This window comes from Delphinus delphis, chromosome 15 (assembly GCF_949987515.2).
Source record: "Delphinus delphis chromosome 15, mDelDel1.2, whole genome shotgun sequence".
In the NCBI taxonomy this organism is placed as follows: Eukaryota; Metazoa; Chordata; class Mammalia; order Artiodactyla; family Delphinidae; genus Delphinus; species Delphinus delphis.
The window spans coordinates 84,090,259-84,160,549 of record NC_082697.1 but is presented as its reverse complement, the minus strand read 5'-3'; the positions used below and the strand labels follow the sequence as shown (position 1 = coordinate 84,160,549).

At 56.8% G+C, this 70,291-nt stretch overlaps 1 protein-coding gene across 2 annotated transcripts; it reads right to left on the bottom strand.

The window, feature by feature from the left end:
* Positions 1 to 27,813: 27,813 nt before the first annotated feature.
* FBXL18 (F-box and leucine rich repeat protein 18) lies at positions 27,814 to 65,747 on the bottom strand. Of its 2 annotated transcripts, XM_060032502.1 has the most exons (5): positions 65,617 to 65,747; positions 59,535 to 59,750; positions 54,417 to 55,960; positions 45,632 to 45,850; positions 27,814 to 30,443 (listed from the first exon to the last, which is right to left on the bottom strand). In XM_060032502.1, the coding sequence occupies exons 1-5, from the start codon at positions 65,632 to 65,634 to the stop codon at positions 30,287 to 30,289; spliced, it is 2,154 nt and encodes a 717-aa protein (XP_059888485.1). In that variant the 5' UTR covers positions 65,635 to 65,747; the 3' UTR covers positions 27,814 to 30,286. The 2 variants fall into 2 exon arrangements, with proteins under 2 accessions (XP_059888485.1, XP_059888486.1); XM_060032503.1 differs by lacking the exons at positions 59,535 to 59,750; positions 65,617 to 65,747 and adding an exon at positions 56,153 to 56,778.
* Positions 65,748 to 70,291: the final 4,544 nt, after the last annotated feature.

The following is a 70,291-nucleotide window of genomic DNA, read 5'->3' as shown; positions in this document are numbered from 1 at the left end:
CCACTCACTGCCCAGGAAGTGAGCAGGCCCAACCTGGTGAGAGGGAGGGGCCGGGCGAGGCCCTGAGACGTAGAGTGTCCAGACCAACCGACCTTTCCCCGAATGGGGCCCGTGCACGCGAGGCCCCCCAGCGGGCGTGCAGCCCTGGTCCCTGACCTGTGTACACTCAGGTGCCCTCGGCTCACCGGCCAGTCCCCGGACAGAGGGCGAAGACAAGCCATGGCAAGGCTGCAGGCAAAAGCCTGCCTTGTCTGTGCCCCGAGGGAGGGCCGCCCCCTGCCCCAGCCCAGCCAGCCACTGGCTCAGGCTGCCCGGGAGGTGGGGGTCCTTTTCAGGGCCCCAGCTCTGCCCCTGGTCAAAGCAGCTGCAGTAATCCACCGGCAGGCCTTCGAGAAAAACGCACGTGTCATAGGGATCTCAGGTTAAACGCAGAGACGGGAAGCAGGATGGAGGTCACCTGGGGCTTCGGGGAGAGGACGGGGAGTCATGGTTTAATGGGGACAGAGTTCAGTTTGGGAAGATGAAGGTTCTGGAGGTGATGGTGGTGACGGCTGCACCACGGTGGGGATGTGCTTCCTGCCCCTGAACTGGACACTTTATGAGAGTTAAAACGGTAAGTTTTATGTTACATAGACTTTATCACTTTTATTTATTTTTTGGCCGCACCACGCGGCTTGTGGAACTTCCCTTACCAGGGATCAAACCAGGGCCCCCTGCAGTGGAAGCGCAGGGTCTTAACCACTGGACCAGCAGCAAAGTCCCACAATTTTTAAAAATGTAAAAAAAGGTGGGGAGAGGGACTTCCCTGGTGGCGCAGTGGTTAAGAACCCGCCTGCCAATACAGGGGACACGGGCTCAAGCCCTGGTCGGGGAAGATCCCACATGCTGTGGAGCAACTAAGCCTGTGCACCACAGCTACTGAGGCTGCTCTCTAGAGCCCGTGAACCACAACTACTGAGCCCACGTGCCACAACTACTGAAGCCTGAGCGCCTAGAGCCCGTGCTCCGCAACAAGAGAAGCCACCGCAATGAGAAGCCCACGCACCTCAACGGAGACCCAACACAGCCAATAATTAATTAATTAATTAATTTTGAAAAGGCTGGGAGAGTCTGGGTGGGCACTGACAACGTCCACGACGGGCACTTTGCCTGATGGCCTCGGTGATGCTGCCTCCCCACACCCCACCAGCATCCCATAATACCTACCCCATGCAAAGTCACCAGGACCCACGGCCAGCGGCCCGAACACACTCGACCCCATCGATGTCTGCACTGTGGCAGCCTCCAGGGGCTGGAGATAAAGCCGGCTGTGCTCCCCCAACCCTGTCTCTGTCCCCAGCAGCCCCCGGAGCACAGACTGACCCTCTCCCCTGGTCTGGCCTCACAGGGCTAAGATGTAGGGGCAGGTTTAGCTCCTGCGGGAAGCCGGCTGCCTGGCAAGGGCAGCATGGGGAGTATGACTTGGTTCTTTTCCCCCTGGAACCAGGTTGTCCCTGGAGACCTAATCTCTTCTGGGGCTTTAAAAACATCCAAGTTGCCAAGGAAGAGGCCAGCTCCTGGCCCGAGGCGATGCCAGCTTCCCACTTTAATTGGGACCATTTTAAGCCCCAAGGGGGAGGCTCCCAAGCGTCCCGGTATCTCCCGCGGTGCCCACAGGAACAACAGACTGTGCCTGCCCTGTGCCTGGGGCTCCCGTCCCCCATCTTTGATCCCCAACGTCCCCACTGGCTGCCTGTTCTACAGGCAGGGCGTGGGGTGCCCTGGACCCCAGCAGGTGAGCACCCACCATGCGTCCCTCCTGGAGGGGCTGCTGGGCACACGGGGGCCCCTCCTCCCACCCAGAGCCCAGCCTGAAGCATCGGCCACCACTGATTATATCAAATCCAAAACCCAGCCGCCACTCAAGGCCAGTGGGATCTACCTGTCCAGTCTGCCGAGACCACCCCACTTTTATCTCTGAATATCTTGCATCCAGGCAACCTCTCATCCTGGGCCACTCGGTCACCCTGCCGCCCACAGCCAAGCAGTAGAGCAGGTTGAGCGGTGTCCCCCCAGAAGAGATGCCCACCTGGAGCCTCAGAATGTGACCTTATTTGGAAAGAGGGTCTTTGCAGATGTAATTAAGATGAGGATACCAAGATGAGATTGTCCTGCTTAGGGCTGGCTTTAAATTCTATGATAATACAGCAGAAACTAACACAACATTGTAAATCAACTACACTCCAATAAAAATTAATTTACAATAATAATTTTAGGGCTTCCCTGGTGGCGCAGTGGTTGAGAGTCCGCCTGCCGATGCAGGGGACACGGGTTCATGCCCCAGTCCGGGAAGATCCCACGTGCCGCGGAGCGGCTGGGCCCGTGACACATGGCCGCTGAGCCTGCGCGTCCGGAGCCTGTGCTCCGCAATGGGAGAGGCCACAACAGTGAGAGGCCCGCGTACCGCAAAAAGAAAAAAAAAAGAAATACAGGGCTTCCCTGGTGGCGCAGTGGTTGAGAGTCCGCCTGCCAATGCAGGGGACACGGGTTCGTGCCCCGGTCCGGGAAGATCCCACATGCCGCGGAGCGGCTGGGCCCGTGAGCCATGGCTGCTGAGCCTGCGCGTCCGGAGCCTGTGCTCTGCAACGGGAGAGGCCACAGCAGTGAGAGGCCCGTGTACCGCAACAAAAAAAAAAAACAAAAACAAAATAATAATTTTAAATAATAAATTCAACGACAAGTGTCTTTACAAAAGACAGAAAAGACACACATACACACACACACACACACACACACACACACACACGGGGTGTGTAAAGACAGAGGCAGAGACTGGACTGATACATCCACAGGCCAAGGAACGCCAAGGGCTGCCGGCCACCACCAAGGCTGGGAAGAGGCCTGGACCAGATTCTCCCTCGAGCCTCTAGAAGGAACAGACCCTGCCGACACCTGGATCTTGGACTCTGGGCCTCCACGGTGCAAGAGAACACATTTTTGTGGTTTTAAGCCACCCGCTTTGTGGTCCCGTGTTACAACAGCTCCAGGAAACTCCAGGGGCCCCGTGCGCCCCGCCTGCCCAGGATGACCCCACAGGGAGTCGGGGGCAGAGGTCTCAATGCCACCTCCCACCCCAGCCCGAGGTTTCCTGGGGACTGAGGTCCCACTGCTCAGCCAGCTCTGGGCACAGGATCTGTTTCCCATAAACAGTTTTTTGAACTCAATTTCATTTTTCTCACCCAAGGAAGGAGCCGGGAAGAGAATGCCCAGACAGACGCTCAGGCTGCAGCGTGTCAGGGGAGGAGGAAAGCTTTGTGGTCTGTTGAAGGTTTTTCCCCTTTCTCTGGCATTATCTGTCCTTTCTGATGTTCCTCTAATAAATATGCGGGTGATGGCCTCTGAAAGTGGGTTCCTGCCCCCCAGGGGGCTCTGAGATGGGGGGATCAGGGAGCACAGAAGGAAGGCGGCAGGTTCCCCGGGGCCTGGCTGGGCGGGGGCATGCAGGGCTGCCCTAGGCACCCCTCACCCCCCCCAGAAGGTGCTCTGGGTCACAGGAGCCCCATTTCCCTGGCAGTTTCCAAAAACAAAACACCTTTCAAGAGAACCAGCCCTGCACTGCCTGCCCAGCAAGGAGCCCTGACTTTCCTGAGAAGTTACACAGCCCTGCTCAGCCCCCGGCCCGAGCTGAGGCAGCCTGTAGTCAGTGTTGTGGGATTACTTGTGTCTCCCCACAAAAAAAAGATATGTTGAACCAGCCCCAGGACCTGCGAATGTGACCTTATTTGGAACTAGGGGGTCTTTGCAGAACATTAAGGTGAGGTCTTGGGGGTGGCCTAAGGCAGTATGACTGGTGGTGACGGAGACAGAAGCCGGGGTGATGCGTCCACAAGCCAAGTAATGCTGAGGATGGCCGGCCACCCCCCGAAGCTGGCAGAGGCAGGAGCGATTCTCCCCTACAGTTACAAAGGGAGCGCGGGCTGCCAACACCTTGATTTCAGACTTGTAGCCCCAGAACTGCGAGACCAGTTTCTGTTGTTTTAAGTCACCCGGCTTGCGGTCCCTTGTTACGGCAGCCCCAGGAAACTCCTACAGCCAATGATGGACTCATATGTGGTTTCAAACGGCTGACTTCCAGCCTCAAGGTGGTGCCAACTCTGAGCATGAGGCCGTTCAAGGTCCATAGTTCCCCGGCAAAGATGGACATTCTTGCTGGGCATCTCCCCCTGCCCTTTCCTGTCTCCCGCACTGCCCTCAAGGCTTTCCCTGAGAGCCCTCCCTCGCTGGAGCCCTTGCACAAAATTCCTTATCTTGGGCTCTGATCTAAAACGGTAGAAGTCAGCCTTGGATAGGCGAATGGCGGGAAGGAAAGAGGGAAGGAAGGAAGGAAGGGAGGGAGGGAAGGAGGAAGATGAATGGTGAATGGGTGGATGGGTGGGTGGATGGGTAGAGGGTGGGTGAGCGGATGGGGGATGGGGAGAGAGGTGGGTGGAGCCGTAGGGCCCTAAGAAACGCACCTCAGGGCCCCCTCGCTGGCCGGAGATGGCTGAGAGCCCCCCTGAGTCTTCTGTCTCCCTTGCAGCCTGTCTGGGACGCGTCTGCCATGATCTGGAGTTTTACAGGGAGGCCTCCCTCCAAACGCCGTGTGTTTCAATCTGCTGAGGGTAGGGGGAAGGGAAACCTCCTCCCGGCTGCTTCCAACGTGCTCTGCAGGGGCCTCAGGCAGCTGAAGGAGTTGGGAAAGCGGGGAGCAGACCCCACCAGAAGCCTCTGGCTGCCCTGCCCCCCTCACCAGGTTTCACAGCGCAAGCTGGGGCAGGGGTGGACCCAGCCTTGTCCACTTTCCTATTTACACGTTTCTGTGTTTTCCAACATTTCTATAGTGAAAGCAGTCGCTGTTATAATCAGAAAAATATAGTCTTGGAGACAAGGTCAGCGCCCTGGAGAGGCCCACAGCCGAGCGACAGGCTCACAGCTCTTCGGGTGTTATGTCTGGGCCCAGAGCAGTATAGGGCTTGGCCCCGGCCGGGAGGCCTTGGGAAGAAAGCAGGGCCTGGAGGGGCACGGGCAGGGCGGGTGGGTAGGGGACGGTGCTCCAGGCAGGTGACAGTGGGAGGCCTGGGACCCCCAGGAGGTCAGCCCCCCCTCCGTGGCCGGGGAGGGGAAGACATGGTCCTCTGTCCTCCGGGACTCTGGCTGGGGATCTAGAGGTTGGTCCACACGGCCGAGAGCCGGGCCTCCCACCTGAGCCGGGTCCCAGATGGGCCCCAGGGAACACAGAGGCCCGCAGGCCAGAAGCACCCCCGCCCCCAAGAGGCAGAGTCTGGGGGAAGCAGCCCTCACCCACCCGACTCCCTCCACAGCCTCTTTAACTCGCTTCTGCATAAAGTAAGCGAATGGAGGCAGGCAGCTGAGACTTTGTCTAGGAAAGAGCCGGCCTCAGCCCTGCCGCGTTGGCAGCGTTCCTGGGAGGGCTGGGGGAGGGGAGAGAGAAGAGCGGCAGTGAGCTGACCCCGCGGGTCCGTCCAGTTACAGCGGGAAGCGTGCAATGGCTGCTCTGGCCTCCACTCGCCAGAGGCCCGGCCTCAGTTTCCCCATCAAGCCGTCACATGGCCTTGGTCCTGTGGCGCGGCTGGGGGAAGGAGCGAAGGGGTTTCTGGGGGGCCTCCCACAGAGCCCTGGGGCCAGAGACCCATCCGTGGCTCAGAGAGGGGCGCAGCAGGGGGAAGCAAAGCCAGGCCGCCGCCGCCCCCGGCCTCCCCGGCCCCCCTCAGTGACGCTGCTGCACAACAGGGAACCTTGAAAGTGAACTGCAGACCATGCCCACGTGGCCGTCCACACGTGTGTGCACAGGGCGTGTGCCCTGTGTGCGCACCACGGGCACCTCGCTTCCTGGGGCAAAGCGGCTTCTGACCCAGACGCGCCTCCACGCCCCGAGGGGTAGCGAGGGCGGCCCCTCTTACTGGGCACTCGACCCAGGCAAACCCTCGACCGCCCTCCTCGGCGCAGTTTTACAGATGGGGAAACCGGAGCGCGATGCCCGCCCAGGATCCCACGGTGACGGAGCCTCGGTGTCACCAGCCTGTGGAGGGGAGAACTTTCTCCCAGGGCCCCCTCAGCGCCCCACCCCAGCTTCCTGCTGTCCCCAGCTATGCACCCCCATGGTGGTGGCAGGACGGCTCTCCCAAGCTCATGCAGAGGCGGCTCTGAGGGCCCCTCTGGGACTGGCAGGGCTGGAGGGGTCCCTCATGGCAGTCAGGGAGAGGCCATGGGTGCCCCCCACACACACCTGCTTCTCCTGATTCTACAGGCTGTGCTGACACCTGCTGGCCACTTATCCCGTCACCATAGCAACCCCAGCTGTGTTTCCCAGCCCTCCAGCAAGGGGCGGATGGGTGGCGGCTGCCCAGCGGCATGGTGGGGGCTGTGGAGGCCCGAGCGGCCCCCCAGCAGCGGGCTTCCTCTCCCAGGGACAGCTTCCATTCCTCGCACTAAACGCTGTGCCCCCTGCCCCCCCCACTCCTACCTCTCTCACCTGATGCTCCCCAGAGCTCAAGGTGTCTGCACCCAGGCCCCAACTGGGACCCCCAACTGAATCATCATCTCCCCCCAGGCGTCTGGGTTTCCTCTCAGGCACAGTGGCCCCTCCCACCCCACTTGGACCCCCAGAAGCCGGGGGGTGGCTCTCCCCCAGCTCCTCTGGGTCTCCCCTCCTCGGTAGCTCTGGTCTTTGCCCACCTCACTCCATAGCCTCTTCTACGTCCTCACCCTGTCACCCCTGTCACCTTCTCCTGAGCAGCTGTCACCCCTCACCCGGGCCCCAACACCCTCACCTGGGCCCCAGCACCCCTCACCTGGGCAGCTGTCACCCCTCACCCGGGCCCCATCACCCCTCACCCGGGCCCCGTCACCCCTCACCCGGGCCGCTGTCGCAGCCCAGCCCTGGACCCCATCACCCCTCACCTGGGCCCCAGCACCCCTCACCTGGGCAGCTGTCACCCCTCACCTGGACGCCAGCACCCCTCACCTGGGCAGCTGTCACCCCTCACCTGGACCCCAGCACCCCTCACCTGGGCAGCTGTCACCCCTCACCTGGACCCCAGCACCCCTTACCTAGGCAGCTGTCACCCCTCACCTGGGCCCCATCACCCCTCACCCGGGCCTCTGTCGCAGCCCAGCCCTGGACCCCAGCTCTTCCGCGGCCCTGCAGCCACACGTGTCCTGTCATGGCCCAGACTCTCCCTCAGGCTGGGCCACACAGACCTGCTGGTCCCACCTGGGGCTCTGAGCCCCCTCTCCAGAACGCTTTCCCAGCTTCCTCTGTCCCATCAGCCAAGCCTTCCAGAACATTCCACCAGCTGTGACCTCCCTGGGCCCTGCATCACCTAAAGGACTGTCCTGCCCCCTGCCAGGTGCCCCCTGGCACTGCCATGGCCCGAAAAAATATTAGGGTGAGGGTTAGGGGTCCCCGCCATGTCTGAGCTGAACCCAGGCCGGCACTGGGAGGTGCATGCTGACCTGGTGTCCTTTCAGCCCTTCCCTCATGAGGCTGCCTCCCCCAGGCCCACTTTCACCTTCGCTGGCCCCCTCCCCCCGCTCCGGGGGTCTCCCTGGGCCTGCTGCCCCGCCCTGTGGGATGACAGGGAGACCCAGGCCAATCCTGGCATAAGCCTGACCCCACACGCCATGCGCAATACTGACCACGGTCCACTGTCCCCAGGGCCTTGCATTGGACCTCAATACACAGAAAGGAGGAGACTAAGGGGCGGTCTGGAGACCCCTGAGGTGGTCCCTCAGAGTGGCAGGGTCTGGTTACAGACGTTGGGCCACCTTCTCCCTCGGGATGGGGCCGTGGGCCAGAGGGGCTGAAAGGAAGGGGCAGCACTCAGGAGCTGGTGCCCTGGTCCTGCCCCAAGGTTCCCGAGGGTCTTGGGCTGGTCCCCCATCTGCACTTGTCAGGTCGGGCCCATCTGAATGACAACTTGGTGATGCCACACCCTGGTGGCAGAGGGAGCACCAGCCCTTCCTCTGACACCCACCGAGCCCTGGGTACCACTCAGTGCCGGGGAAGCCCAGCTGCCCTGGGGGTCTGGTCCAACGCCTGCCCCCAGCAGCCTGGCGGTGGTCCCTGCACTGGTGCCCAGAAAGTCCCTGAGACTTCAGTGGGCCCCAAAAGGAGGCTGGTCCCACAGTGGTGGGGGAGGAGGGGCTGGAACCAACCCTCTTCTCTCGTCCCCCCGCACAGCACAGACCCACCCCAATCATCACTCAAATGGCGGCCCTGAGCATCTCCAGGCCCTCCCCACCCTCTCCGCTCAGAGAGGCAGCCGAATGTCAGGGGAACTTGGCCACGTCTAGCCACAGCCACAGCCATATAAACAGTGGCCACACATCAGGCTCGGAGATGCTCCACGGACTGGTCAGAAGCCCAACCTGGGCTCCCAGGCTCCACTTCTCACCTTCTGTTTCGCTATTGGCCTCTTTCCTCCTCTCTCCACCTCTGTTAACCTGTTAATCTGACTTATCTCTGCCTCCTTGTCTCTCTCTGTTTCCCTCCCTCTCTGTGTGTCTCTGACACTCCAGGCAGAGGGAGAAGTCTGTGCAAAGGCCCTGTGGTGGGTCAAGTATTGGAAGATCTGAAAGGAAACAGCCATGGCAGAGGAGAGCATTCGGGCGGCGGGGGGTGGGTTGCAGGGGTGGATGCCTGAGATGGGGAAGGTGGCACCGGGTGCTGAGGTTCAGAGCAGGGTTGTCCCTTCTGAGAACACACAGACTTGTAGGTTGACAGTCAGAGAACAGCTCAGATCAGCTCCATTCCAGTCAGATCCACTACTGAGTCATTACACTTGTGTATCAGAAAAGGATTTAGGGAACTCTGTGTGCTCCTCAAATGCAATCTGTCCTACCCCCATTCTGTAGTAGCCCCGTGGTTCGGGTGGGCCCTGACTGGTCTAAGCAAACCAGGGTGTTCTCATCCCCCTGGTCATAGCGACTGGTGCAGGAGGAGGAATAGATAGGGAATCCCACGGCCCAGTTGGCCAGTAGCTATCCCAAACTGAGTCCTTAAGCTGTTAACTGAGTCCTTATCTGAGCTGCTGGATCAATCCTGACCTGAAGTCTACATACCATTTCTTTATTACAATAAATTCCCTTTATTGTTAAGCTGTTTTGAGCTTGGTTTTCTATTATTTGCTCCCACACACATCCTGATGCAGGGAGTGGGAATGAGTTCCCCCAGAGACTCAACATAGCGATGAGAACACCTCAGAAGCCAGACAGCAGAACAGTTTCCAGATGGCAATAAAGCAAAAAATGACTTTCCAGTGTCAGGGGGGATCAAGCTATATTCTAAAAAGCAACAGAAGGTCTAGGAAAAGTAGCCCTCGGAGAGCAAAGGCCTGCGATGCCCCACAAATGCCCCACGTGGCTGGGAGCAGGGGGCGGTGGGGCGGGGGGCTGGCCTGGGGATGGGGGCTGGCCCCTCCCTCACCAGATCTCCAGGCCACGGCCCAGTGGAATACCACCCCGGCCGCTGCGCCTGGCTGGCCCGCGCCCACGGCCCGCCGTCCAATTCTCTCAGCGAGCGCGCCGCCAACTTCCGCACCACCCGAGCCGCACTGGAAAACTGCCCACAAGTTAAAAGAGATTTCTTTCCAGCAGACATCGCTCTGGCGGATCCGAGCCTTATCTTCCCCTTCCAGAATGAGTGTTGTTCATTTCACTTCCTAAAATAAAAATAAAAAACCTAAACCACAAACTGAAAAACAGGTGGGGCCGTTTCGGGATTTGGCTGGAGCGCGTCTGGGAGCTGATAAGGGGCAGCCAGTTGCCGGGCGACACAGCAGCCGACGGTGAGCCAACGGGGAGAAGCGCCCAGTGTTTCCAGGGCGCCCCCACTGCCCCCCCAGAACACAGCTGGGCACACGCAGGCCCAGGGCTCCCCAAGGCCATTCTCATTCCAGAGAGCTTGCACCCCTAAGTATCTGGGGGTCAAGAGGGGCGGGGAGCAGAAGAGAGGAACCCACCTGTGCAGAAATAATGAACTGTCTTAACAGAGCAGAAATGCCGACGCTGACTGTCCCCGGGGATGGGGGAGGGCGCTCTGAAAGCATTCACAAGCAAATGCACGTCTGATTTGGAGACTCAGGCTGGGGCTAGGATTTTACTAGGGGCTGCTTCTGGAGACAGGTCTGCAGAGATGGGCCACAGGGCTCTACCTTGGCCCAGCTCCGGTCCACTAAATAATTGGCACCAGGGCACAGAAGTTGCCGGATCAAATGTACAGCTGATCCAAAGAGCCGAAAGACAAAAAACAAAAGCAAAACCTTCAGGGCACTCAGTGTCCCAGGGGGGCCTATGTTACTGTGAGAGCTGGTGGTCAGCTGGTTAAAAATGGGGGAGATGACGGCATCCACTTCACAGGCTGTGAGAGTTAAATGAGTTAATAGCGAGAGGAGGTTTAAAAGGACACCTGATCCGTAGTGAGTAGCCCATACATATAAGCCACTATTATTATACTTGTAAGCTATTTAAATGTAATATGATCATAAGAACACTCCTAAAACGAAAAGGCCAATAGCTGAAGACACATGGGGTGATACCTGTCACTTGCCTCCTGCCCACTTCTCTCTCCTTTCATCCTCAACCCTCCTCCTTCTTGAGCACCCTGACAATCATAGCTTTTTTTTTTTTTTTTTGTCTGCGTTGGGTCTTCGTTGCTGTGTGCTGGCTTTTTTCTCTAGTTGCGGCCAGCGGGGACTCCTCTTCGCTGCTGTGTGCAGACTTCTCATTGCGGTGGCTTTTGTTGTGGTTGTGGAGCACAGGCTCTAGGCACACGGGCTTCCGTAGTTGTGGCACACGGGCTCAGCAGTTGTGGCGCACGATCTTAGTTGCTCCGCGGCATGTGGGATCTTCCCAGACTAGGGCTCGAATCTGTGTCCCCTACGCTGGCAGTCGGATTCCTAACCATTGCACCACCAGGGAAGTCCTGAATTCACAGCTTCCAAGCTGTAGCAGTAGTCATTTTCACCTCTTCCATGAAGCCTGTCCTGATTCCTATATGTGGAAAACACCTCTCCCACCACTCAAATCCTATAAGGGTTTATTTGTCCCTCTCAGGTGACACCTTTATCACCCCCTACCTTGGAATAGTGTTTTTCTTTTTTTTTTTGGCCGCACCGTGCAGCCTGTGGGATCTTAGTTTGCTGGGGCCCCGGTAGTGAAAGCGCAGAGTCCTAACCACTGGACCACCAGTGAATTCCCTGGAATAGTTATTTATATAGACATCTGCCGGCGTTATTTGCTGCTGGACAATAAATGACCCCAAAACATAGCAGCTTAAAACAATAAGCGTTTATCACCTCACACAGTTTCCGTGCGGAAGACCTCCAGGAGCATTTAGCTGGGTGCCTTGGCCCAGGCTCTCTCTCGAGGCTGCAGTCAAGCTGTCGGCTGGGACTTCAGTCATCAAAAGGCTTGACTGGGCTGGAGACTCCACGTCCAAGATGGGTCACCCTCATGGCTGCTGGCTGGAGATCTCAGTTCTTCACCATGTGGACCTCTCTACACGGCTTCTTGAGCACCCTGACAACATGGCAGCTGGCTTCCCCCAGGGCAAGTGACCCAAGGGAGGGAGGCTGAGCTGTAATGTCTTTTTTGTTTGTTTGTTTTTGGCCCCACAGCGTGGCTTGCGGGATCCTAGCTCCCCGACCAGGGATTGAACCCGGGCCCTTGGCAGTGAAAGCCCTGAGCCTCCACCACTGGACCACCAGGGAAGTCCCCCGGAATGCCTTTGTTGACTTAGCCTCCATCGTTTCTGCAATATCCTGGAACTCAGGTCAGGCCTACTCAGCACAGGAGGGGACCCCACGGGAGTGAACATTGGACGCCATTTTGGAAGCCGGCCAGCACAGCATCTTCTTGCTCCTTCTGGAAGATAGGCCTTAGTCCACAACTGAATATCCGAGCTCAACGTCTCACACCTAGCTGACATTAAATAAACGTGTTAGATGAAAAAACACGAAGGTGGAGATTCCCACTCACTGGCTGATTGTGTTTTGTTCAGCTAAACCCCATCTGGCCTCCAGTGCATGAAGTGAAGTTCCCCAGGCCTGCGTGGACCAGGGAAAGAGGAGGAGGTGACTCCTGCGTGTGAACAAGGTGGCAGGAATAGAGGTCTGCGGAGCCAGCAACCTCGGAAGGAAGGAGGGAGGGAAGCCCAGCGGTGAGGTGACGATTTTCGGGGGGTGGACTGCCGAGGGTGGTCAAGCATAGGATTAGGAAGAGATTGTCAACTCAACAACAACAAAAACATTCAAAAATGGGCAAAGGAAAAAAAATAAAAACTAAAAAAAATTGTTAAACGGGCAAGGATTTGGATAGACATTTTCCCAAAGAAGACAGAAAAATGGCCAATAAGGAAATGAAAAGATGCTCGACATCACTAAACATCACAGAAACACAAATCAAGACCACAAAGAGATACCGCTTCACACCCACTAGGATGGCGACTAGCAAAAACAAGAACAAAAACAGAAAATAACAAGTGTTGGCAAGGATGTGAAGAAATTGGAACCCTTGTGCGCTGTTGGTGGGAATGTAGAACGGTGTGGCCACTGTGGAAAACAATGGAGTTTCCTCAAAAATTAAATACAGAGCTATCACGTGATCCAGCAATTCTACTTCTGGGTATACACTTAAAAGAACTGAAAGCTGGGACTTGAAGAGATAGTTGTTCACAGCAGCACTATTCACAGTAGCCAAAAGGTAGAAGCAATGGATTAACGGATAAACAAAACGTGGTCCATTCATACAACAGAATGTTTTTTTCAGCCTTAAAAAAGGAAGGACCTTCTGACACATGCTACAACATGGATGAACCTTGAGGACATTATGCTGAGTGAACTAGGCCAGTCACAAAAGGATAAATATGGTGTGATTCCACTTATGTCAGGTCCCCAGAGTATCACATTCATAGAGACAGAAAGTAGAACAGTGGTTGCCAGGAGCTGGGGGAGGGGGAGGGGGAGTTATTAATGGGGACAGAGTTTCAGTTTGGGAAGATGAGAAAGTTCTGGAGATGAGGGTGGTGATCGCTGCACAGCAATGTGAATGTACTTAATAAAAAGACTGGATCATAGGACTACATGGAAGCACTGAAACCACACAACTTCTTCAGAAAGCATAAGAGAAAAATCTTTGTGGCCTCAGGTTTGGCAAAGATTTCTGAAAAACAACAACACAAAAAGCCAAGTTATAAAAGAAAAAAAAATCAGTAAATTGGACCTCAATTTAAAAGAAATTTTTAAAGTTTGCTCTTAAAACGACATTATGTTAAAAAGCCAAAATGGCAAGTCACTGCGCAGGAGAAAAGTAATATGTGACAAATGATTTGTTCAGCTATTAAAAAACAAAAAAACTTTACAATTCAATAGCAAGGCAAATGACCCAATTGTAAAAAATGGGCAGAAGATTTGAACAGACACTTCACCAGAGAAGATACACTGACGGCAAATAAGCACATGAAAAGATGCTCCGCATCCTTAGTCACTAGGGAAATGCAAACGAAAACCACAAGCAGAGGGGGGAGAGAGAAACTGGGAGACTGGGATTGACATGTACATGCTACTCTATATAAAACAGGTAACTAATAAGGACCTACTGCACAGGGAACTCTATTCGATACTCTGTAATGACCTATACGGGAAAAGAACCTAAAAGAGAGTAGATATATGTGTATGTATAACTGAACCACTCTTCTCTACACCTGAAACTAACACAACATTTGTCTTTTTTTATTATTTATTTATCGTCGGGTCTTAGTTGCGGCTCACAGGATCTTCACTGGGGCTCGTGGGCTTCTCTCTCATTGCGGCGCGGGCTTAGTTGCTCTGCGGCATGTGGGATCTCGGTTCCCCGGCCAGGGATGGAACCTGCGTCCCCTTGCACTGGAAGGCGGATCCTTAACCACTGAACCACCAGGGAAGTCCCTAACACAACATTTTAAATCAACTACACTCCAGTAAAAATTAAAAAACCAAAACCCACAAGGGGATACGCACACCCACCAGAATGGCTAAAATGAAAGAGTCACTACACCAAGTTTTGTGGAGGATGTGGAACAGTGGGAACGCTCACACTCAGCTGGGCGGCGCGTAAATGCTGCAGTCACTTTGGAAAACAGTTCAGCGGTTTCTTACAAAGTTAGACAGGCACCTACCATGATATGGTCATTCTCCTCCAGGGTTATTTATTTACCCAAGAGAAATGAAAGCAAACGTCCACACAGAATCTGGCACGTGAACGCTCCGAGTGGTTTTATTTGTAACAGCCAAGTCCTGGAAACAAGCAGGTGAACAGAGAAACAAGTGTGCGTGGGTGACGGGGCGTGTGGCCCAGGGGCGCACGGGAGGGCACAGGGGCCACGGCCAGCGAGGCCCCAGGCCTGTCCAAGTGCCTGGGGCAGGCAAGCCCCTTGCGCAGCGAGCAGGCAGGGACGCACGGTGACCGCCTGTGGGCTCCGAGAGGTCAGGAGAGACGCACGCTGCACACCACGCGCCCGGCAGGCACAGGGCCTGGAGCAGGCAAGAGTCCTGCCCACACCCCCGCCCCCAAGCTCGCGTTCAGGGGGAAGAAGCGGCAGCTGCTCCTCAAGGATGGTGCCCTCGCCCCTCCCCCCTTGAGTGGAGCCAGGAAGGGGCTGTGGCACTGCTGGGATCCGCTACCACGGCGCCCCCAAGCCCAGGCAGAGGGTGGAGGCCAGAGGGTCCCCCGCCTCAAGGCCCCCTCACACCCCTCCCTATCACGTCTCAAGTATCTCAAACATACGCAAAGCCTCTGACGGGCAGCCCTGGGGTTGGGGAGAGCCCCCCCCACGCAGGCGGGGGACCCGGCTGCGATCCATCAGGGAGGGCCTCTAGGGTGTACAGCCCCTTTCAAGCAGAGCATCGCCGGGCCCCCAGCCCCCCTACAGCGGGGGCAGTAGTGACTGTGCTCTCCCCCTGCCTGGGCCCAACGCAAAGAGGGGACAGATGCCAGAAGAAAGGTGGGCGGGAGGACAGCAGCGGAGGAGGGCGATTTACAGCATAAACATAGCACTTGTGTGTGGAAGAAAAATATTTTCTTTGAACAAACAAGACTCTCAGCCTTGTTTCCCAGAAGCACTATTATCTCCAAAGAGCACTGCTTCCAAAAAGAAAGAAAAAAATAACGGGCAAGGGGTAGAGGGAGAAGAAAAACAGCTTTGCAGCCGCAGAACAAATGCTCCAGGGCCATGGGGGCCTTTGCAGGGGGCGGCGGGCCGGGGGGCTCCGGCTGCCCTCCCCTCACCCCACGCCCCGGGGCCTGGTCTGGGCCCAGTTCCCTCACCTCCAGCGGGGCTGGCAGCTCGCGTCTCAGCGTATTCTGGGGGCCCGCAGCCAGGCCCCCAAACCCCACACAATTACTCGGGACCTACTGTGCGCTGGGCCTGGGGAGATGCAGAACACAAGGGGCTCAGACTGCAAGCGGTATAGAGCGGCCCTGCGCCAGCCTTGCCCTTGCTAGGTAGGGGTGGGGGGAGAACGGGACGGCAGCAGTGTTGGGGCTGGACCACTTCTTTTCTCTTGCACCCCATGGTGTGTGTCACTGACCCTCGGGAGCGGCCTCTCGGTCCTTGTACAACCCACACCCACGCAAAGACAGGCTGATGTACGTGAGGATGACGGCATTGCTGCATCCAGGGTTTGCTGTGGTTGCTTGTTGGTTTGTTTTAACATTTAGAACTTTAAACACATTTTAGGAACAAAAATCCCTAGCGTCAGATTTTGTTTTTACAGACACGAGGGTTCCCAAAGCCTGACTTGCGACAAACAGTCCCACCCCGTGCCCAGCCTGGGCGCTCAGACAGGGAGGACTAAGCAGCATCTTCCCATTGGGTGGAGGGGGGGGTCTTACCATTCCCGGAGGAACAGAGAAGCCAAGGGGGCCACGAGATACGAAGCCATACTACCGGGGAGATGGTGTCTGTTTTTTCTGGGGGTGAACAAAAGCAGTGTGTACTGACATCTCAAATTCTAAACATATTTAGACCCTGACATTTTATTTCTAAAATTGCTTTCTGTCCTGAAGAAAAAATTATGCACAAATATTAAGTTTATAAGAACGCTCACTGCAGCACTGTTTACAAAAGCAAAAAGCTAGAAACAATCTAGATGTCCAAACATTGGGGATCAGTTAATAACTCGAGTAAATAATTAAAGTTGTCACAAATCACGGCACAGAAGATTATGTGAGGCAGAAACATGTGCACCACGTAAACAAACAATCAAAAAGAACATTGGGGACTTCCCTCGTGACGCAGTGGCTAAGAATCCACCTTCCAAAGCAGGGGACACGGGTTCGATCCCTGGTTCAGGAAAATCCCACATGCCATGGAGCAACTAAGCCCGTGCGCCACAACTACTGAGCCTGCGCTCTGGAGCCCGCGAGTCACAACTACTGAAGCCCACGCGCCTAGAGCCCGTGCTCCGCAACAAGAGAAGCCACTGCAATGAGAAGCCCGCGCACCGCAACGAAGAGTCGCCCCCGCTCGCTTCCACTAGACAAAGCCCACACACAGCAACGAAGACCCAACGCAGCCACAAAAAAAAAAGAACATTGGGCAAAGTTGTTTGTAGGGTATAATCCCATTTTAATTTTTTCAATATATACATACACTATTACTCCAAAGAGAAAGGCTAGAAAGTTGTACTCCAAACTATTAATATTGGGACTTGAATTATTTTTCCTTTTGTTTACCCACACTAGATTTTCCAAATGAACATTATTTATTTATTTATTTATTTTATTTTATTTTTTTTGGCCACGCCGCACAGCTTGCAGGATCTCAGTTCCCCGACCAGGAACTGAACTCAGGCAACAGCAGCGAAAGTGCCGCGTTCTAACCACTGGACTTCCAGGGAAGTCCTAAATGAACATTATTTTATTAGAAAAAAAAAAAAGACATTTAAAAACCAAATTCAAAAAAAACAAACAAACCGGGCTTCCCTGGTGGCGCAGTGGTTGAGAGCCCGCCTGCCGATGCAGGGGACGCGGGTTCGTGCCCCGGTCCGGGAAGATCCCACATTCCGCGGAGCGGCTGGGCCCATGAGCCACGGCCGCTAAGCCTGCGCGTCTGGAGCCTGTGCTCCGCAACGGGAGAGGCCACAGCAGTGAGAGGCCCACATACCGCAAAAACAAACAAACAAACAAACAAAAAACGAATTCAGTAGGATGATGGCAATTAACAGGGAAAGTCTGAACAGGTACAGAAGTAGTGTAGGAAAAGAAGTGGTTCATTCTGTTTGGCAGGGCCAGGACCAGGGAGAAACCCTCCTAGACCAATGTCAAAGCCCCCTGGATTTTGAGGGACATGTCAATGTTCGCTAAAGTCAAACCCCAGCAGAGGAAAAAGTGCAACCGACAGGAGACAACTGGTACCCATGTGTGTCGCTGGGCCTGGCTCTTCAGACAGCCAAGTCCCCAAGGAAGACGCAGGTTCCCGGCCTTGCCCCTAGAGGGCAGAAGCAGCCAGTGTGGGAGCTTAAAGCATCTGGGTTGAACTGTCTCTGGGTCTGCTGAGAGCAAGACGTGCGAGCAGTAAAAAGTGTTGGGAAGCACACGTTTATTTATATAAAAATAAAGGTACTCGGGAATTCCCTGGCGGTCCAGTGGTTAGGATTCAGTGCTTTCCCTGCCGTGGCCCGGGTTCAATCCCTGGTCGGGGAACTAAGATCCTGAAAGCCGCATGGCACAGCCCAAAAAAAAAGAAAAAAAAAAAAAAAAGAAAAGGTCCTCATCTCTCTAATACAGAGAGTATCTATAAATCAGTAAGAAAAAATAACAGAAAAATGAAAGTCCCAGTGGCCTTTAAAATACCTGAAAAGATGGGAATTCCCTGGCAGTCCAGTAGTTAGGACCCTGCCCTTTCACTGCCGAAGGAACGGGTTCATTCGCTGGTCGGGGAACTGAGATCCCACAAGCCGCACGGTGTGGCCAACTAAAGTAAATAAATAAAATAAAATACCTGAAAAGATGTTCAACTTTGATCATAAAAGAAATGCTCAGTAAAATTACACTGAGTTACTGTTTTTCACCCACCAAGTTTGCAAAATCCAAAAGTTAGAGAACACCCTCTACTGGCAAGACTATGGGAAACAGATATTCTCGTATATTGTTAGTGGGAATGTAAATTGGTTCAACCAATCCCTGTGGAAGACAATTTGAGCAGTATCTACCAAAATTACAAATGTATATACTCTTTGATGCAGCTATTCTGCTTCAAGGAATTTACTTTACAGATACATGCACATGGGTAAAATAACAGATACTCAAGTGATTAATTTGTAGCATTTCATGTAATCACAAAAGACTGAAAACCATCTAAATGTCCAACCACAGGAGATGGGTTAAATACATGATATTACACCATCCAGTGGAATACTACGCAGCTGTCAAAACTGAATGAGGAGGTGATGGGAACAAAAATGACTGAGTAAGAACCTTCAAAAATTCACTCCTCGGGCTTCCCTGGTGGTGGTGGTTGAGAGTCCGCCTGCTGATGCAGGAGACACGGGTTCGTGCCCCGGTCCGGGAAGATCCCACATGCCACGGAGCGGCTGGGTCCGGAGCCTGTGCTCTGCAACGGGAGAGGCCACAACAGTAAGAGGCCCGCATACCGCAAAAAAAAAAAAAAAAAATTCACTCCTCATAAAATCAATGGAAAAAAACGGGCAGAAATCAGAATCAACTTCTTCAGAGCTCTGGAAATTAACCAGAGGCTTGCAGCAACCTGGAGTGTGTTTATTTAAGAAAACTGACTGAATCTCATTAGGAAGAGCAAGCTTGGTGGATTTTTAATTTGTCTTATCCCACCTCCCTTTCTCAGCTTTGAAAACTAACAGCCCACATTCCCAGCCCCAGAAGTAGCAGAACTGATCTGAGGCTCTTCCAAACCCTTATTCCCCAAAAACTGGCATTATTGGACATGTCTGGTGGTTCCATGGAAGACCCCATTGGAAAAAATTACCTTTATTTAACCTAACTCTGAGCTCACTCAGTGCTAAAAAGCCTTTCACAGAGGGGCATTTATCTAAAACAATTACAAGCATTTTTTTTTTAAAGAAATACTCTTATTTATTTATTTATTCATTCATTCATTCTTGGCTGTGTTGGGTCTTTGTTGCTGTGCAGGGTCTTTGTCCGGTTGTGGAGAGCAGGGGCTACTCTTCGTGGTGGTGCACAGGCTTCTCATTGCGGTGGCTTCTCTTGTTGCGGAGCACGGGCTCTAGGCGCGTGGGCTTCAATGGTTGCAGCACGTGCGCTTCAGTAGCTGTAGCACACGGGCTCAGTAGTTGTGGCGCAGGGGCTTAGTTGCTCCACAGCATGTGGGATCTTCCTGGACCAGGGCTCGAACCCGTGTCCCCTACTTTGGAAGACGGATTCTTAACCACTGCGCCACCAGGGAAGTCCCAAGCAAATGTTTTAATTCTGCAGCTGCCTGAGGCAATGAATAACAGTTGGAGCAAGTAACAGACTAACCAGAATAAAAGATAAATAAATAAGTAATAAATAGGTAACAGACTGACCAAATAGCTGAGGAATGAGATGTCTACGGAGGGCTTTGAAAAGCTCTGACATACTTGGATCTTAACATCTTTGGTGGGCAAGGGATCTCTCTGGGGCACTAATCTCATTTGTGAGGGCTCTGCCCTCATGACCTAATCACCTCCCAAACGCCCCACCTCCTAATACCATCCCCGTGGGGGTCAGGATTTCAATATATAAATTTGGGGGGACACAAATATTCAGACCATAGCACTATATGATTGCACTTACAGGAACGACCTAGAGCAGTCAACTATAGAGAAGAAAAGTAGAAGGTGGGTGCCAGGGGCTGGGGGAGGGGGATGGGCAGTCAGTGTTTAATGGGGACAGAGCTGCAGTTTGGGAAGATGAAGAGACTTCTGTGGATGGGCTGCGGTGACGGCTGCACAACAACGTCAATGCACTTAATGCCACGAAACTGTACAATTAAAAAGGGTTACGGTAGTTTAATAAAGCGGGGGAGGGACGGAGTATACATCCATATTTGCTTGTATATAAGGAAACTTCAGAAAGAGACATAGAAAACTAAGGCAGTGGTTCCCTGAGGGCGAGAGAGGAATGCGTGGTGTGAACTAGGTGGCTGAGGGACAGGAGTAAGAAAGGACTTCTCACCGGGAATCTTCTCATATTTATTCATTGGTTGGTTTGCTTTTGCCCTACCATGCGGCTCCCAGGATCTCGGTTCCCCGACCAGGGATTGAACCCGGGCCACGGCAATGAAAGCGCGGAGTCCTGACCACTGGACCGCCAGGGAAGTCCCTTTATTCATTGTTGAACCACATGAATACATTCTTATTTCAAAAATTACACTTAAAATCAAAACCAGTGAAGAAGAATAACTGTGAACGATGAAGAAATGAACGCGAGTCTGATCAAACCTCTGGATCCAGCTGCCCACCTGGAGGAAACACAGACCGGGTACAATGGCACCTTGGGATGCAGTCAGCAAAAGCCAGAACGTGGGAAGTTCACCAGGTCAGCCGGCCTAGGCTCTCCGAAATATCAATTGTTCAGGAAAGAAAGGGATGGATGGGACCCTCTGGACAGGACGTTTAGACCCAGCAACGAAACTGCGAGACGGAGCTGCGGTGTCAGAGGCGACGCTCGGACTGGTGTGCAAGGGAGGTGGTCATGGCTGGAGTGTCGGAACTCTGCTTCTCGGTACATTTATGCCAACTCATCAAGCTGTTTGTTTTCTCTGATTTTCTGTACTTTTTTTTTTCTTTTTTTAAGAAAATGTTAAAAGGAACGCAGGCCTTCCACGCCGTCCCCGCCGAGCAGGGTAGCACTGCTTTGTGGCTTGAAACTGAGTGTCCTCTAGCATAGGGCCTGGAGCAGGTGGCTGGCGGGCAGGCCACGGCTGGTGGGGAGGGAGCTGAGCCCCCCTGGTTTGTTCTGGAGAGCAAGGTAGCCATGCACAAAGCTTATGGCTTCTCTGCTGAAAACCAGGCTGTGTCTTTGAAGAATTCCCTCAGACCACCGAGGCTTTGCGAAACGCTCTCACCCCCAGACCTAGGCAGGAGCACCTGGCCCCCCCTCCCAGGGCTGGCTCTGGGCTCTCCTCACCCCACCTTGATTTAAGGAGGGCCCCTCTCCACCCCCAGCGATGGTCTGAACTGCCCAAACTTTCCTTCTCACGGGACCCAGACTCTTTTTTTTTAAAGAAATATATGTGTTTTTTGGGTTTGTTTTTGGTTTTGTTTTTTTGGCCATGCCACACAGCATGCAGGATCTCAGTTCCCCGACCAGGGATCAAACCCCTGCCCCCAGTAGTGGACGCGCAGAGCCCTAACCACTGCACTGTCAGGGAATCCCCCAGCCTCATTTGGGGTAGCCCACTCCCCCAAAGACCCCTCCACTAACGGCTGGTGCATCCTTGTCCACATTTTGCCCTGCACAAACTTATCCTGGTAAGGACTTTTTTTCCAACCAAAATAGATACATACATATATACAAGATCTCGCTACTTGCCTTTGGGACTAATATACCGTGAACATTTTTTGTTTTAATAGATCCGGAGACGATCTGTTCTTGTTGAGAGCTTCATCCTAGAATATGTTTTTGAATGAAATTATGTTTTTATGTGTGTGTTTTTCTGTTTACGTCTCAGAATTAATTTCATCTGTGCCCATCGTAGAAAGTCTGGAAAAAGAAGAGAATTAATAACACACACAAGGAGAAATCCTCCCCCCACAGGAAACGTGCATTTCCTTCCAGTCATTCTTTCAGTCACCTGTTTTCCTCCCTCATTTGCTGGTGGGCTGAGCGCAGGACAGATGGGAGAGGGAGTGAGAGAAGCCCCCGACGCTGTATCCCTTTCTAGTTGCTGATATGGTGTCAATTACCACAGCTCTGGAAGTCAGGAGTCTGACGCAGGTCTCACTGGGCTAAAATCAAGGTGTCACCAGGGCCGTGTTCCCTCTGGCGGCTCCACGGGAGAATCCACGTCCTGGCTTCTTCCAGCTTCTCAAGGCCACCTGCATTCCTTGAATGGTGTTCAGCAGTGTAGGGCTGAATCCTTCTTAAGCTTCCCTCCTGGACTTCCAAGGACCCCTGTGACCCCATTGGGCCCATCAGGATAACCTCCCCATCTCAAAGCCTGCTGACTAGCAAACGTACTTCCACTTTGCCAGTGACCTAGCATAGTCACAGGATCTGGGGATTAGGGTGTGGACGTCTCTGGGGACCAGATTCTACCTCTGCAGATGCCCGGGCCTGATGCTGCCAGGACCCAGGCCCAGAGCCCATGTACGAAGTGAGTGGGAGGGAGGAACCAGGGCTCTGGCTGGGACCACACTCCTCAACCCTGGAATACCCGGCTGGAGGTCACTGCCCTCCCTGGACACAAATGCAAATGGCGGGGAATCACCGTTCGGTAGGATTTACGTCATCTTCAATGTATTAATTTTAGTTTATCTGCATTGCTCATTTGTATGCCTTAGAAGTCATTTACGTCCTGGGGGATTAGTCCATTCGAAATCAGGGAACGTAGCAAATAAAAACACCCGTGGTTGGGAGCAGCTGGGAGCTGACCTCCACGCTCTGAAGCCAGGGACTGAGACGGGGGCTGTCACCCTGTGCAAAGATGCTAAACCCACTCCCTAAATACAACTCTAAGCTCCTCCCAGCCCTAAAAAATTCCCACTTAGACCCAGAAATTTCACTAACGAGAGTCTCTCCTAAGGAAATAATTCTAAATATAGAAAAACGCTCCAGCACAAGGCTGTCCAGGGCCGCTTTCCTTGGAAGACTGACTAATTAGAAACAACCTAATTGTCCGACAGCGGGGGACCAGCGGGCCTGTGACAGCAAAGCCTCATCATTAAAAGGATGAGTCCGGGAGAACACAGGCGAGATGCTTTCATCGTGGCGAGCGTAACGCTGCACCGGGAATCGGATGATCACAGCTACAGATGGTTTTTAAAGCAGGGAACAAAGGCTTGAAGGACATTAACAAGAACGTCAGCAGACGTTCTCTCCGGCTGCGGAGGACGGCGGCGACTTCTCTTCCCCTTTGTTCTACCTCTCGGAATTTTTCAAGTTCCCTGGATGAACATAACAGAAGAGTCTACCTTCGAGTGAACTGGTTGTGTTAACTGACTGGTGTATAAAATTAATCCAGTCCTTTGTGTGGGTGTGTGAACGTGTGCGTGTTACACATGAGTGTGAGTGCCTGTGTGAGAGTGCAAGCGACAGGGAACTGGAGTGTGCGTCTGAACGTTGAGCGTGACTGGGCGTGAACGTGAATGCGTGGGTGGGTGTGAGGACAAATGCTACAGGTATCAACGTGTGTGTGCGCGCAAATGTATGTATTGAGTGGACGCGTGTGTACACATGGGTGTGAATGTGGGGGGCATCAGTGTGGGTGTGGGACCGAGTGTGTGATCACATGCCCGTGTAAATCATGCAAGTGCTCGTGTGAGTGTGTGCGATGGGTGGGGTTTAAGTGTGTGATATGAATACGAATATGGGGCTGTTTGTGGACTTGCGAGAGTGGGTGTGACTGTAAGCGTGAGTGTGTGAATGTCAGGTGTGCGCAGGAGGGTACGGCCGGGAGCGTGTGTGTTGGAGTGCGCCTGTGAATCTGTGTGCAGTTGTGAATGCATGTGAGCGTAATCATGAGTGTGTGTGAACGCTGGGTGTGTGCACACACGTGAAGGCCCGTGACTGATGGCGCGTCTCTGGAGGGGCAGCCCCCCTGCCCGCCCTGCGGCGGGGAGAGGACTCCCCGCAAAACTGCCCACCCGGGAGAGGCCCCACCAGCCCTGGAAACGGGTGCCCCGCACCCCCCAGCACCTGCCTGGCTCTGCACATGCTGCACAGGGGGCCGCAGGAGCCCCCAACACCCTGGGCCTCGCCAGCCGCCGGTGGACAGCCCAGCCCCGGCGGCCCCTCTGCACAGGCTGTGCCCCTCGCATCTGTCCACCAACCTGCCCCCAGCAGGGAGGAGCGCCCGGTGAGGGCCCAGAGTGGCCGTGCTGCTCCTAGACCTTCCCCATCGACTCCCCCAGCCCGGGAGCCGGGGCTTCAGCTCAACATAAGAGCCAGCGGCCGCGTGACAAGCGTGATGCGGACCTCGCGGAGGAGACCCTGGGGCGGGGCCCAGCCAGGCTTGAAACCCAGAGGGTGCCCATCGCACGGGGAGGACCAAGGAGAGACGCCAAACAAGGGACACCGGGTCCTTGCTGAGAGAGAGGCCTGCTCTGAGGACACGGAAGAGCCCACCCTTCCGCAGAGGCCTCCCTGACCCCCAACCCAGACTGCGGCCCCTTCCCCGCCGTACCCTCCTGGGTGGCGCTTACCACGGCCGGGAACGCAGCTCAGGTGGGCATCCCGGCCAACAGCCAGCACCAACCGCCCCACGTGAGTGAAGGTGCTTCCAGAAGATCCAGCCCCTGCAAGAGGCTCCGGACATGGTGGGACAGAGGTGGACCACGTCGCTGGGACCTGTCCCTGACCCACGGACGCTGCGAGCATCTCCAAAAGGCTCCCTACAGCCTGGAGTCGGGGCGGTCTGTCATGGGGCCCCCTCAGCCTTGCTTCTCCCCCTCCCCACTTACCCGTCACCCTAATGATCGCGTCTCACGCGTGTGTGAAGCAGAGCCCCCGGGATTTCTCCTACCCGCACGCCCATCTGATCTCCCCCTGCTGCTGCCTTTGGACACAGCAGGGCAGAGGGTCGGTCCTGCCCCTCTTGGGAAGGTCACTGCTGACCCCTTGAAGGACTGTCCCCTCAGCTTTCTCCCCGGCTCCCGGGCGGAAGTGAACCATGGTGGGGAGTCCCGTGGGTGTGCACCAGGCTTGGGGGACCAGCTCAGGCAGGACCGGGAGGGACGGAGGCTCCTCTCTCCACGCTGCCGCTGCAGCTCAGGCGACTCTGGCCTCGAGGACCAACCGGGGGCTCGGGAGGCATCAGTGAGCCCTCCTCGGCCTACCTGACGGTCCCTGCCCTTGTCACTCTATCCTGCAGCATCCCTGGGGCCCACCTCTGTCCACGGCGCCTCCCAAGTCCAGGTACCCACTCCTCCCCAGACGCCTGCCCTGGGCATCCCCGCCTCAACTGCCACCTTCCATCCCCCTCTGGCTGCGGGCAGAGCCCCTTCCCAGAACCCAGGTCTGGTGGAGGAAGTATCTGCCTAAAACTGAGGCTGCAAACAACCCAGTCACAACAGGACACCTGCTGTTATGGTTCCAACTATATGAGGTCCCCAGGAGAGCCAGGTTCATAGAGGCAGAAAGTAGACGGCTGGGTGCCAGGGGCTGGGGGCTGGGGGCGGGGGAGGGGAGTGGTTAGTGGGGCAGAGTTTCAGTTTGGGAAGATGGAAACGTTCTGGAGATGACGGTGGTGATGGCTACACGACGACGAGAATATTTAATGCCACTGAACTGTACACATAAAAAAGGTTAAGACGGTAAATTTTATGTTACGTACTTTTTACCACAATTGAAAACTACAAATATGTGTATTAAATAAAAATGAAACTGACTCAGTCCCCACGGGCCCCAGATTAAGGGCTGTGCCGACCCTGCCTCTGCCAGCCTCACGGAGCCCTTGTGCGGGGAGCAGCCTCGGGCCACACCAGTGTCCCTGCCCCCCTGCCCGCCAGCCCCATCCTGGCCTCGCCCCTCCTCACAGCAGTCGCCTGCTGATGGCCCCTGGCAGCGCCTGGTGCCCCGCGTTGGGTCTCACGTCTCCATCCAGGGACCCCCAAGGGGCCAAGCACAGACTCTGTCCTCAGCACCTGAACAGCAGCGGGTGACCGGAGCGCCACTGCCTAAGCTCGCCCTCCGGGGCTGCAGAGGGGGTCGCAGAGGAAAGGTCAGGGCGCGCCCCTGCTGGAAGGACCACACAGGTTTTCTAAATCAGGTCCACTTTATTTGAAACTTTTCACATGCCACAAATTTACATGAAAATACCCATTCAAAATGTAGCTGGAACGCGAAATTCAGGAGTGGCCTCACCGGAGGACAAGGAGGTCGGTCATCAGAAGGCAGGTGACGTGTATTCGGTCGTGTAGCACCTGGTCACGCGCATGCCGTGAGAAACCCTGGCACTCACCTCACCCTTCCTCCCATTGGTAACGTGCCAAGCAAGACTGTCCAGTCAGAGGGGCCGGCAGGTGGGCGACGGTCAGAGGGCAGCGGTCCCAGGGCTGAGCGCCGCGGGTGGCTGCGGGGTGCCACGTGCCCACGGGCACATGTGCAAAAGCACCCTCACCTCTCGTACCCCCCCCCCCCCCAGCGCAGTGGGCACGGCAGGGAGGCCTCTGGGGCCGGCCGGCTTGGAGTCTGGTGCAGGGGGTGCCCTGACCCTGTGACATCAATGCGAAACCTCACACTTCACTGGCTTTTGAAAGAGCTTTAGAAAGTAATTTAGACGATGTTGGTTGGCCTGTGTCGGACCCACAGTTTGTTTGAATTCCTGTGGGTATTTGTTCATCGCCCAGTGGAATCCTGCGCCCTAGATGCAGACAAGACCAGCAACCATCCCCGAGCCCCTCGGCACAACCTCACCCCATCCCGTGGGGGGGGAGGGGGACTGGGGCTGAGGCCACAAGGACCACAGGTGGCAGCGTCCACGTCCCCCTCACCTCGGGTTTTGTGACTGGAGCCGTGGCAGCCTGCTGCCACGGCCGCGCTGCATCATCCTCACCCACGAACTTCTCTTACTGCTTCCCACAAGGTCTCAGCAATTTTCAAATCCTAAAGGAACGAACAGTGAGAACGAGAGGAAGCAGGAGGCTGCCGGCTGCTCCAGTGCCACTCAGAGGAGGACGCGAGGGTGGGCCCATCAGGGCAGGTCCCCTTCCTGCCAGGCGGGGTCGGGTGAGGGAGGGGGGCCTGAGACCCGCCAAGGCCGTGCACCCAGGGAGGCCCCTGACACAGTGAGGCTGCAACTGCTGGCTTCAGATCCCCTGGCCAACTTACCCAGCCCTGGGCCCTGGCAAGCTTCTGCCCCCTGGGCCGAGCGGCCTGCAGCTCTGGATCCTGGCGCAGGGGGTTAAGGGAGTGTCACCCTCAGCACCCAGCCCTGCTGACCTGCCCAAGGAGGGGCGTCGTCCCAGGCCTGAGTGGAGAGGCCCTCGGGGGCCTTGCGGAGGAGGGACCCTCGGACTTGTCTCCTTGGGTCCTCGGACGGGCAGCTGACGGGTGGGGATGAAACCCATCCCCTTGTTGTATGAGAGTGAGGTGCCCTTAATCCAGCCCCTCAGCTCGGGAATAAAAACACTCGCACGGGACAGAGAGAGAAGCCGCCGACAGCAGGGAAGGGGGCCTGCGGGTCTCTACTCTCCTCAGGCTCAAGAAGCCTCCCTGGGGGAGCACCTTCAGGCCCGGCCACCAAGGCTGCCTGACGCTGCGGCGGCAAAGCCGCAGCCCTGGGAGCAGGCGGGGCCGAGGGGTCTAGGGGCGAGGAGGGGCCACAGGCAGAGCGGCGGCTTCAGGAGGCCGGGGGCTTCTCTTTTTAACAGAGAGATCTCCCTGATCCCCTCCTCCCTCATCCCCACCTCCCCCAGTGTCTGCCTCACACACACAGCGCGCACACACACACGTGCACACACACACGTGCACACCAGGAACAAGCGCCCGTCCACAGCAGACTACACTCACACATGTAGGCGCACAGACGTCCATGCACGCACCACGCACACGCACACGCACACACACACGCGCACACACGCACACGCGCGCAGGCGCCAGTGCTGACCAGGCCCCTCTCAGCAGGCAGCATATGGTCCGTCGCTTAACAGCCCAGTTCTGCCAATTGGGGACCATTAGGGTGGGTTCTTTTCCCAGCATAAAATGCTGCAGAATATAAGCTGCAATTAACACCGGTGCCAAAATGCACTTAGCGAGAATAAGCACATTATTAACATCTGGTGGATCCGTCTTGGGTGGAGAAGCAGCGGAAATTCTTGCTCTAAGGAAAGGATGGCTGAGGGGGACACTAAGGATACAAGGCCTCCTGTTCGGGGGCTGCCTTCCAAGTCAGCTCGTGCCCCAGCCTCTCGTGAACGGCCCCTCCCAGCCCTGCTTGCCGGCATAAACGACACTGCTGGTTCAAACTGCCTGCTCACGAGAACAGGCCATCCGGGCCAGAGCACGAAAACCACGGCAGCCTGTGGATAAATTCTTATGGAACGATCATCCTCTGGCCTGAGCCCGGGTTGCTCTGGACGAAAGGAGACGTGTACCCAGGGCCCCAGGGGTCCCGGGGTCGGCCAGACCACCTGCCCCCATCCTGGGCCACGTCCCTCTGCCGGTCGGGCTGTAACTGGCCACGCTCCTGCTGTGACGGCAACGAGCAGTCAGTCCCCACATCACCCTTCCTGAGCACCCTCCCGGTGGTCTCAAGGCGCAACTGAAAGACATGCCCAGAAATGGGGTGGGGGACTCCCACCACCTCTCAGACCCTCATCTACAGCGTGTGGCCCTAATGAGGGCCTTGGCCCTGTCTCCCCAGGGCCCAGGGCAGCCTGCATGGCCAGAGGGGCGGGCCCGGTTGTGACTCTCAGGCCAGGTCAGGACTGCGGAGGGGAGGGCTGCAGGTCTGGTGGGGGTCCCTCTGGGCAGGAGGCGAAGAGCCGCCAGCGGAAGCTGGGGAGGGAGGGAGGAGGGCACCCCATGCTCCAGAGAGGAGACAACTGCACCCTCGGCAAGAAAACCACAGCGCAGGGGGAGGAGACCCAGCTCCACCTGGTGCTGCGGGGAGGTGAGAGCAGGGCCGGGGCCGCGGGGACGGGTGGAGGCCGCCAGACAGACTGCGCTTAGGGAGAATCGACTGGAGCACTCGGGGGCCTGTGTGCGTCCCGAGACCCTGGCCCTCCAAGCACTTCCACCATCGGAAGGCCTCCTGGACCCCCTCGGCCTGGCAGGGCGGGGACTGCTGAACTGTCTGCCCCTTGAGAACCCAGGGAAGGGCAGGCGAACACAGGCCCAGGGTCCAGGTACCGGGCCCTGCAACAGGCAAACTATAGGACACACTATACGACACGAGGCGACCATCACATGGAACAGAGTGGGAAGCGGGCTGGGCTGGGGGCCACAGAGTGGACGGCAGCCGAGACGGGCCGCAGCGGTGAGGAGGGCCTGGGGAACCTGCACCCCCAGCCCAGAGGGAGAGGGAGGCCGGGGCAAGATGGGACCAGTCCCTGGGGTCCTGGGGAGGCAGCCTCTGCGGAGACCCAGGTACCCCCGGCTGGAAGCCGCCCCGACGCCACTCAGCCTTCCCTGGAAGTCTCCAGGAGCTTCACCGGGAGCGTTGGGGCAAGACGCTGGGTGCAGGGAACCCAACTGGGGCCCCTCAGAAGCCCACCAGCCGCAGGGATGACGGCTCTGGGGGAGTCTCGCGGCTGACAAGGCAGAAGCAGTGGGCGGCACGTGGCGGGAGGCCCAGGACACTGGGAGGACGTCCCTCGTTTTGGGAATAGCTGCGTTGCATTTTTTTAAAGTGCTAAATAAAGCTGTCTGAAACGGGGTAATGTGATCACTCCTCCAGCCCCACACATCCCTTCTGGGTTTTAATATTTCAAGGTTTTCTAATGAAGCAGGTCTATCCGTGTTTCCCCAAAAACAGAGACCTTCACAGGGACCTGCAGCTTCCCTGCCCAGCAGCCCGCTGCTGGCCCGAACCTGTCTGACGTCACGTGGCTGGACGCACACCAGAGGTGTAACTGGGTTAACCGGAAGGAGGGGAGAGCCCCAAATCCGCCACAGCACCTGCAAGCCCCCCCCGCCTCGGGCTCCCAGCCGCCCACCAGAGCCCGAGGCAGGTGACCAGGAGCACAGGGCCTCTCCTGGGGGCTGGGGGACGGCCGTGGGGCCACGTGGTGCTCTGGGGACCTGGCCCCCAAGGAGTCAGCGTCCTGGCGATGGGTGTCTCAGCCCAAGACCACGCCGGCCAGGCCCGCAGGTCGCCCGACAACCGGCCCTGCCGCCGCTGCCTCACGCATCTCAGCCAGAGCGTCACTGAGCACAGACTCCTCACAAGAGGAGGCCCCTAAGGGCTGGGGAGGGGGCTTCCTTCCTCCGGTGACCCACCGGGCATCCGGCGTCCTCGGGCAGGGGAGCAGCCGCGGCGGCCGTGGCAAGGCCGGAAGCCACACACCTGACCGGGGCAGTCCTGCTTCCTCGGCCACGGAGACGCAGCGGCCACAGGTGGCGACGGGCCGGTGGGGGCCCACTCCTGTCACCACCACAGATTTGGCGGCTCCTCGGCCACTCTGCTTTTAAATAAGGTGACCTCGTCCAGGTGCACCATGGGAACGTCTCGGATGACATCGGTCAGGCCCTCGTGGAGCAGAGGGAAGATGACGACGTTCAGCGCGGGCCGCTCGGCCTGGAAACTGAACCAGAGGCAGGCTGTTAGCAGGACCACGGAGGGAGGGACGGAGGGAGGGAGGCTGGGCTCAGGGCGTGGAGGTGGCCAGGGTCAGGCTGTGTCCCAGAGCCGCGGCTGACACCGGAATGCGCCTCCAGGGCCCCTTCACGCTGAGGCTCCAGGGAGCAGGCAGGAGGGCAGCCCGTCGGGGCAGGCCCCTGCCTTCCCAGGCAGCGGGGGTCCCTGAAGGGTAACACCCAGGGGGCTGCAGAAACAGCGTCTGTGGTCACTGGAGGCCCCACGGCCAGGACACCCGCAGGGGAGTGGAGAGAGGGGACAGGCGGCCAAACCCGCATGCCCACAGGCCACCCTCGAGGGACATGAACGCCCAAGTCAGGTGAGGCAGCCCCTCTGCCAGGAGACCAAAGCAAGGAACACGTGACAAGTAACCGTCAGACGACCTCTCACCTTCCACACCCACGGGCGACAGGCTCCACCCCGTGGGTGTGAGACGACATCCACGGAGCACCTGCCAGGCCAGGCCCCACACCGGAGCTGGCCCCAGTGGCCAGCCAGTGAGGTGACCCTCCCCCTTCCCACCTGGAACCCGAGGTGACTCTGCCCCAGTGGCCAGCCAGTGAGGTGACCCTCCCCCTTCCCACCTGGAACCCGAGGTGACTCTGGTCATGGGAGAGACTTCCATCCCGTGGGGCTCAAAGGGCGAGAGGCAGGAAGGTGCCCACACAATTTGCCAAAGCTAAAGCCAGGTCCCAAGTCCCGTGCCTGCTTCAGGGAACGAGGGAAGCGCAGTCCCGGCCTCCCCCTGCCCCCGGCCCCCCAGCAACACTGAGCTGGATTTGCTGGACTTACGACATATGTGAAATGAACGCCAGAAAGGCACTCATAAAACTTCATGTTTTGGCAATAAAAATGCCGAGGAAATACCTCCCGGTTCTGTGCGCCGCGTTCTGCTCCCGGCAGCGGCGTCTGTGACCGTGAACCGGCAAGTCCTCACCTGCAAACCCTCTGTGCGATCTACTCTGCTTGAAACAAAATACCCTCAGGTGTGGGATGTGCGTGCAAGGCTCCTGCCTGCCTGCCATCCTGAGGCTCTTAATGAGCTGCTGTCAAGATGCTGAAGGGGGATTAATTTCTCACCCAAAGCGAGGAATGTGGCGGCGTGCTGTCCCTTCCCCGCCGCCCTGACCGCCGACGTGCACGCAGGGTGGAGGGGCCGCCCCAGAATCAAACCGACTTCCTTCTCAAGGCTTTCTCCACGGGGTGGGCACCTGGGTCGGCTCCGACCTGGGCAGGGCTGGGGGGCCTCGCCCGCACCCGCCTCTCTGTAAAGCCCCTCCCCGGCCCGAGGAGCCTGCGCGCTCCCCCAGCTGCAGCCTCATTGTCCCCACCCAGAGTGAAGCCTGGAGTCGGCGACAAGGCAGTGGACAAGGGGCAAAGGCAGAGAGCGCGATCACTCCCTTCCGAGTGCAGGGCTGGGGCTCCGCCGGCGGAAGGAGGCAAGTTCTCGGCTGGGGCTCATGTGCGGGCCGAGAGCTCGCGGGTTCTGCTGGGTCACCTGCACATGTGTTCTAATGTTCATTTGTGCGATTCAAATATAGTTTGAGATTTAGGTAAACAGACACAATGAAATAAAATAAAACTCCTTCCAGCTACCCACATTCAGAACTAGCCTGATGACCGCCAGCAGGACAGGCCACCTCTTGGGACCACTCCCCTGACCAGGGCTAATCACATCACTAAAGACCCGAGGCTGCAGCCTCTGGCCTGGAGTCACGAGCACAAACCCAGGCCTGCGAGGTCCATGGGTTCACCTTCAGGCACAGGCGTGCGTGCCCTCCTGGCGCACTCCCCACTCCCTGGGCACCCTCCCGTGCACGCACTCCCCAGGCCCAGCTCTGCACTCAGCTGCCCCCATGCCATCCTGGGCAGCAGAGAGAGCAGAGCCCTGCCCCTGCAACCGTGCTAGCCTGGATCCCACCTGGGGGCGACAGAGGCAAGATTTACGGAGCTCACACGCAAAGCCCGCGACAGGGGCCGCTCACTCGCTCTGAAACCTGCAGAGCGAGTTGCAGACGCCACCGTGGAGACGCCCCTCCCGAAGGGTCTGAGGGTGACTCAGGGCTTTCAAAAACACAGAGGTTCAGGAAAGTTCAACCATACTTACTCTCTGCCATTTATAACAGCCGGAAGGGAGATCACATTGAAGAAAACTGTCTACCTGAGGCTGTTAAAAACACACCAGGGGATTTAAAATGGGGCCTTCGGCTATCTGAAAAACCAGCTGCCCAAAATACCTTCCTTCTCTGAGCCTCCAAGGAAGCAAGCAAGATTGTGCTTGTTTTAAACCCATTGTTTTGGGCTTCCCTGGTGGTGCAGTGGTTAAGAATCCGCCAGCCAATGCAGGGGATACGGGTTTGAGCCCTGGTCCGGGAAGATCCCACATGCCGCGAAGCAACTAAGGCCGTGCGCCACAACTACTGAGCCTACGCTCTAGAGCCCGTGAGCCACAACTACTGAAGACCACGCGCCACAACTACTGAAGCCCACGCGCCTAGAGCCCGTGCTCCGCAACAAGAGAAGCCACCGCAATGAGCAGCCCGCGCACTGCAATGAGGAGTAGCCCCCGCTCGCCGCAACTGGAGAAAGCCCAGGCGCAGCAACGAAGACCCTATGCAGCCATTAATTAAATTAATTATTTTTTAAAAAGGCACTGTTTTGGGGCTTCCCTGGTGGCGCGGTGGTTGAGAGTCCACCTGCCGATGCAGGGGACACGGGTTCGTGCCCCGGTCCGGGAAGATCCCACATGCCGCGGAGCGGCTGGGCCCGTGAGCCATGGCCACTGAGCCTGCGCGTCCGGAGCCTGTGCTCCACAACGGGAGAGGCCCGCGTACTGCAAAAAAAAAAAAAAAAAGGCACTGTTTTGTTCAGAGAGAAAATACTATAAAGAAAGCGCAAAGGAGAGCACAGGGGCCTCCCCCCGCACCCCACTGCCCAGCGGCTCTAACAGCCCCTCCCCCGAGCGCCGCACACGCTCCTGCTGTGCTGAGCATATTCTTTCTAGACACGTCTCAAAATGTCGGCAACCTGAGTCCGGTTTGGTGAATTTCCTTCCAGTCCTCAGGGTGTGTCCACTCCACCCCCAAAGCAACAAAACACCCAGCGACCACCTCCTCCCATGGTCCCGCCCGGCCAGCAGGGCGCCACACCTGCCTGGCCACTTCCCTAGGGGACGCAACTTAGGGAGCGCTTTAACTATCGTATGGATAAACATCACTTAATACAGCATAATCACAACTGTGCTTTGAGTTGTTTCTTCAGAATCAATTCCAGAAATAGGGCCACTGGGTCAAAATGCATGAACACCTTTACACTTGCAAAGGCAGGCCCACAAAGGGCTCGGGCAGCACTTCAGGGCCACAGCGAGAAGTCGGCCGAGCCGCCTGCCCCAACGGGCCTCGAGAACGCTGCTGCAGAGCTACCAGAGGGAAGGGGGACCGGGGAGGGACCGCCCGCTTCACGCCTGCCTGTTACCATCGTGGAGGAGCAGAGAACCGGCCTGGCCAGGAGGGCTGGGCTCCAACTCGTCACAGACACAGGCAGAGGGCACGGCAGCCGCAGCCCCCAGGACCTCAGGCCCTGCCACTGCACGGAAGACACAGAAAGGGGTGTCCTGCACAGTCACCACGCTGGCAGCAGCTCTGAGCCCGACACCCCCCGAGTGCATGAAGGGGGCCCCGGGGACCTTGGTCTCTGCACCTGGTCCTGCAGGTGCCGCAGAGCTGGAAGGGCTCTGGGAGGGGCCGGCTGGGGACGCAGCCTGTCAATCATCTAAGATCTGAACACCTGCTGGGTTTGTTTCTTTGCCTGAGAAATTAGAAAAAAAATTAAAGTTGACAGCCTCTTCCTCTGCAAATAAAGGTCTTACAGAAAAGCCAAAGTCAGAAAAGCCACTCACACTATAACAACTATCTTCAAGAAGCACAGAGGGGCTTCCCTGGTGGCGCAGTGGTTGAGGGTCCGCCTGTCGATGCAGGGGACACGGGTTCGTGCCCCGGTCTGGGAAGATCCCACATGCCGCGGAGCGGCTGGGCCCGTGAGCCATGGCCGCTGAGCCTGCGCTCCGCAACGGGAGAGGCCACAACAGTGAGAGGCCTGCGTACCACAAAAAAAAAAAAAAAAAAAAAAAGCACAGAGGTGGGCGGTAGCCAAGAATAAAACATCCATCAAAGGTTCACAGAACTCAGATGATGCTCTGGGCAGGTGTGTGGGGTGCGCCCTTCTCAGCTCCCCACCAAACTTGCTGGGACCCACAGGGCGCCTCGGAGCAGCCTGGAATCTGCCCTCGCGCAGAGGAAGGGGGTGGGAGAGACCCTCGGTGTCAGCTGTCATGGTCCGATGTGGCCCCCAGGTCCCATGTGGGACAGGATTGTAAATCCGAGGGCCTGACCCCTGGAGCCGGTAACTCCAGTGCGAGGCTCTGTCACCAGAAAGGCCTGAAGGACAAAGGCCAGGACAAAACAGAAGACAGAGGAGCAGGTTTGGGATGTCCCCAGGGCTCCTCCCCTCCCCCGCAAGACGCTGTCAGGGCCTCTCCCCAGGAACGACAACACAGATTTCTCGTAGCCTTCCAGAAACACTTTACGCACGTGCCAGCAGAGAAACAGATTGCGCCCCTGCTTTTGTTTGAGACACACTTTGAAAGATTCCCTTTGGTGACCCCAAGTGCTTCCTGTTCTTTTATCAGCTGCATTTCATTCCATCAACTGGAGGCACCATAATTTATTTCCCAGTCTCCTACCGATGGACACTTGGGTTGTTTTCAATCTTTTGCTAAATCGAACAGCACCGCCATGAAGAGCTCTATGCAAACCCCATGGATAAGCCCGTCCATAGAACCGAAGCCTAAAGGCGGGAGCTTAGTTGGGTCAGGGGTGTGCGTTCCAATCCACAGAGGTGGCACACCTATCTTGGGCCGCGGGCTGGTCTCTTCCCTCCACTAACACAAGCAGGCTTTGCCTGAGGGGGTGGAAAACGTTATACCGAAGTGCACCCCGGGCAGTGCAGCCCCATGGGACCAGCAGCCACGCCCCAGAAGCCCTGGGCCCCCCTGGCAGTCACCTCCTCGACCCCTACCAGAGTGGACCACTGCCTGCTTTTGAACTCTCCAGAAACAGAGTTGTTCGCTGTAATTTAGTTCCTGGTTTTCTCACGGGGGAGGCTGGGTGCTTTCTCTCAGTTAACACCTGCAACCCCTGTCCTGTGCCCTCAGACCCCCACCTGGTTTGAACGGTGCTACTGCTGGGCAGGCAGGAGGCCAGGACAATCCGACCTCTGGCAGTGACAGGACCTGCAGATGGTTCTCCTAGTTCGTCATTTTCTGTAAATGATTTTTTAAAACACGCAAAGATATTCAACTTCATTCACAAAAAATATGAGTTGAAAACCACAGTAAGTGTCAACAGACAAAAGGACAAACAAAATATGACCTATCCACAGGCTGGAATCTCACTCGGCCTTAAAAGGAAGGGATTCTGACACCTGCTCCAACATGGACGAACCTCGAGGCCATCATGCTAAGTGGAATAAAGCAGACATCATGGACAAATACTATAGGATTCTGCTTCTGTGAGGTACCTACAGGGGTCAAGGTCACAGACAGAGAGCAGAACGGTGCTTGGCAGGAGTTGGGGGAAAGAGGAGAAGGGGGGTATTGTTTAACGCATATGGAGCTGCTGTTCGGGACGATAAAAAGGTTTTGGGTATAGACTGTGGTGATAGGTACACCACAGCATTTAATGCCACTGAACTGTATACTTACAAATGGCTAAAATGATAACTATTATCTTATAAATGTTTTACCACAATAAAAAATTTAAAAGGAAGGAACAGAATCTGCCTTCAGAGAAATGGAGACCCTGGTGACCTGGCGCCGCACGTCGTCCGCCCTCACCTCCCACGGGGCTGGTGCCGCCAGCTGGGGACTCATGCCAGTCTTCCACAGCCCAAAGCCAGGAACACCAGGCATCACTGTCCCCAGGCCTTCGCTGGAATCAAGCCTCCAAGAGACCCCTAAGAAAAGGGAGGTGTGTTACCACAGCAGAGGCAGGACGACAGAACACAGCTGCGTTTCTCGTCACAGAAAAAACAGCCACCCTACGTCGTCCTCGAGGGAGGGACCCAGGAGTGCGAAGCACGGCCTGGCGACCAGTAGGTCCCCAGGGACGTTCCGTGCTGTTGCGGCATGAACAGCAGCAGGAGGCTGGAGCGTGACCGCAGACCCAAGCCTCAGGCCCGGCCCCAGCTCCCTGCTCAGAGCCACGGTGATTCCGGCCCCAGAGACCTCACCTGGAAAATGAGGGGCTCCAGTGACAACGAAAGAACTCCTGTTCTAGGGAACTACTCGGCGGTGGGAAGAGGCCGCGTGCCCGGCAGCAGGTGCAGCCACTGCCCTCGCCCCCTCCTCGGTGGCCTGGACAGCCCTGGCCACAGGAGATGCTAAGCAGTGAACATCTCCCACACTGATCAGTCGCCGGGGCTGCAGGCGCGCCCCTGACGTGGCCCGCTGGCTGCTGCGCTGGGGCCCACGGCACGCGGCCCGAGCCCTGCCAGCTCCCAGACCAGCCTCTTGGGTGTCCACCACAAATGGAGCCAGAACTCGCCAGCCAGCGAGCTCTGCGTCAAGGCCAAGGATTCCCCCAGTTGAGCCTGCAGCAGCGAAACCCTGCTGGCCTGGTATTTTTCGTGACACTCCCAGATCACCATTCCAGGTAGGAAGGACAAACGGACCCCAGAGACCTGTCCCGCGCGGCAGTGAGCTGAGGATCCAAGGTGGGGTCCCACTGCCCCTTTAATGCAATTACGGTGGCCGAACAGCACGCTAACTCTGCATTTTAGAATCCACTTTCAACTCTAAAGCTCCCAGTGTGCCCCAGACTTAAACAATGTATCCCTGTATCTGTAAACTTCCCTGGTTCTACACTCGCGTACAGAACACAAACACAGAGGGGCGGGAAGCACTGAGGGGCGGGAAGCACTGCATCTGGGCGGGAGGCCCTGGAGCCCAGGCGCCCATCAGCAGCACAGCTGACTGTGTCTGCTCAGGCCTGGGCTGCTGCCTCTTGGCCTCGTGGGCCTACATTCCTCGCAGTCCAGGGGGAGGGGAGGAATTTCCACATGGGCTCCAGAGACGTGACCCCGTCCAGTGGGATGCTGGGCCCAGGGGGACGGAGGACCAAGCCCGCTCCCGCCCCAGGGTCGGGGTCCTCCCGACGCTCCTGAGAAAGGGGGCTGCAGCCAGTCAACACATGTGGCCTGGAGCGGACGAGACCCCCGAGGGCGCGGCCCGGGAAGGCCCTGCCTTGTGGTAAAGTGCTCAGCCCGCTTCAGAACCAACGCGTCCTCACCCCGGATGGCTCGGCTCGGACAGGGACACGTCAGGGTGAGAGCCTTTTCCGCCCCACCATCCTGCTTCCTTGAAGTAAGCGCCTCTGCCCCTCGGACCGGGCACCGTGGGTTATTACAGGAGGTGGCAGAGGGTGGCAGAACGGCAACACTGGCCTCCAACACCTGCTGGGCCATTTACCCTCGAGACGGGATGACCAGGACGCCCCCAAACCTCACAGAGCTGGGCTGCCTCTTTTGTCAAGGGGGGAGAAGGCACCGCCACCAGGCGATCGTAGGGGATCCTGAGCAATGCCACCAAGGTGGGCACACACAGTCGGCAGCGAGCCACCACCAGGAGACAGCGGCGCCGGGAAGCAGGGACAATGGCTGCTGGTTTACAGACAGGACACTGGGCTCAGAGAGGGAAGTGACGGGTTCAAAGTCACAGAGCAACGAGGCCAGGAGGTGAGCACGTCATGGGATCTGAGGGTGCGGGCGGGGGGGGGGGGTGGTCTGACCTCAGCGGGATGCCACGTGTCACCCCGCGTACTACCAAAAGAGAAGCAAGCGAGGACACCGCCCTCACCCAGGCCAGAGTTCACGAGGCCTCGAAGGGAACTTTCAGGAATGTGAGAGTCAAAGGAAATCAAGAAAGCTCTGAAATCCCTGGGAAGGGCGCCCCACCCACTGCATGTCTGGGAGAAAGTGGACAGCAGAGGCGTGGCTGGGTGCACAGCACGGAGACGCCCAGGGCACCCCCGCGACGGGCCACAGGGCCCCTCGGTGGGTCAGGCGGTACTGACTTGGCCAGGAAGGGTGACTCAGGGTTTCTAGGAGAGACAGGAAGTGAAACAGAGAGGCTGGCTCTGCTCACTGGACAGGGAGTCCCCGAGGCCAGGTGGTCGGGGGAGCCCAATGGGAATCCAGTGAACTCAGGGCGTTCCCAGGGCAGGAGCGGGGAGGGAGGCCGGCAGGAGAGCTGCTCCCCAGAGCAGCCACAAGGCATCGCTGCTCTCAGCGGCACGGGCCCAAACGAAGTCCCGCCTGGCGCTGGGGCCACCGGAAGGGCCCGAGGTGAGGGCAGATGCAGAAGGCAGCCACTCCAAAGCCTCGCGGAGGCCGCCTGCCACCGGACGTCCGAGAAAGGTCCAGAGGCTCACGTTTCAAACTTGAAAGAGCAAAGCCAAGATCCAGAAGATAAAACAAGAGAACGAACGCTGACAGGATGCCGCTGTACACACAGCACCTCCCACGTGGGCCTGCCATGAACTCACCTCACGAGGGAGGAACCTAGGCAGCCCATCCGAGGCCACCGCCACCCCAGAGGTCCTGGCGGTGCAGGGACCCAGAGCTGCAGGTCTCGGTGCCAAACCCACAGAGGGCACGACAACAAGAAGAACCTGCCGACGACCACCGGCTGAGACGCATCTCCACGCGGGGCAGGCATGGGAACCGGAACAAGTGCTGACCCGGGGAGAGGCAACGCCTTCCTAGGGACGGGACTGCAGACACAACACCAGCCCCGCTGGCTGAGTCACAGGGAACAGGGGGGGCCTCCCAATGTCACACAGGTGAGCAGGCAGGTGCCTCAATAATCCTCTGAGCTTGAGGCAGGGAAAAGGGTGAGAAGAAAGAAACGCATCAGAAAAAGTGACAACAGGGGCTTCCCTGGTAGCGCAGTGGTTAAGAATCCTCCTGCCAATGCAGGGGACACGGGTTCGAGCCCTGGTCCGGGAAGATCCCACATGCCACGGAGCAGCTAAGCCCGTGCGCCACAACTACTGAAGCCTGCGTGCCTAGAGCCTGTGCTCCGCAACAAGAGAAGCCACCGCAATGAGAAGACCACGCACCGCAACAAAGAGTAGCCCCCGCTCGCCACAACTAGAGAAAGCCTGCGTGCAGCAACAAAGATCCAACGCAGCCAAAAATAAATAAATAAATAAATAAATTTATTTTTTAAAAAAGAAAGAAAAAGTGACAACTCCAGCCTCTCCTTTTCATGCGCCCCCGGGGTGGAATGCGGGCCTGCTGTGAAGCACCGGAAGCGCCAGGCAGGCCGGTTACGGTGAGCCACGGCACCACCTGCTGGGCGCCTCGCAGAAAAGCAGCTGGGACCCCACTGCGCCGCAGCAAAGGCCTGAAGGGGACACAAACGCTGTCCTTCCAGTGCTGGGGTCCTGCTGCACCATCACCGGCCTCTTGGAGCCTCAGTTTCCCCACCTGAATGCTGGGGCTTAGGGCGTGTAGCTCAAAGGGCTTTTGGAGGTGAGAACAGCAGAGACAGTACACAGTACCGGCACCAAGGGAGCACTGGTGAAGAGGCACTAGCATGGCCCCTGGCATCCAGGACAGGGCCCAAAGCAGGAGCTGGAAGAATGTTGGCTGGAGGAGCCCACAAAGGGGGCCACGCTCCAGCACACACAGGGCTCCCAGCACCTCAGCCGGCACCAGACGCTCAGCGGGTACGCGCCACGGCCCAGGCCTGTGCCAGGGCTGGGACACAGGGGACAGAGGGGCTGGCACAGCTTCCGCCCAGGAAGTTCACTTAACCAACGCCAGCCTCAGGCCTGGTCTCGAATACCGTGCACCGAGCACCCAGAAGGAAAAAAGAGCTATTGCACGCTGGCCCTCAAAAAACTCATTATCTAACAGGAGATGCAAAGAACGCAATAATTTTGGGGGGAGAGTGCTATGCGCCCTAGGAAAGGGGCAGGTGTGTGCTGTCTGAGAGGCCAGAGGAGGGAGCTCCCAGCCCAGTGAGAGGCTGCACTGGCGTGGGCCCCAAGGACAGGAGCAGGCTGCCGGCAGGAAGAGGCTGGCAGACAGGGACCTCGCGAGCAGAACCAAGAGTGAGCACAAGACTCCCAGGGCAGCGACCCACACCTAGTGCCAAGTCCGATCACTGGCCTGGAGCCCTGTGCTGAGATGGATTCTGAGGGTCAGAACGACAGAGCAGCTCCATCAGCCAACAGCGCCCATGAGGGATGCTCCCACCCTCTCCATCACAAGCGCAGCTCTTCTGAACTGCCTGGTGACCTCAGATGTCCTCCACTTTGCAGAAGGCTCCTGCGTGTACACACAGTGGGAAAAGCAGCAATGCCCAAAGCTGGTCCCCCCACTGCAGGAAGTCACCCCTCAAGGCTGAGGAGTGACCGAATCCTACACGGGTCTCGGAGCCCCTGGAGCCGAACTCATCCAGCAGGGAGGTGTCAGCTCCCAGGAGAGGAGCCCCCGTGAATGTGACCTACTGCAGGTCTGCGAGGGTGAAGAGGACCAATGTTCCTCCCGGCCGCTTCAAGGGCAGAGGCAGGCAGAGCAACAATGACGTCACGATCGCCACGCCCGAGAAAAGCAGGCTCCCCTCCTCACACACCCATCGCCAGCCCAGTGGGCAGAGAGCAGGAGGGCGAGAGCGCTGGGTGGAGCGGCCACACCACCTGCCCGGCACCCTGTCTTCCAAACAGCTACCGTCTGTCCCAGAGTCCACGTGCCTGGGCGCCGCACAGCCTGTATCCCGTTTAGCCCACCAGCTAAATTTAGCATCAGCTCAATCGCGAAAACGGGGACACCGAGGGGTGGATACACGACGGTGAGCGGTGAGCGGGCCCCTTCCCCAGGTTCCCCAGCCGGGAAAACCCAGGCCGAAGTGAAGGAGAGTCAAGAGTACACAGAGTTAGCCGTGTCGGCCAGACCAGAATCACCACGACGTCCTGTAACGGACAGCAAACGGCATAACAAATAACTATGTGCAGCTTTATTTGATGACACAAAAGACACCCATGATGCAGCGTTAACTCAGAACAATCAGAGCACAAAGCCGTTCGATGACTCCAGCCTGGATGTGCTGGCCATGCCGGCCGGGGGAGCCAAGGGGATTCACACTTGAAAACAGCTTGAGGCGTAGAGTCTGAATTTATTTTTTAATATTTAGTTAGTTAGTTGCGGCATGCGAACTCCTAGTTGCGGCATGTGGGATCCAGCTCCCCCACCAGGGATCGAACCCGGGCCCCCTACATTGGGAGCGCGGAGCCTCAGCCACTGGACCACCAGGGAAGTCCCTGAATTTTTAGAGATGCTATAAACACCAGGGAGGGGAAAACCTCAGCTAGGATTCCTCCTGGGACACTCAACAGCAAACCACAAGGACAGGGGGCCACCACGAGGACTGTCCGGCAGGGTGGCCGGAGCCCTGTGCCTCCGGAGACCCCCTGGCGAGGGCACTTCTGTAACTCTGTGACCAGCTGGGCCTCCTCGTGGTCATGTCCCGCCACCCGAGGGACACGGAAAGCTGGGAGAGGAAGGCTGCGACGCTCTAGGCCGTGCCTCAACGAGGCGGCCACCCTCAGCGCTCCGCCAGGGGCACCGCTGGCATGGCCTGGCATGGGCGGATTTCCGCTCCAGAGGCTCTAAGCGCTTCACGCCCCTAGCGACCTGCTCAGCTCACATCCCCCCCAGGAAGCGCCGCTCCAGGCCTGCACTCCAATCCTGGGCACTTATCTAAGTGCTAGCTGGACCAACCATCAGACTCCAGGACCCACCCACTAGGGGAACGCGGGGCCTGGTTTGCGGGGAGCAGCAGAGGCAAGGCCACACGCCTTCCACAAAGGCCCCGATGGAGGGCAAAGGGCGGGGAGCGCTGCCCCGGAAGGAGGGAAAATTGCTTTAAACACTCTGCCTTTTAATCCCCACAACCACTCGAGCAACTGCTGCCCCTAAATGCAAACAAAGCGCAGAGACACGGGAAACTCAGTCAAACTTGCCTCGGTTCACGGAAGCAAGGCGGAATGGAGGTCCCGTCGTGAACGTGCTCGACGCCACTGATCTGCACACCCTGAAACGTCTAAAATAATAAACTGCAGATTATGTGTATTAAAAGGTCTTCAAAAAATACCATCTCCTCTTATTAAGAAAAATAGACCTTGGCATCTCAAAGGACGTCAGCAGAGCTGGCCAGCGGGCGCACGGCCATCAGCCCTCACTACGGTTGACTCCAGATGAGCCATCTGAGGTCAACCTGAGACAGAGGTAAGTGACCTGATATCAGGGAACTGCAGTCAAGTATTCGGAGACATAAGTTCCACCCCCTCCCCGACTTCTCCAGTGTGAGTTGGAAGGCTCAGAAATCCCAAGGGTCTCTGCACTTGATATCAGCGGCCCTCACACAGGCCGCCTTGGGCCAGGAGAAGCTCCAGAGCACTGCAGAGGCACACAGGTGACAGAAGTCACAGAATGTGGAGGAGCCTGCCCGAGTGGACCCTGCGGACACCACCTCACTGAACTGCTTCCCTACAGATCTCAGGCAAAGCCAAGTCACCACCTCCTGCTGGACAGACAGTAAATACTCACTTGACCAAAGGTATCTGGCAACTCGCTCAGTTAGCACCCGGCGGGACCTGCATTTACAGGAAGTCTTTGAACCTTCTGCACACGCAGCAGTCAAGTTCACGCCTGGCAGGCGCAGGGAGACTCCCCATAGCCATCACTCCAAGCCCACGGAGCTGCATTTTGCACACAAACCAAGAGGCTTTGCTGCCTAGGTTCTCAGACCAAGGCACAGGAGACGTGGCAGATTTAAGAGGAAGCTTAGGGTATACGGGGGCCAGTGCGGGATGGCATTAAACCCACAGCCGTAACCTGAATCAACAGTGAACACAGTGGGCAGGGAAAGCCGGGAGGACAGAAGCAGCCTCAGGACTCGAGGCCAGGGGCCCACGACAGGCGCCAGCACAGGCGGCCGCAGCACAGGCTCGCTGGTCCCAAGTCCCCCACCCCTCCCGAAAGGAACCCCACAGTAGAGTCCCCAAGGGATGTGAAGAGATGGTCACAAACGAGGAGACGATACCGGGCAATTAGCACATCAAGCGATGCTCCTTGGAAACAGACGCGACACAAGCTCACACGGCAGGAGGACACGCTCACCCGGTAGCCCCGGGAGAGTCTGGCAGTGTCTCGCATGAGCAAGGACGTGGGCCAAGAACACTCACGCCCACAGGGAAGCCGGGCTTAGGAGAACCGTCCTGGAGAGCAAGCAACTGGGCAATCTCCCGAACACACCCTACAGGGCCGCTTCTAGGGACCTGCGCAGCTGCACCCAGGAAAGCCCGCACGAGGATATTCACTAGAGCAGAGAAACAGTGGAGACCACCAGGATCTCCCTCAACAGAACAGACACACGGCATGATGAATCCGCGTGGGGGGCTGCCACACACAGCGCTTAGCAGGAACACACTGGCTCCACGGGAGCCACACATGGCAGGTCTCAAAACAATGTTGGGTGGACAACACAGGCTGCACACCCAGATGCAACATTACACATTCAGGGACGCTGGGACACAGGGAAACAAAACACTGTGCTTCTCATGGATACTTGGATGGACTTCTAAAATTTAAAAAGTAAACTCATACTGGAGGTTCAGGGAGCCAAAGTGGCTTTATTTTAATCAATATATGATGATCCTTTATTTCTATCTTTTAAGTCTCTCAAATGTCAAAGCAACACAGAAAAAGCCAGACGCAAAGGACAAACGCTATATGGTTATACTTATAGGAGGTCCCTGGAGTAGAGACAGGAAGTAGAAGGGTGGGCGCCAGGGGCTGGGGGAGGGGGGGGGTTAATGTTTAATGGGGACAGAGTTTCAGTTTGGAATGGTGAAAACACTTAAAATGGAAAAAACCCAAAACAGTTAAAATGGTAAATTTTGTTATGCGTACTTTACCAGGATTTCTTTTTAACGCAGGGCTGTAAAAAGAATGAGCAACAGCTGGATGAACTGAGAATGAGCGATTTCCAAGATACATTATTAAGTGAAAAAGCAAACTGAGTATAAGAAAGGGGATTGGGAAACATTTGTGTACCTGCTAATCCTACAAAAGAAACACAGGAAGGGTAACTGAGAACCGGGAACATCTGTCTCTGGGTACGGGGGGTGGGGACAATGCGGGGGGGTGGGGACAGGAGGAGGCTGAAGGGTGGCCCTCACAAGAGCTCTGACCCTCCGACTTCAGTAAGGCTTCGAACACCAGAAAAACAAGGAAGCAAGCCACGCAGGATGTGGGGTGAACGCAAAGTGGAGTCCGAGGCAGTGGGAGCGAGGAACATGGCCAGGCTGAGGGAGACGGGAAGAGGCCGGCCCCAGGTCATTCGAAGACGGTGTTTGATGGGGCGACCCAGGCGCCACCCCCCAGGAGCAGAGCAGCTGCCCCACGCGCACACCGAGGGGACGGGACAAATCAGCAAACACAGCTCAGGGAATGGAGAGCTAGGCCGTCTGCTGCTGAAGGGAGAGGCTGCGAGGAAAGAGGGGGGCAAAGTGTGATGAGCCCTGTGATGCAGGGTTGGAATCAGAGGCGCAGGATGAACGCGCTGTTTTCAACAGAAACGCGGACACCTGGCCAGTGCCCTCCAAGTGTCGAGGTCACGAAAGCCAGGGAACGGCTGCGCCCGTCACAGCCTAGAAGGCCGAGGAGACCAGGCATGGCGAGGGCTCTGAAGCGAGTCCCGCACAGAACAAGGACGAGATGGGGAAGCGGACGGGATGCTAAGGGCTGCAGGTGACTCGCAGCACCACGCACATTCCCGCCTCTGACAGCTGTGCCAGGGGAACACGTGAGGGGCTGGATGGGGAAGAGGGTCCTGTCACGCGCGAGGGAGAGGGGCTCCCACTACGCAGAACGCTGAGCCCGGGGCAGAGAAAAGGCCAGGGGGCTCACTGCATCACCGCCCAGCACTTTCTAACTCTGAGAAACAACCTCTGGCCCCCAGGGAAGCCTAGGGAGGAACAGCGCCCGAGCCCCCGCGACGCGACTCACCTGCGGAGGAGGGACTGCTGCAGGCTCCGGCAGGTGCTGAGCGACTCGCCGGTGAACAGGTGGCACACGACCACGTGCAGACAGCGCGCCATGAAGGCCAGCACGGCCTCGGGCTGTAGGGTGCCACTGCGGGACACCAGGCACAGGCGCTGCAACGCAGAGCACTGGCTCAGCGCCTGGAAGAACTGGGCGTTGGCGCTGAAGTAGGGCTGCTCCAGCCTGCAGGGAGAGAGGACGGACAGCGTGAGATCGCGGAGACGGACGCACGCTGAGCGGGGCTCCTGGTCCAGGGCCCAGACTGGCTGCCCCCAGGCCCATCCACACCACAGCCCCCAGGGGTGCCGGGTGAGGACTCAGACCCCTGGGGTCTCCCTTGGTGATCCTGATCTGGGGGGAGACCCTGCAGGCCCGACGCAACCAGATGCCCACAGACCCAGCCAAGTTGCTTCGTTCGCCGCTCTGACTGCTCGGTGCGCCTACAGACCCAGAAGAGCGCGTGGCAATTGAATCGGTCCCCCAAAAGATCTGTTGCATTCCTAATCCTTGGTACCTGCACACATGGCCTTATTTGGAAGCAGGGTCTTTGCAGACTAAGATGAAGTCACGTGGGACTGGGGTGGGTCCAGTGACCGGTTCCTTAGATGCATTGTGACGGCACAGCAACACAGGAACACGCAGGGAGCTCGGGGCTGGAGTGACACATCCACAAGCCAAGGAACACCTCGCACTGCCAGCAGCCGCCGGAAGCTAGGGGACAGGCCTGGAACAGGCCCCCACCCAGAGCTTCCAGAAGGAACCATCCTGCCGACACCTTGACCGGGGACTTCTGACCTCTTAACTATGAGAGGGTGACTGTCTGTTGTTTTAAGCCACCCGGTTGGTGGTCATTTGTCAGGGCAGCCCCAGAACACTAGCACAGAAGCCAGGGAGAGGAAGCTGGAGCATGAACAGAGCACGGAGATCGTTTCGCAATAAATCACACAGAAAGACCAAGACGGTCCCATGGACAGAGGTCAAAGTGGATCCTGTTTACCCAAAATCCTCCCACAAGAAAACACAAGAAAACCTATTAACAAGGGTTATCCCTGGAGATGAGCACCAGACTCAGGAACCGTCCTTATTTTATAGCACTCAGCGGTACCTCGGTCCTTCTCAGACAGGCACGTGCCTCACTTGACGCTTCTAAAACCATTCTGACTGCTGCGCGGAGTCCCGGTTACCCGGCCAGAGCCGCTTCAACGCGGGCGGCACGAGCGAGAGAGGCCAGGCAGAGATTTCCACCCAAAGCAGGCAGAAGGCACACAGGCACCGCAGCGGGCGGGAGAAGGGCTTCACGGATGATGGAGATCTCGGCACGTGTGCAGGAAACTGCAGTTCAGGGGCTACGTCTGAACCCGATGGCTGAAAAGGAGGACGCTTCAAAGGGTGGCCACTGGGCACCCAGCAAGGCTCTCTCTCAACGAGCCACGAAGGCCTCTGATGGACATCGTGCCAGCCACGTGGGGCCTCAGCCCTCCGAGCAAGCCGGCCGGCCCGGGAGGACAGCGCTCTGCCAGGCTGCGCCCGAGCTGTGGAAACAGGGCCTCAGGTCGGGGTGACGCTGTCCCCCGAGGCTGGCCACCCCCAAGGCCCAGGCACTGCACAAATCGCTCCCGGCACAAACACGGCGTCTTGCCCGGGACTGTGGGTGTCTCTGAGCCTCAGCTCTGCCCACGGGACAGCCACTGACCCTCCAGGTGGGCCGGGGCAGCTGGCAAGACCCCCATCTCCGTGCGAGACCCACAGGGAACCCCGAGAGGCCTGTCTCTCCCCGTAAACTGACGAGGCCGAGTGGGTGACTTCCTGGGACGCCCCTGAGAGGCTCGTCTGCAGCTGTAGAATCTCATCATCAAAGGAGAGAAGCTTCTGGGGTGAGTGGAACGGCCCTCCCCCACCCCCGAGAGGCGGTGGGCCTGCAGTGGGGACAGAGTCACCACCACCACCGCCCCCCCAGGCGGAAGGAGAGCCCAAGCACTCTGGACGCAGCGACGTCCCAGGTGAGGCTGACCTGGACGAGGGTGAGGGGCCGTCCACAGGCCCAAACGAGAGCCACGTGAGCCTCGGACACAGCCTCCACAGCCCTGACACCTGGGGATGCTGACAAGTCACAGGACGGGTGAGGGGTTTTAAAATCAAGTCTGCGGGGCTTCCCTGGTGGCGCAGTGGTTGAGAATCTGCCTGCTAACGCAGGGGACACAGGTTCGAGCCCTGGTCTGGGAGGATCCCACATGCCGCGGGGCAACTAGGCCCGTGAGCCACAACTACTGAGCCTGCGCGTCTGGAGCCTGTGCTCCGCAACAACAGAGGCCGCGATAGCGAAGAGGCCCGCGCACCGCGATGAAGAGTGGCCCCCACTTGCCTCAACTAGAGAAAGCCCTCGCACAGAAACGAAGACCCAACACAGCCAAAAATAAATATAAAAATAAATAAATAAATAAAAGATTACTATTAATTAAAAAAAAAAATCAAGTCTGCGGTGACGGCACGTCTGTTCGGAGCCATCCGGTACGGGAGCCACCAATCACTGAAATGCAGCAGCGAGACTGCATTTTTATTTTAATTACACGTAAGCAGAAGTTCTAGCAAGCTCCTAAAACTGTGGGGGGAACGCAGGTCTCTCTGGGGTATGATTCTGAAAAGCCTCACCCCGTCGAGGGTTCCGGGTGCAGCAGGAAGGAAGCCCCCGGGCAGGGCTGCTCAGGCACAAACACCAGGGAAAGGGCTCCCCAAGGGCTGCAGTGCTCAGCGATGCCTCACCCGCTGGACGCCACTGAATGAATTCCATCCCTAAAGAAGCCGGGAAGAAGTGAGGGAGCCACGAGCCGGGCCTCTCAGAGCTGTGGGCCACGAGCCCCCGAACCCCCTGGGCCCAGAGAGTAAGCAAGTGCATCTCGCCCACGGGTGTGAATGTTCCGAGAAGCTTATGTCTCTTAAGAAAATGTCTGAACATATTATTTGGTTCTATCTTTTTAAAAGATCCTAAGGTAAGCATACTGTGCAGATCTGGAAGTGCGAAAACTGGAGGGGGGAGAAAAGCCCTGACCCACGAGTCGTCCCTGCAGCAGTGAGGAAGCTGGACCGCGGGCGGCGGGAAGGACAGGCCTGCGGCACCTCGGTCACTAGGTGGCGATGCGGGTCTGCGCTACCTGCTGGGGATCTCAAGCAGACAGAGGGGAGAGAGAGAGGGAGCTGCGTACTACACGCTTTTGAACCTATTTTTCGGCCTGCCAGCCACTCCAGATTCCTCCCCCTGAAGGAAGCCCCCGTCACGGGTGCTCAGGGCGGGCAGGCCTCGTGGGGCGGGCGAGGCTGGCACATCCACACCGTGCCCCGCTCCTCCGGGCAGTGGGCTGGCAGAGCTAACCTGACTCAAGGGACGGGCAGTGTCTTTGCTCAGGGCAGAGGAAGAGGGGCGCCTCTGTGACTGGCTTCGCCCTGGGGGGCGGGCCTCAGGCTTCCGACCTCAAAGGGTCTGGCCTCCGACGCTTGCTCTCCGAGAGGCTCTGTGGGCACAGACCGGCGCTCGGGCTGCCCCTCATCTGCCTGCCCACCTCTCAGGCCCCCCTCCGAGCAGCGCCCAGGCCTGGAGGGTTGCCCTGGCATAGCCTCCAGGGCCTGGCTCCAAGAAGCCCTCTCGCTTACGCCCAGACGCCGCCCCAGTTCCAAGGTCAGGGGCAGCCCAGGGTGACTCAGGGTGACGTTCTCCCTTCCCCTCTCCACCAGGCAGGGCTTCATCAGGTGCCCTGCTCTGCCCAGCTTGGCATCCTCCCGCTGGCGAGGTACACCACAAATCCAGAGCCCGTGAGGCCCCAGCGGGACAACGTGTTCCGGCAGGAGCGGCCCTGGCCCCAGCTGGCAAAGAGCTGCAGCTCACAGACCTCGCTGGTGGGGACGGCGGAGGCCGACCAGGGAAGTGCGGAAGCTGCCCGGGAGGCCGCCCTGGGAGCGGTGTGACAGGCAGGCACCATCTGCTCCTTTCCCTCCAGCCCCCCGGGCTCCGCTTGCCACAGAAGGCAGGAATCCAGAGGAACGGGGCCATCTGGCCAAGTTCTAGAAACTGGTGTTTGTTCCGAACAGGCAGTACCCAGCTCCGATGAGGTGTGGGCTCAGCAGCCGCGCGCACAGAAAGTCCATTATGAGAGGCGGTCAGGTCCTCAGGTCGGCCCACAAAACCCACACTGCTCACACGGCCCTGCCCCGGGGGAAGGTCTGGGCCACAGGGATCACGTCCGAGGCCCCAGAAGTCACTTGGTGACCACTAAACACCAGGTTACCCCATTTGATATCCAGCGACCCTACGAGACAGGACCCACTCCCAGCTGCCCACAGACCAGCCGTGTCTCCTGAGCAAGTTCATTAACCTTCTGGGCCCCACTTTCCTCATCTGCAAAATACGACAATAATATCGACACTCCCAAGGTTGTTAAAACGTCAAAGACCTGTAAGCACGGGGAGAGCACGTGGCGGACGTACAAATACAAGCCAATGGGGGCAGCCAGTCTGCAGCAGCCTAAAGGGCGGTCTCTCCCTTCAGCTTCCAGAACATCCCCACCCCCACCTCCTCTCCCCGACAGCTCCTACCAAGTCCTCATCCTCCTGACCAGATCCTGTTGGGCGGTCTCTGCAGTGCAAGCGCCAGCTGGGGGACCTGGGGGACGGTCCTCCTCTCTGGGGGTTGGGGGGGAGGGCCGGGGGGCGTCCAGGCTTCTCCAACCCACACGTGTGCAGCCTCACCCCTGCCTTCCTCTCTCAGCCACGTGGCAGCCACGTCAGCTCAACGGCTCAGGCCAGAAGCCCTGGCACCGCCTGGACCCCCCTAGCCTCAGCACCCATCCCATGCACCCAATCAATCAGCAGATTCCTCGTGAAGTCAGAAGCTGGCTATTTCTGGCCATGCCCCAACCCCCGCTCTCGCCTGGCTGCTCCCTGCATGTCTGACGTGCCCCTGACGGTGGCCCTGCCGCTGCCCCCAGGCCACTTGCGGCACAGCAGCGAGACCTGCCCTGCTTCCATTCTGGCTCCTGAGACCCTGGCACACCCATCTCGGGCCCTGCGCTCTCAGCTCTGTCCAACAGAACCTTCTGGGCAGAGGGGAGTGTCTGTATGTGCTCTGTCCAGCACAGTGGCCACCAGCACACGTGGTTACTAAGCACCTGAGACACGGCTGATGCCACCAAGGAACTCGATGCTTGGTTTCATCTCATTTTAGTTCATGTAAACGTAAGTCACCCTGTGGGCCGTGGATACCATACCGGCTGATGTGACTCTACCTGCCTGGCCCGGAGCACTCTTCCCCCAGGTTCTGCTTTCTAACTCACCTCCCCGGGTTCTCTGCTCAAAGCTCACCTCCTTCATGAAATGTACCCCAAATGCCACCCCTGCACCCAGGCATCCCTCGCCCTGCTCTGCTTCTCCTCCCCAGCGTCTGTTACCGTCTAACACACCGTACACTTCCTTTACGTTGACTGTTGGTCTGTTTTCCCCACTAGAACGTAAGCTCCCCGAGGACAAGGATCTTTGTTCTGTTCAGTGTCCTGGGTGCCTGGAACAGTGCCTGGCATAAGAGATGCTCATGTATTTGCTGAATGGATGAAGAACCATAACGTGTATTATAAGTGCCAAGTCCTGGTCTAAGTGTCTTATAAGGATGAATCCCTTTGGTCTGAACAGCCCCACTTTACTGAACAAGGTCCTGGGCACAGACAGCCCAAGGTCTACCCAGGCCTTCTGACTCTGAGGCCCCTGCCGTGGGTCCTGCCTGCCTCCACCCAAGGCTAGGGTCTATCTCCTGGAGGAGGAGATGCAGGGACATGGGACCAGCTTGGACACCACGCCCACTCCTCACTCCTCCAGGCAGAGCAGCCCTGAAGGGGCCAAGCACAGGCCTCGTGCAGGGAATCCAGCAGCCCGGGTGAGCTGGGAGCACCTGCCGTCTCCAGGTGGCCATGCAGGCAGCAGACATTTGATATGACACTGTGGGACTTCCCTGGTGGCGCAGTGGTTCAGAATCCGCCTGCCAGTGCAGGGGACACGGGTTTGAGCCCTGGTCCGGGAAGATCTCACATGCCGTGGAGCAACTAAGCCCATGTGTCACAACTACTGAGCTTGCGCTCTAGAGCCCGCGTGCCACAACTACTGAAGCCTGCGTGCTTAGAGCCCGTGCTCCGCAACAAGAGAAGCCACCGCAATGAGAAGCCCGCACACCGCGACGAAGAGTAGCCCCCGCTCACCGCAACTAGAAAGAAAGCCTGTACACAGCAATGAAGACCCAACGCAGCCAAAATTAATTAATTAATTAATTTTAAAATATGACACTGTGGACCTGAGGCAGAAAGGATGTTGGAGAGAGAAGGTCAGTTTTCATTACCTGCCTTGAAGCACTGTGACTTTTTATTTTATCTTATTTTTATTTTTTTGGCCGCATCGCGCAGGCACATGGGATCTTAGTTCCTCAACCAGGGATTGAACCCGCACCCCCTGCAGTGGAAGCGTGGAGTCTTAACCACTGGACCACCAGGGAAGCCCTGTGACTTTTTAAACTACGTGAATGTATAAGTTTATTTTACTTTCACTGATTTCTCTATTGACCAAACACTCCTCAATAACGAGCACGTGGTTTGACCACAGCGTGGTTAGAGAAGGCACCAGGTTTAAGAGGGTAGCAAGAAAGCCAAAACACTGAGGACAAAAATGACAGATCCAGAAATACTCTCTGGCTCTGAGTTTAGTTAAATTAGAACTCAAACGCTCCCTCAGGCTCCCCGAACTAAGGGACATTCAATTCCTGATCACGAGAATCCAACAGGGTAACAGGACAGCAGACCTGGTGGTTTTTCGTTTGTTGGATGTATTTTGTGGTCCACCTGCAGCTTCAAGTTACGCATGGCCCACTGACCACTCACTTCACAACAGTCCTTCTGGAAAGGCCACTGATGTGACAGTGAAGGCACAGGAGGGGACAACGTGGGAGGAGGCACTGGATGGAGATGAACCAGTGAAAAGGGAGGGAGCTGAGAGCGATCTGGGCAAGAGGGGCAGCATCGTCTGAGATGGCAGCCAGGCTCACCCTGTGAAGGGCGAGGGGCAGGGGCTGTGGCCAGGGCCCCTCCCCACTCACTCACAGGTGGCACCCCGCCCCACAGGGCAGGAGGGGGCCAAGCCACGTGGGAGGCCAGGCTTGGACCCCGGGCCGCAGCCCTCACGCTGGCAGGGACTGGGCAGGGGGCCCGCAGCGTGTGTTGCCCTGGGGGTGGCAGGCAGCCTGGCAGAGAAGCTCTGGGAGGCTCCAGGGCTGGGGCAGCAAAGCTCCACCTCAAATCCGGTTCATTTCCTGCCTTCTACGGGGAGAGTGGAGGTCCGAAAAGGACACGCTTGTCTCCATTTTGTGTGGCTCGGGGGCCCAGGTCGAGCACTGGACTTCGATGACCCGGGCGGACCTCAGCTCCTCCCTCAGGCGTCCGCTGCCGCTCCATGAAGCAGGAACGACGAAGGACCTAGTGAGGAGATCAAGCCAGACAGCGCCACAGAGCCCCCAGCCTGGGGCCTTGCCCGCAGCGAAGACACACAGCGAGTGCTCACTGGTGCGGCGATGACGACACGCGCGCATCCCCGTGCCCCAATGCCGCCCTCACCCGGCTGCCCCACCAGCTCCAGCCTCATGGAGACCAAGCCCAGCGGCCACTCCCTCCCCCACCCGAAGCCCTTGCAGAGCTGAGGCCTGAGGCCACCACGACGTTTAGGAAACTGCAGTTTTTCAAGATCAGATCTGTAGACATTTTCAAATCCGGCTCAGGTTAACAAAGGCTGGCCGTCTAAATGCTGGGCCCTCACGAGAACAGCCTTCACTCTACAGCATGAGTCGCCGGGGATCACTCCGCTTCGGGGCCCAGGAAATCGCCAGTGGCCCTCCGACAACTGCCTGGGTGGGGGGAGCCCTGCCGAGGTCCGTGGGCCCCACCACCCCGCACTCTCCAGGGGCGGCCCCTCAGGTCAGCCCGGCCGTCCTGCTCCGGTCACCGCCACATCTCAACAGTGTGCGGCCCCCTTCGGAGCCCGCCTCTCCATCTCCCCTCCCCCGGCCTGGCCCCTCCAGTCCAGGTGGGAGGCCAGAGGGACGTCTCCAAGCTGGAACCTGACCCCTCCCTCTGCGGGCCGAAGTCCTTCAGCACCTTCGCCTCACCGATGCCCCCGTGCCCCCGAGCAGGATCATCTGGCTTCAGAGCTCGCTGCTTGTTCGTAAGCCTCTGGGGCTTCTACACACGCTGCCTTCTTTCCCAGAAAGCCTTGCGCCTGCACCTCCTGGCTAACCCCGACTCATCCTTCGAGAGTCGCAAAGCTAGGCTCCACTCCCGGCCCCCCACTTACCAGCTCCATTATCTGGCAAGAACAGCGTCCACCTCGTGGGACGGGCACGAGGACTAATAAGATCACGTACGTAGCAGCGTCCTAGAGCCCAGGCAACGAGGACGACGTGCCAGGCTCGGGCGGCACTGCCTCCTGCACACCCTCCCTGGGCACCGCCAACTGCCGCTTCCCGAGCCCCCGCGCCCCCCGAGCCCCACCACTGCGCACGGTCCCTTGTCAGCACCCCCCCAAGACCCTCAGACCCTGAAGGACAGGCCTGCACCCCGCTCGCCTCGGCAGGCGCGCAGCGGGTACGCCAACACTGCCGAGCAGAAGGCCGTACGCCCCTCCGGCCTCCCCACGGGGCCGGCAGAGGCGCGGCGGGGCGGCCGGGTGCCCTCACCTGAGGTCCTTCAGCCGCTTGCAGTGCTTCAGCATGTCCGCGAGGGCCGAAGTGTAGGCCACCTTGCCCATCGTGCCCAGGTGGGCCAGGGACAGGGACTGGAGCTGCTGGCACTGGACGCCGATGCTGACCAGCCCGGAGCCTGTCAGGATGCTGGGCAGCTGGGCCAGCGTCAGGTGCCTCAGGAAGGCCAGCTGGCCGATGGCGGCCACCTCCGAGTCCCCCACGCTCTGTGCCCGGCCGCAGGGGGGGAGCGAGTTGCGGATGGCGGGCTCGTTGCGCGGCATGGCAGACGAGAAGTTGGACCCAATCAGCTCGAGGCGGTCCAGGAAGGGCACGCTCTTCAGCAGCGACCAGAACACAGAGGACGGCAGGGGGCCCGCCTGCCCGGAGAAAGGGTCGGGGCCGGACGGCACGCCGATGCGGACCTTCTTGCCGAAGCCGCGGGGCACAGCGTGCGTGGCAGGCTGGACGGGCGCGCGGTCGGCCCGTGGCGCCGAGTCAGCGACGGCGCAGACGGGCAGCGACAGGGAGCGCAGGTGGCAGAGCCGTGCCAGCAGCTGGCACAGGTGCCGGCCGGGGCCCTCGGGGCTGTGGTGGTGGGCAGCCGAGAGGTTGAGGTGTCGCAGGTTGCCGCAGGCTGCCACCAGCGTCTCCAGGATGCCACTATCGATGTCGTCCTCTGCCTTGCGCAGCAGGGAGTCGGGCGCCAGGCAGTGCGCACAGCCGCTGAGGTTCAGGCCAGCCAGGCTCCGGAGGTCCCTGCCGCCGTCGATGACGCGCCGGATCAGGTGGCCGCCGGACAGGGCACAGCGGCTGAAGCTGAAGTAGAAGGGGCTGCTGAACTTCATGTGCTGGAGGAGGGCCGAGCCGTTGAGCCAGGACTTGGGCAGCTGCAGCGCGTCCAGCGCCACGTTGCGGGCCATGGACTCCAGGAGGTTCTTGGTGGCCCCGCTCTCAGCAAAGCTGCCGGGCACGGAGATGAGGAAGGCGTGCAGGTTCTCGGGCGTGCGGTCGCTGAGCACAGCCAGGTAAAGGCGCACCACCTCCTGGTTGATGTAGCCGGGGGCCAGGCGCGCGTAGAAGACGCGCAGGTGCTGATAGCGCGGCACGTTGCTCTGGCCCACCATGAGCTGGCCCGAGAGCACGGCGCCCTCGCGCGTGCGGTCCAGGATCTCGAAGTACAGCAGCAGCTTCTCGAGGCTGGTGCAGCAGGGCACCACGCCGTACGAGGGCGTGTACAGCGTCTGCTTGAGCTCCCGCACGCGGCTCAGCGTGGCCTTGCACTCCCCGCTCAGCTGGCTGGCGTCGAAGCCGGGGCTCACGTCAATGGCCAGGGAGCGCAGGCGCTGCAGGGCCGACAGAACCTTGGAGAGGCGCAGGGAGGTCAGGTGGCAGCCCGAGAGGTTCACCTTCACCAGGCCGCGGCAGCGGGCCACGTGCTCCACCGTGCTGCCCGACAGCCAGTAGCAGCCGGCCATGCTGAGCTGCTGGATCTCCCAGCCGATCTCCGTCACCAGCTGCTTCACCTTGTCCTCGCTGGCCTGTGGGTGGGCGGAGGGGGGGAGAGAGGGGCTGCAGGCACCGGCGTCTCCTCCACCCTCGCCCCCCAGACCGCGCTCTCCACCGTGACAGTCAGGGAGCCACGGGGGGCGCAGCAGAGGCCCCGCTCCAGCTGAGGAGGGGCAATGAGGGCAGGGCTGGCGCCTCGCCCCCCCCCCCCCCCGCATGCTTACCTTCCACCGACAGTCAGGAGCCTCAGCCAGGCGGGAACGGAAAATGGGGCAGCCCCTGTGGAAAAGTCTGGTGGCTCCTCCGAAAGCCAAACAGAGTTACCACGTGACCCACAGTTCCACAGCCAGGTGTACCCCCAAGGGGACTGAAAGCGGGGACTCAGGCTCCTGCACACCCATGTCCACGGAGAACCGTTCACAACAACCGGAAGGCGGCAACAACCCAGCCGTCCATCAACGGATGAACAGGTAAAGGCAATGGGGTCCATCCCTGCAGTGGAATTCTACTCAGCGTGGAGAGGAATGAGACCCTGACGCTGCTACAGCATGAGTGAACCTTGAGGACATGATGCCCAAAGAAGCCAGTCATAAAGATCACATGTTGTATGATCACTTATATGAAAGATCCAGAACAGGCAAAACCAGGAAGAGAAAGTAGAATAGAGGTTACCAGAGGCCTGGGCAAAGGGGACATGGGAGCTATTGCTTAATAGCTCCAGAGTTTCTGTTTAAGGCGATGAGAAAGTTTCGGAAAGAGTGATGATGGTTGCGTAACACTGTGAATGTACTTAGGGCTAACGAAATGGTACACTTAAAAGTGGTTGGGGGGCTGCCCTGGGGGCGCAGTGGCTGAGAGTCCACCTGCCGATGCAGGGGACACGGGTTCGCGCCCTGGTCCAGGAAGATCCCACGTGCCGCGGAGCGGCTGGGCCCGTGAGCCATGGCCGCTGAGCCTGCGTGTCCGGAGCCTGTGCTCCGCAACCGGAGAGGCCACAACAGTGACAGGCCCGCGTACGACCAAAAAAAAAAAAAAAAAAGTGGTTAGAGGACTTCCCTGGTGGTGCAGTGGTTAGGAATCTGCCTGCCAGTGCAGAGGACACAGGTTAGAGCCCTGGTCCGGGAAGATCCCACATGCCATGGAGCAACTAAGCCCGTGCGCCACAACTACTGAGCCCACGTGCCACAACTACTGAAGCCTGCGCACCTATAGCCTGTACTCCGCAACAAGAGAAGCCACTGCAATGAGAAGCCTGCACACAGCAACGAAGACCTAACGTATCCAAAAAAAAAAAAAAAGTGGTTAGGATGGGAAGTTTTCTGTTAGGTGGGGTTTTTTGAAATCACATAGTGGAATCACGCCCTGGAAGCGTTCTTTCGCTGTCACTTTCCTTTACGTCACATGCACTTTCATATCATTAAATGTTCCTCAAAAACCTGGCCTGGACGGCCTAGGGAGCCACAGTATGTCCAGTCGGGGGCCCAGTGGCCACCAAGGCCTTCAGACAACACAGCATCCCTGTACACAAGGCTTGTGCACATGATCACTTCTCCACAGCAGATGCACACACAGAACTGTGCAGACGAGGGACACACATTCTAAACGCTCCAGACAGACTGCGCACCTGCCCTTCCTCTACAGTGAAGAACCCTCGTGGGCAGGAAGCCTGACCTCAGCGCTTTGGGGAGTAAGTTCAGCTCTCCATCAGGGAGGAGCACAGTGCTCTCACAGAAAGAGACTGAGCTCTAAGGGACCTCATTCTGGGTTTCAAAGGCATCACTGCCCAGCCAGCAACAGCAGTAGGAGCCCCTCCAAGTCCCCTAAACTTTGAGTTAAGGACAAGGCCTCTGTTTATCTTTAAAATAGGTCATCAACTGATTTTCCAGGTTGCAGGCAATTCGGCGAGGACAGGATAATCTTTTCAGTAAGTAGTGGTGGAAGGCGTGAATAGCTGTGTGCAGAACAGTGAGCCTCACCCTGATCTCACGGCATATGTGGAGATGAACACAAAAGGATCACAGACCTGCCATAAGAGCTAAACCTATAAACTTCTATAAGGCAACATAGAAGGGTGCTGGGAATACTGGACAGCCACAGGCAAAAGAATGAAACTGGACCACTATCTATACCATACACCAAAATTAACCTAAAATGGATTAAACACTTGAACGTAAGACCAGGAACCATAAAGCTCCTAGAAGAAAATATAAGTAGTAATAAGCTCCTTGCCATCAGTCCTAGTGATGATTTTTTGAAATCTGACACCAAAAACAATAGAAGCAAAAAGAAACAAGAGGAACTGCATCACCTGAGCAGTTTCTGCACAGCAGAGGGAACCAGCAACAAAATGAAAGGCAGCCTATTAAATGGGAAAAGATACTGCAAATCATATATCTGATAAGGGGTTAATATCCGAAATATACAGAGAACTCATACAACTCAATAGCAAAGAAACTACCCTATTAAAAAAATAGATAAAGGGGCTTCCCTGGTGGCGCAGTGGTTAGGAATCCACCTGCCAGTGCAGAGGACACGGGTTTGAGCCCTGGTCTGGGAAGATCCCACATGCCGCGGAGCAACTAAGCCCGCAAGCCACAACTATTAGCCTACGTGCCACAACTACTGAAGCCCACGCGCCTAGAGCCACTGCTCCACAACAAGAGAAGCCTGTGCACCACAATGAAGAGTAGCCCCTGCTCGCCGCAACTAGCGAAAAGCCCGCGTGCAGCAACAAAGACCCAACACAGCCAAAAAAATAAATTAAAACTTTCTAAAAAGTTAAAAAGAAGAAAGAAGACAACATAGGAGAAAATCTTCATGACCTCAGGTTTCACAAAGATTTCTTCAACGGAATACAAAAAGCATGAACTCAAAAATTCAATAAATTGGACCTCACCAAAATTAAAAACTTATGCTCTTCAAAAGACACTATTAATCAAAATGAAACGGCAAGCCACAGACTATAAGAGAAAATATTCACAACACACCCCACAAAGGACTTGTACCAGAATATATATGGAACTCACAAAACTCACTAAGAAAAAGATAGACAATAATGAATGGGCAAAAGCCTTGCACAGACACTTCTGAGAAGATATACAAATGGCCCACGCACCTGAAGAAAGCATAATCGACAGCATCCTCCACCAGAGAATACAAGTTAAAACTACAATGAGGTACCACCTCCCACACATCACAGTGGCTAAACTGAAGAGACTGACACCACCAAGTGTTGGCGAGGATGCAGAGCAACCAGAACTCTCAGATGCCGCTGGTGGGGAGAGGTGGTGCCTCCAACTGTGCTTAACTCCACAGGAAAGCCCAACACTGACAGTGGGCCCGCATGTCCACTCCTGGGTACCTACCAGGAAGTCAGTCTCCCTCCTGGCCCAGTGCCAAGGCCCAAGACCCTTCCAGAAGAGCGCCTGCTCTACCTGTGCTCTGGCCCAGATGGCACACTACCTGCACTTTTGGGCCCCTGGCTTTTGCCGTATCATCCCTGCAAGTGCCCCACCACTGCCAGGCTATGCGGGGCCTCAGTCGGGCACCTCGGTTGTTCCCCATCTCTGCCCCCAGCATGCCAAGCGCCACCCCCAAGCCCCTCACCTCATAGTCCTTCTGCAGCAGCACCGTGTGGGTGAGGCTCTTGTCCAGGCACAGCGCTGCGAGCTTCCGGCAGGTGCGCCGGACGTTCAGGATCAAGTCTATGCTGGGGACGTGGCTCAGGATGTGCAGGAGGATCTCGTCCGAGAAGCCCAGGAGGTGGGCACCATCTGCCACCGCGGCTGCTGCAGGGGGCACATCGCCGGCGCTGGCTGCGTCCTGAAAACAAGGGGCATCAAATTCCACGGGATCCCCCAGGGTGGCCCTCAGGCAAGGGAAGCCTTCACCACAGTCCATGGGGAAGAAGAGGGTGTTACCAAAAACCTTAACTGCAGATTAAAGAGTCCCCAACATTCTCCGAAAGCCCCTTTCAATCTGCACACCAGGATCGCTCTTCAAAAGTGACAGATTTGAAGGCTTCCCTGGTGGCACAGTGGTTGAGAGTCCGCCTGCCGATGCAGGGGACACGGGTTCGTGCCCCGGCCCAGGAGGATCCCACATGCCGCGGAGCGGCTGGGCCCGTGAGCCATGGCCGCTGAGCCTGCGTGTCCGGAGCCTGTGCTCCACAACGGGAGAGGCCACAACAGTGAGAGGCCCGCGTACCACAAAAAAAAAGTAACAGATTTGAAATTTAAGAGAGATTTTTCCTACTGAAGGTCTCCAGACAAGTCTGGCAGGTTTCCAACTCAACTCATGACCATCGGCGAGGCTGTCCATTTGTAAAAGCTGCTATTCTGCCCCCACCTGCTCTGCCCCTAATGGCAGGCTGTATTAAAACATCCTTGGGCTGGCGAATTCCATCAAGAAACAATGATAATTGGTCTTCACCAATAACAACGGTGCCTTCACCTCCAGGGTTGCTCTGATGGGTAATGAGTTACCATTATGTGTATGATACGTGTATCAGCTCTTCAGGACAGCGCTGGATGCAAATGAGAAAATGAAACTATGAGGCCCTGATAAATAAGAAACAGCACCTACCAGACCAATAACATTTTTAAATCTCAAGATTCGTAACAAACAATAGGAACGGCACAACTTCTCTCCACTTATCAGACTTCCTGGTTAGAAATCCACGTTGGGGGCTTCCCTGGTGGCGCAATGGTTGAGAATCTGCCTGCCAGTGCAGGGGACACGGGTTCGAGCCCTGGTCCGGGAAGATTTCACATACCACGGAGCAACTAAGTCCGTGCACCACAGCTACTGAGCCTGCGCTCTAGAGCCCGCGAGCCACAACTACTGAAGCCCCCGCACCTAGAGACTGTGCTCTGCAACAAAAGAAGCCACCACAACGAGAAGCCTGCGCACCGCAACAAAGAGTAGCCCCCGCTCACCGTAACTAGAGGAAGCCCGCGTGCAGCAATGAAGACCCAACACAGCCAAAAATAAAATAAATAAAAGAAAAAAAAAAAAGAAAGAAATCCATGTTGGTATTTCCAGTAAGATGTCCACTCATCTTACTGTTTCATTCTGCTTTTGCAAATATCTACAGAAGGTTTTCTGCCCTAATGTGGGCTTCCCATCTTACTGACCAGTGCCTGTACAACCAAGACAAAGAGGGGATAGACCTATGTCAGTGTGCCGTGAAATCCCCAAATCAAGGCCAAAGGAACTGGGATGCTCTAAGAAAAGCCCATGGTGGGCAGGAATCCCTGTATCTTCCCAACACCTCCTGAAGGGCCCCTCCTGCCTTAAACGTCCTCACTGACGGGGTGCCTCTCTGACACTCCCAGGAGGGAGAGCACCCAGAACTATTTCTACTGCCTTTTCCAGTGATTCTGTCTACGAGCCCCGCCTCCTCTGTCCTCCCTCTTTTTCCATACATATTTGCATGGATGGAAGCCTCCAAGCTTGGAAAGCCCTGCTGCTGCCATGGCAACCGTTAAGTCCAGGGAGGAAGGGCCTGTCTGCACACCCCACACAGGCACCAGGGGTTTCCCGGGAACTATGACTGCGACACCCCTCCAGCCTCTGCATCTGGCCGAGCCCTTGCCAGGACGGGAAAGGTTTCCCCGATTACTGCCCACCCTTTCAACAGCATCGGCCCCTCCCACTCACCCTTCTTCCTGAGAGGCAGTAGCCAGACTTGCCTTCCCTTCCCTCCTTCCTTCCGAAGTGCCCTCAATCCTGTCTCCCTCCTCCCACCTTTACAGGGGCAGAAGGCAGCCATCAGACCCAGCTCCATAGCTTCCCCGGGTCACTGTATCCTGGGGTCTAGTGTTTTGAACCATACGTGACTTTCCTGACAAATTTCCCAGACGCAATCATCTGGGATCATCCCAGACACCTGTTAAAAAATCAGCTTCCCAGGCCACATCCTAGACCTAGGGACTCTATCTCCTGAGAGAGAGGCTGGGCCCAGGGGCAATCCTTATCAGGCAAGCTTGGTATACAGGGCTCCTGGGCACAAGTGGGAAGAGCTGGGCCTGAATTCCACCGAGCAGCCTGAGGCTGACCCCTTCTGATGCCCAATTCGCGGATTTATCAAAGTAAGAACACCACTGCAGAGCAAAGAGAACACAGGGCAAGACACTCCCAGAAACTCCAGCATCATATCATTTCCAGTTACAGTATGGAATACTGAATTTCTCTCAAAACCACCTAGAAATTACATGAATTAAAAAAAACAAAACAAAACAGGAGGTGAGCTGAAGCTTCCTCCGTCCAGTCTCAGCACCCCCGACGCGATCACCTTCTCCACATGCTGTGCCCCAGTGCTGTCCTTAGGCCAGCACCCCCTGTCCTGGGACAGGCGTTCAGGGCAGCAGGCCTGGACGAGAGGAGCAGCCGCCCGGGCAGCAGGTCAGATTGGTTCCCCCACCCCCGCCCCGGCCTCCCGACCGCCAAGCCTGGGAGGCCCAGTCGTGCTGGGTTTGCAACAGTTGAGTCTTTTCCCTGGAATGGAGGCTTCATGTCTAAGTCCGTGTACCTTCCCCTCAGGAAAGGCAGCGAGTTCTGCAGAGGTAACAGCAAATAGGGGGCCGCCACCGGAAGGGAAGGAGGAGGCCTCCGAGCTTCTTCACCTCCGAGCGGGGGTGTGTGAGTAGCCCCCGCTCACCACAACTAGAGAAAGCCGGTGCACAGCAACAAAGACACGATGCAGCCAAAAATAAATAACTAAAATAAATAATGATTTTTTTAAAAAAGAAATAGAAAAAAAATGGGCAATGAGTACATAGAGGGAAGTTCATTACAACATCCTTTTGCAAGTGTGTGGAATTTTACATTTTACTTTTTTTTTTTTTTTTTTTTTGCGGTACGCGGGCCTCTCACCGTTGTGGCCTCTCCCATTGTAGAACACAGGTTCCGGACGCGTAGGCCCAGCGGCCATGGCCCACGGGCCCAGCCGCTCCGCGGCACGTGGGATCTTCCCGGACCAGGGCACGAACCCGCGTCCCCTGCACCAGCAGGCAGACCCTCAACCACCGCGCCACCAGGGAAGCCCTACATTTTACTTTTGTTTTTGGTTTTTTTGATCACAGGAGTGACCTGAGGGATGCTTCTCACATTGCCCCTCTTCTTAAGCCTCTGCTTCTCCAGTTGGCATTTTCTGGAATGTCCCCTGTCCCACGGCACTCAGGCCTCCAAGCCTTTGCACAAGCTGCCCCCTCCACCCAACGTGCCACGGAACTTCAGCTCAAAGGCTCCGTCCCCAGGAAGCCCTTCCAGCATCCCCCAGACACATTTAACTCACCTTCTCCTCCACTGCCGCCCCAGCTTACCCTCCCCGCCCCCCTCCAGCCTCCAGCCTCATCAGGTGAACTGTACTGGTTTGTTGCTTGCCCGTCTCCTCCCTAGGCCAGGAATGGCTCCTGAACAGGGATCACTTTCTAATGCCCAAGGGAAAGAGCCATTGAACTGGGTGTCAACAAACCACGGCTTCAGAATCTTTTGAAGAGCTATTAAAAACGCAGAGCCCGACTCCTCAGAAACTCAGGGAGCAGTCCTAGACATCTGCATTTTAAGCCCAGCAAGGACCCTCAAAATTAGACCCCCCCACTCTGAAATCAGAGAGGGGATGGTGGCACAACCTCGTGAATATATTTTAAAACCACTGCATTATACACTTTAAAAGTAAACTTTGGGACCTCCCTGGGAGCCCAGTGGTTATGACTTCGTGCTTCCATTCATTGCCAGGGGCGTGGGTTCGATCCCTGGTCAAGGAACTAAGATCCTGCATACCACACGGTGCAGCCAAAAATTTTAAAAAGCTGAAAAAAATAAAATAAAATAAAAGTGTAAATTTTACAGTATGTTAACTGTATCTCAATCAATCAATAATTAGACTGTCCCAGGGACTTCCCTGGTGGCACAGAGGTTAAAAATCCACCTGCCAATGCAAGGGACACGGGTTCAAGCCCTGGTCTGGGAAGATCCCACATGCCGTGGAGCCACTAAGCCCGTGCGCCACAACTACTGAGCCTGCGTTCTAGAGCCCTCGAGCCACACCCACTGAGCCTGTGTGCCACAACTACTGAGCCTGCACTCTAGAGCCCGCGAGCCACACCCACTGAGCCTGTGTGCCACAACTACTGAAGACCGCACGCCTAGAGCCCGTGCTCCGCAACAAGAGAAGCCACCACAATGAGAAGCCCGTGCACCACAACGAAGAGTAGCCCCCGGTAACCGCAACTAGAGAAAAGGCCACATGCAGCAACAAAGACCCAACACAATCAAAAATTAAAAAATAAATTTATAAAAAATAAAAAAAATTTTTAAATAATTAGACCGTCCCAGAGAAAGGGACCTTGATCATGTCCAGGATAGAGCAAGAGTCTCCCTCTCTCCTCTCAAGCCAAAAGACCCTCACGATGGGCCAAGAGGCCTCACTGGGCAGGGTCCCGACATCTGATTCAAGGAACAGAGGGGCCTCTGCGCCAGGACCCCGTAAGACCAAGGTGCCAGACAGCCCCCCCGCCCAAGCACACGCGACTAACGGGAATCTGCTAACACAGCCAGGCTATACCCCCAGGATTCTTCCTGGGGGAGCTGGTACTCTCTGGCCCTTCAATCCTACTACCAGCGAACAGGTGGGCCCCACACCTTCCCCCTCAATCAAGGGGCCACTTCCGAGCCAAATCCGCTTCCAATGAAGAACAGCTGTCGGCAACCCCAGCCGCCTCCCACGCACTCCTGCCGAACTCGCTCCTGCTAGCCAGAGCACGAGCAAGCCCGCAAGGCTTAGGGAATACGCTCGACGGTCTGAGTCCCGGACCACAGGTATAAATACAGGTGCACACAGGTACACAAACAGGTAGCTGGGAATCAACAAAAGGAAAGACCCTAGTCACTGTCCGGATCCCCCATTTCCTGGTCTACAGAGAAAATACCCTGCACCCCATTACAGGAACTCGGTGGGTTTCTCCGTCGGACCCAGATTTGTGGAGCACTGGGGAAGAAATTCTGGGTGAGTCACAAGTCTCCCAGGTGAAATGGATTTTCTTCCACCAGCCCCCAAGTCACACAACAAGCAGGCTCAGAGGAAAGTGGGCTGGACTGAAACCGAACGTTCAGCGACACAGGATGGGATGGGATGGGAAGGGAAGTGGGCAGGGAGGAGGAACGTCTCAGAGCTCCAAGGGCTGAGCCAAGGCACAGGGGCATGGGAAGAGGGCCTGGGAGACCTAGAGGGGCTGGAAACTCTGGGGAAGACGGGAGAGGGGGTGAAGTCTGCCGATCAGGAATGCGGGACCGGCAAACGGATGGAAAACCGAAAGTTGAGAGAGCTTATGCCCTCGGATACAGGATAAGGTCCTAGGGGGCGGGATGGGTCAAGGAGGGGGGATGGGGTAAGGGGCAAGGGGCAAGTGGCAAGGCCAGAGCAGGGATGGGAAGGACGGGGCGAGGCCAAGGCCAGGGTCGGGGCAGGAAGGACCAAGCCAGGCCGACGCCAGGGTCGGAGTGAGGGCCGCGGCGGCGGTCAGGATGGGAAGCTGAGAGCCAGCCGAGGTCAGGACGGGAAGGATGGAACGGGAAAGGGAGCGAGACGGAAAGGACGCAGGGAAACCGGAGTCGGGGTGGGGAGGACCGAGCGGGACCAAAGTCGCCGGGCAGGGAGGAGAGTAGAGACAGGCGCCTGCCGTACCTCTCCGATGCTGGCCATGTCGAGGGCGGGACGAGCCGCTGCCGCCGGAGCCACAGCTCCGGGGCCTCCCGCCTGGCTGGCCAGGGATGCTCAAAGCCGGCGCGTCAGAGGCTCCACAGAGACCCGGGGCAGGGGCGGGCCGCTCTCTACTTCCGGCGCCCGCCGATACGCACTTCCGCTATCCCGCGGGCGAGTCCCGCGCGGCCGCCATGTTGGGTGCGGCGCGCAGCCAAGGACCCGGCAGGGCTGGGTAGAGCGCGGGCATCCTGGCCGGGGCGCCGCGCTTGCTCTCTGAAGTCATGTCCCGCTCCTCTGCTCTGCACGCCCCTTTCCAGCCACACAGGCCCTCTCTTGCCGGCCCAGCACGCTCCTGACCCTCGGCCTTTGCATTTGCCGGTCCCAGTGCCTGCAATGTTCAGAAACCACCTGTCAGAGAGCCGGTCCCTGACCCCCTTGCAGAAAATAGCATCACCCCCTCCCCATCCTCGCAAACACACACCTAACCTAACAAATAACCTTATCCTCTGTTATTTTTCTCCATAACTCTTTGCACTATCTGATCTACTGTACCTTTTTTTTTTTTTTCCCTGTCCTCCCCAATAAACTGTAAACGGCCTGTACCTAGAAAGCTCCCTGACATGGGCGCTGAATAAATATTTTCTGGGTAAATTAATGTATGGATGATATGCTCTCACCTGTAACCTTTTGCGTTTATAAATCATTTACTAATAAAAATTTGTGGGGAAGAAAGAACCGGATGTGAATACTAGAAGTCAGAAAGGAAGATGTTGAGGCTTCCCTGGTGGCGCAGTGATTGGGAATCCGCCTGCCAACGCAGGGAACACGGGCTCGAGCCCTGGTCCAGGAAGGTCCCACATGCCCGCGGAGCAACTAAGTCCGTGCGCCACAAGTACTGAGCCTGCGCTCTAGAGCCCGCGAGCTGCAACTACTGAAGCCCACATGCCTAGAGCCCATCCACCGCAATGAGAAGCAGCCCCAGCTCTCCGCAACTAGAGAAAACCCCTGCGCAGCAATGGAGACCCAACGCAGCTAAAACTAACTAAATTTATTAAAAAAAAAAGAAGAAGATGTTGACTGGGCCATGCTCCCACCAAAGACTCAAGGGAAGAATCCTTCCTTGATTTTTTTTTATATATTTTTAAAATTTATTTATTTTATTTATTTTTGGCTGTGTTGGGTCTTTGTCGCTGTGCACGGGCTTTCTCTAGTTGCGGTGAGCAGGGGCTACTCTCGTTGCGGTGCACAGGCTTCTCATTGCGGTGACTTCTCTTGTTGCAGAGCAGGGGCCCTAGGCACGTGGGCTTCAGTAGTTGTGGCTCATGGGCTTCAGTAGTTGTGGTGCAAGGGCTCAGTAGTTGTGGCTCACGGGCTGTAGAGCGCAGGCTCAGTAGTTGGGGTGCACAGGCTTAGTTGCTCCTCAGCATGTAGGGTCTTCCCGGACCAGGGCTCGAACCCGCGTACCCTGCATTGGCAGGCAGATTCTTAACCACTGTGCCACCAGGGAAGCCCTCTTCCTTGATTCTTTTAGGTTGTGGAGGTTGCCAGCAATCCTTGGAATTCCTTGGCTTGTGGCCACATACTCCAAGTTCTGCCTCTGGGGCCATCTTCACTTTTTGCACATGTGTGTATCCTCTCCTCTCCTCTTTTTTTTTTTTTTTGGCCACGCCGCTGGGGCTTATGGGATCTTACTTCCCCAACCAGGGACTGAACCCTGGGCCCACAGCAGTTAAAGCACTGAGTCCTAACCACTGGACTGCCAGGGAATTCCCGCTCCTCTTCTTATAAAGACACCAGTCATGATGAATTTAAGATCCACCCTAGGCCAGTATGACCTCATCTTAACTAATGACACCTGCAAAGATCTTGTTTCCAAATAAGGTCACATTCTGAGATTCCAGGTGAACCTGAATCTTTGGGGGACACTATTCAACCCAGTACATCAAGCTTCATATCAGACTCTCCCTGGGCCTCATTTCCCTCCCACCTCACCAGGTTGAGCCAGTTTGTATCCAGAGAACTCTGGTGGCTCCAACTGTGGGCGGACCACCATGGGAACAGGCACAGCTCATGGTTAGGTCAAAGGTTAGGAGCCACTTGAGGCAAACACGTGTTAATGGGGTTTCCACTATTTTTTGTTTACTATCAAAACCTCAACAATGAAGCCCAACTCTGACTCAGGCAGGCATCTGGGGGTTTCACAGAGGCCCAGGTTCTCCTGACTCCCTGACCCCTTCCTTTCCTTCCCCTATAAGCCATAATCAGTGTGTTTCTTATTGTGGCAGATGTGTTTATTTTCCCTCCCCCACTAGAACAGGGCATGGCTGCAGCAGACCCTTGATCAACATTTGTCAAATCGATTATTGATTAAATGAGATTATGCAGGTACTGTCCAGCAGAGAGGAGTTTATTCAATACACAGAAGCTGTAACCTCTACCACTCTTACTCTTTCTAATGAGGAAGGAGTCTCACATTTCCTGGGCATCCCCAATTCTGAGGAACATTTGAGTTGGAAATCACTGAGTGTGGGGCTGGGGAGTCAGCCCCAGTGCCTCACTACTCTCACTCTGTCACAAGCCTTTCCAGGTTTCGGTGACACTTCCTCACAGCGTCCACCGAGAAGCGTAGGTGAATGGATAAATGAACTGTAGTCCATCTGAACCGTGGAATAGCAGTCAACACTATAAAGAAATGGGCTATCAAGCCATGAAAAGACATGGAGGAGGGACTTCCCTGGTGGCACAGTGGTAAGAATCTCCCTGCCAACGCAGGGGACACAGGTTCAAGCCCCAGTCCAGGAAGATCCCATGTGCTGTGGAGCAACTAAGCCTGTGCGCCACAACTACTGAGCCTGCGCTCTACAGCCCACGAGCCACAACTACTGAAGCCCATGTGCCTAGAGCCCACGTTCTGCAGCGAGAAGCCACCGCAATGAGAAGCACGCGTACTGCAACGAAGAGCAGCCCCCACTCGCTGCAACTAGAGAAAGCCTGCGAGCAGCAATGAAGACCCAATGCAGCCAAAAATAAGTAAATTAATAAATAAAAATTTAAAAATAATAAAAAATAAATTAATTTTTTAAAAAAGACATGGAGGAAACGTAAATGCATATTACTAAGTGAAAGAAGCCAATCTGAAAAAGCTATATACTTTATGATCCCAACTACATGACATTCTGGAAAAGGCAAAAATTATGGAGATAATAAAAAGGTCAGCGGTTGCCAGGACTCAGGGAGACCAGGCCAGGGAGGAATGGGCAGAGCACAGAGGATTTTCAGGGCAGTGAAACTGCTCTGTATGATACTGTAATGGTGGATCCCTGTCCAAACCCATATAATGTAAACACCAAGGGTGAACTCCAAGGTAAATTACAGGGGATACCACGTGTCAATGTAGGTTTCATCAGCGGTAACACATGTACCACTCTACTCTGCTCTCAGGCTCTAGTGGGGATGTTGATGGTGGAGGAGGTTATGCAAGCCGGGGATGTATGGGAAATCTCAGTACCTTCCTCTCAATTTTGCTGTGAACCTAAAACTGCTCTAAAAATTAAATTTGATTACTTTTGAAATATGTACATCTGAACTGCTCACTCCTGAAGACGCTCCCTCTGCCTTTGCCTGTGCTGTTGCCTCTGTCAGGTGGCTCTCAGCCCAACTCTGACTCATTGCTCAACATCCCGTCCACAGAAAACCTTCCCCTCCTCCCGACCAGGTCACTGTTCCATTGTTCTCTGTCGCCATTCCTCCAAGTATTTCTTGAAGGCATTTATCCCAGTGGATAATTAAGAGCCATCAGTATGAGTTTTTGGTCCACATCTGTCCTCCCACCAGTCCGGTGCCATCCACTAGAATTTTCTACAAGGTTGAGAATGTTCCTTACCTGTGCTGTCCAATGGGCACTTGAAATGTGACTTGTGCAACTGAAGAACTGAATTCTTAATTGTAATTAACATAAATATAAACAGCCATGTGTGGCTCGTGGCCCCCTAGGGGACAGTGCAGCAAGACGGGAAGCCCTGGGAAGCCCCGGGCAGTCCAGTGGTTAGGGCTCCGCGTTTTTACTGCCGAGGGCCCAGATTGGATCCTAGTTGGAGAACTAAAATCCCACAAGCCATGTGATGCAGTGGGGAAAAAAAAAAAAAAAGACTGGCAGCCCTATGAGGGCAGGGACAATGTCGCAATACTACTGCTGAACCCCCTCCCTCTAGAACTGCGTGGCCGCTTGAAATGTAAGTTGAATGATGAATAAGGTGAATGTGTGAATGAAGGCGCCAACCGTGGCCCTGAATGATCCCGAGTCCCTTGGGTGATTCCAGGCTAGAGGGTGAGTTCCAATCCTGCCACTGGCCCCTCAGCGCTGCCTCACAGCCCCAGGTCCCCCCAAAGAAGATGACCGGCCTGCGACAGTGCCACCACGAGCATCCGAGCATCCTCCCTGTGTCCTCACTGCTGGGATCCAGGAAGACACGTCAGGATGGAGGGAAGGACGCAGGGCTCTGAGCCCCCACACTTACCGAGACTCCCCTCCCCTCAGGGCACCTGTTAGGGTGCAGTTGCCTCCAGGCAGGAGGTGCTTCACAGAGGAGCGACCTTCCAGCGAGAGACGTTTCAGCTGCTTAAGAAGGTGAACCTCAGGCGGTCAGAGCGGCCTCAC

What these genes read in the sequence shown, in the direction of transcription:
- FBXL18 (XM_060032502.1), bottom strand. An exon ending in AAGCGGCTGAAGGACCTCAG is followed by an intron (nt 45,851 to 54,416) that starts GTGAGGGCACCC and finishes CTCTCCCTGCAG; the next exon opens with GCTGGAGCAGCCCTACTTCA. An exon ending in CAGCAGTCCCTCCTCCGCAG is followed by an intron (nt 30,444 to 45,631) that starts GTGAGTCGCGTC and finishes CCTCTGGTTCAG; the next exon opens with TTTCCAGGCCGAGCGGCCCG.